The following is a 72089-nucleotide window of genomic DNA, read 5'->3' as shown; positions in this document are numbered from 1 at the left end:
AGTGTTCAGAGACTCACATGCATACGTTCGCAAATGCAAAGTGTGTCAAACCGCTGCAGGACGAGAAAGAAATCAAATTGTTCCCGTCAAGCCCGTTATGATTTATCGCCCATTGTAGCAGTGGGACCTAGATATCATAGGTTAGATCACTCCAAACTTCTCACAACAGCATAAGTATATACTCACAGCAACTGACTACTTCACCAGATGGAACGAAGCCATCCTACCTCGGAAGGTAAATGAAAATGAGGTAATATCATTTATTGAGAAATTCATTATCAATAGGTATGGCATCCCTGATGCTCACATATTTGATAGTGCTTCTTACTTTTCATCATTGAAATTTACTGAATTTTCTATTGATAAATCAATTGGCATCAGGTATGCCTCAAACTATTACCCCCAGGGAAATGGAGTTGCAGAGTCAACAAATAAGAACCTCATACGCATAATACGTAAATTTGTCGCTGACAACCAGAGGAATTGGCACAAAACTCTAACTAATGCCTTTTGGGCCTATAGGGTCACCCCTAAAGTGGCCTTAGGAAACTCCCCATACTTCCTCATTTATGGAGAGGAATCCATCTACCTCCAAATGTTACCCTCCCCTCTTTACAACTCTTCCAAGCTTCAACAGGAACCCCTTCAGCCTTGCTTCAAGAAAGGATCAACCAACTGACAAGGTTCGAGGCATTGAGGGATAAAGCAAGAATTAAATTCAAAAATCACCAAATTATTGTGAAGATGGGGTCTGATCGCCATCTGGAAAGAGATAAAGATTACCAAGGGAGCTAGTCCTGAAATGGGACAAGTTAAATGAGCCAAAAGGTAAACACACGAAATTCCAACACTTATGGCTGGGCCCATTCCAAGTTGTGGAAAAAATTGGTCAAGGAACTTACAGGTTGAAAAATTTATAGGGAGAAACTGAAAAGCTCCCTGTTAATGGCCAACATCATGGTGGTTACCTCCTGAATAGGTTAGAATTCATTTTATTTTTGCTGGTAGTTTAGTTACATTTCAATCTTTTCCTTTCTTGTTTTCTGCAATTTTATTTTCCTTCTATTTTGAATTATAGTCCTTTTTCAGCCAACCGATTTCAGTCCTCCCATCTTGTTTTTACCTTTCTCAACTTTTCCCTCATTCACCACCTTTAGCATTTCCCTTCCTCCTTAACTTGCTGAGGAGTTTTCTGATCCTAAATCCATCATTACCTTGCAAATCAAACAAATTTTCAATCAGCCCATGAGAACATGAAAATCAACTGAGGAATTCAAACCAAAACCACTCATTTGCATTTGTTGGAAACTGGGTAAGATCTGTTGATAACTTGGATATCTGGAGCATGTAGGGGAATCTTTATAAAAAAAAAATGTGTAACTACAGTTGGAATGGCATGGAGGGACTCTACGTTTTGAATAAATCCCACTCAGACCTAGCATATACTTGGCTGTAAGGTTTGCATTCATTCTCCATTGGTTACATTCCACCACACTAAATTGTCCAATACTTGTTATCTACAATTAAATATCCTTTCATGGGCTAAACTCACTATCATATACCATGTGGAAAATCCAATTGTGCTCTAGTCCTTGTGCCTGAAACTGGAAGGACTTATTTGAAAGAAAATGAAATGTCAAGTCCTTGAGCTAATATGGATCGATAGGTTGTTTGGGAAGCCAATTAGAGTAAGGAATGTTGTTGGGCTCAGAGTAACAGTTGATACAGCAAGCCCAACCTTGATTAAGTGGTTTAAAAATAATGCATGATCCATGACTGTGCCCCATTCAATCATATGAAAACATAGCACTGAAATTCTCATATAAAGTGCAGATAAACATATCTACATCTAGTTTGATGAGTAATAAAGAGCTGAGGTACACACCTGAACAGGTATTGACAGACCAGGCATGGCCCCGAAAGGATTTTTGAAAGTAGAAAATAGGTAAAGGAAGGTGAATAAACCCCATAATATGATCATTGGAGAATGCCTGTCAAAACCTTATCAGTGAGAAGAAGCTATTTGTCTTTATCCTGCCTAAAATAATTAATGTTGAAGTGGAACCCATGCCTGTTCATATATATAGTTTTCATTTCAATTTTATGTTAACACCCTGATGTTTTATTGATTTGAGGTTTATTTGGAAACAGAGATAACTGGTTCACCCAGTGGTTCACCATTTGTTGTGGCCACAACTACCACCCTATCAAAACCTTCCTTGGTAGCAATTTTGAATGGGCCCCCTAAAGTTGATCTTCCACCTCTCTGAATGATCTACTTTATTTCAGAGACTTTAACTCTTTCCTGAACCAAATCTCCAATTCCTAAGGATCAAGCCCCCCTCTTTCAACATCTACCGCATGATCCATTTATGACCCTTTCTAGTATTTCATTCATATCGTCCATGTTCACCTTTTCAACCCTCCAAAAACCTTTTATCATACCTTATTCCATTATAACCCTTTACAAAGGAAACACTTCACAAAATGCATAAATCGCCCCTTTTTGGCCTATCACAATCATCACTGCGCATTACTGTAGCCCGAACTCGACGACATTATTAACCATATTTCATACATATGTCGGGTTTGAGACCATATCGCATATCGCAATCGGCAAGAGTCAAAGCAAAGCCATAAGGCCGATGTGATTTAGAGGACTTGACATGGCTATTAGCTACAATATATATATTATCGAGTCCACCTCCCCCCAATTGCTTATCGCTATCGGCAGAACCCAGGGGTTATATATATGGTGCACCATTATCACCTAGTCTCATCGATAAATATAGAGCCTAGCGTATAATATTTCAAGTCTGCCCAGTTTTCCCGTGTATTTCTTTGTTTTTGAAAGGTACTGAGGGCGAGGTTTTGTCAAAAGGAGTCTAACATTGTGGACCTGCCGGTGGTATTAACACACACATATATATGCGTCGGGTCTGAAGCCCCATCACACTTCACAATTGGTGGGTTCCCGGGGTTATATATAAGGCGTGCTGTGATATTCCGTACCCATCGATAATTATCAACTGGGATGCATAAATTTTGAAGTCCGGCTATACGGCCCGGCTATAGGATTTCCCATGTATTCCTTTGTATTTTTGTTAAAACATTCTAGACCCAATTTTCAAAGGATAGTGTTAAACCACGGATTTACCGATGATTATAGGCTCTGGTATATAATTTTTGAAGTCCGACTGTATGGACTAGCTACGGGTTTTCACATATATTCCTCTGTATTCGATAAATCGTTGTGGTCGGGATTTTTAATGGGAAAACCCATATGGCGGACCCGATAGGAAATAGATTCTCATCCATGATATTTCAAGTCTGGCTATACGGCTTGGCCATGGGGTTTTCAGTGTTTTCATGTGTTAAGTTCATCCACCATTGATCTACCCTTTGTGGATCCAACGGTCCACACAGATTTTGGGTGAACAAGTTGCTCGAGGAATACCCATCCGAAAAGTGGTATCCTCTATCCTCATAGCTGCCAAATGTCGCTTGAAGATTGGAATCAGGGGTCATCCTTGCAATACCGGTTACCATTTAGACCCCTTTAGAAATACCATCTGATTATGTGTTATGCCATGATTTTCAATATAAATCAGATTCCCACTCACGGGACTTAACCAATGCATAAATTTAAAATTAGGGGCCAATTCTTTCACATTTGATGTAATAAATGTTTAATGAAGGAAGAAATTATGTTTCTAAAGCATTTATGTCGTATTTTCAGAAGTATGACTAGTGTCTATTATCTATGTAGGCAAGGAGTAAAGGATGCATGAGCGGATCCAGAGAACTCATATATGTTGATGTGTTATGTTGAAAGAACCAGCCTTCGGCATTCTCAGTCAGTTTCCAGGTGTTACCTGTGTATTCCAAAAGAGAAACTACCCCAAATCCTATCATGAAGAGATGACACATAGTCATGCTCTTCTAATCAACATCTACTCATTTCCCCAGGAAATGAAGCGCTCTATTTATAGAAAATGCCCTCTATGTGTTAGGAGTGACACCGATTGTTCTACATATGTGTATTCTGATCTATATATCAAAGGAAATAGGGGGAAGGCGAAAGGGTTAAGGGAAGACCGAGAGTCATCTCTAGTTGCATAAATATTCCCTTCGGATGAGAGAGGAGGGTTTTTTGTCTGGAGAATAACAACTTTGATTTATTATGAATAAAGAGGATTGTTTGGTTGAAGAAGGAGCGTGTTGTTTCAAATTTGTTTCCCTTTTTCTCTCATATGTTTAGGATTAGTGTGTTATTGCAAGCACGAAGATAAATGTGATTTGCTTTGTGCATATTGTTAACCACTAGTTCATGGTTGTTCTTGGTTATTTGTATGTAATTCAATAGAATTGATAATTCATGAAATGTTGTTGATTCCATACTTTGTTAAACATCGGTTGTGAGTGTTACTTGTATGGAAAGGAATGTATATTCCTGTATAAGTAATTGCATTCTGATTAGGATTTAATATAGCCTTGTTCTTATGTGAACCAGTAATTGATTCATTTGGACTTGGGATTTATATATGATGTTTAACCTCCTTTCATTTTGCTCCTAGAGGATAGATTAAGATAGTTAAGACTAGATTAGAGTAGCTTAAGTAGTTTAGACAAGATTTGGTACATATAGGTTAGCTGTTTTATTTTGTTGATTTAATTTAAGTCTTCTTCCCAGAAGCAATATTTCAATGCATTTAACAGTTTACGAGGTCCCTTGAAACCCGTCAGAACGAGCCATTCCAAATGAAAGAAGGGTTGATTGGGGTCGGTGATTAGGTTAGTTTCCCTTGTTGGTATAGCGAAAACTCGCCATGTCAACATATTCCCAACGAAGTTTCAGATATGAAGGATATTGAAGGATATTTGGGCGTAATGAAAATTATTTTGAAACCTTATGTGAAGCCTATAAAGAGGATACATTATTAGCTCAATCCAAAGTATAATGAAAAGGTGAACAAAGAATTGGACAAAATATTGGAGGCCAGAATTATTGAGCTAGTAGAAGAATCTGATTGGGTGAGCCCAATGGTTATCTAGGAAAAGAAACAACAAGGTGAAATTAGGATATGTGTAGATATTAGAAAACATAATGATGCATGTGTTCATGATCTATTTCCAACACCATTTATAGATGAAGTCTTGGACAATGTTGGAGGACAAGAGGCATATTCTTTCACTGATGGATTCTTAGGATACCATCAAATAAATATTGTGTTGGAGTATCACAACAAGACAACCTTCGCAACATAGTGGGGTTTCTTTTAGTATATACTAATGTCATTCAGGCTAAATAATGCGCCCGTGATCTTATCTAGAGTAGTAATCACAATGTTTAAGGAGTTTATTCATAAATTATTGTTGGTATATTTTGATGACTGGACTGTTTTCGGATTGCTGAATCGCCATGTTGTAAGTCTGCGCCTACTTTTGGATACATGTCATAGGTACCAAATCGCACTGAACCTGAAAAAATGTATATTTTGTGTGCCTTTTGGAATTTTAGTAGGCCATGTAGTATGTAAGCAAGGATTCATGGTTGACCCTGCGAAGATAACAACGATTGTGAATTTAGAAGCTCTCAAGCATGTTAAGCAGTTGTGCGCAACGCTGGGCCACACATGATACTATAGGAAGTTTATCAAGTCTTATGCCCAGATAACCACGTCGATGGAGAAACTATTAAAGAATGATGTGAATTTTTGTTGAGATGAAGAGTGTCAGCCGAGTCTTGATGTTTTAAAGGACAAGATGGTGACTGCGCCCATCTTAGCATTTCTGGATTGGAAGAATGAGTTGCATGTGCATGAAGATGCCTCATGTATTGCGTTGGATGTGGTATTGAAACAGCCTGGAAAAGGTGATATTGATCATCCAATAGCCTTTGCCAGTAGGAAACTATCAAAATCCAAAAATAACTATTCCAGTACAGAATGCGAGGGGCTGGTGATGGTCTATGTGCTGCAAAAGATTTGACATTATTTGTTGGGCAGAAATTTCAAATTTACATAGGTCACTCTGCTCTCAAGTACCTGGTCAACAAGCCTATGTTGGGGGAGAAGATCTATGGGTGGTTGTTGTTGTTCCAGGAGTATGAATTTGAGGTAATAGTGAAGCCTGGATGGTTGAACGCAAGACCAGATCACCTAAGTTGAATCGAGATAGGTGAAGAACTAACCAATTTGGAAGAAGGATTTCTAGATGTGAAACTCTTTGTTGGGTGAGTTTCAGTTGACTACTTTGCTAATATAATTCAGTTTTTACCACGAGTATAGCCCCAAAAGGCTATTCTACTCAACAGAAAAAAGAATTACTGGTCTGCGCAGTTGATTTTTATGTTATAGCGGGACATTTTTATAATATGGGAACATATGAAATACTGCGCTGATATATTTTGGAGTTTGAGTGTGTCAGTATCCTCGCTGAAGCACATGGTAGAGTGGTGGGAGGACACTATGGAAGTAAATCCACTACACAGAAGATTTTACGTGCAGGGTTATGGTGGCCGACAGTGCATAAATATTCTAAGTCATTTTCTGAAGCATGCGTTGATTGTAAAAGGAAGGTAAAGCCTTCGCGAAGAGATGAATTTCCCTTAAACCATCAGCGTTCATTACAACTATTTGACAAATGGGAAATTGATTTTATAGTTTTGAAACAACCACCAGAAATGAAGAGAGGTGCATGGTACATAATTGTTATGATGGCGTAATTATCCAAATGGGTAGAAGTGCAACCGGTGAAGGATTGTACTGCTGCTACAACTACGAAGATCTTGTTTGACTATTTGTTGACAAGGTTTGGATATCCGAAGATACTGATGGGAAATAGGAGTACACACTACCTCAATGAAACTATTACTCCGATGCTCAAATAATTTCAGTTGTATCATCAGAAGAGTACGCCCTATAACCCTCTGGAAAATGGAACAGTTGAAGTATTTAATAAGATCATGGAGAACGTGTTGACTAAGGTCTGCAACGCACAGAGGAATGATTGGGATGTGCACATACCAGCAGTCCTATGGGCATATAGGACAAAATGTAAGAAGCTAACAGCACAAACCCCATTCAAGCTGTTCTATGGGATAAAAGTAATCATGCCGATAGAGTATATTGTACCAAGTCTGTGAATTGCAACATTAACTAAGATGGCTGATCGAGAGACTATGGAAGAGCACCTCATGCACTTACTAGAGCTTGAAGAAGATCGAGTTCTAGTAGGATTTCACAAACAGGTGTAGAAGGAATGTGAGAAGGCCTGGCATGATAGGAATATTAAGCTACACACCTTCAAGGTGAATGATCTCGTGTTGCTATATGATAGAAAGTTCACAAAATTTCTTGGCAAGTTCCAAATGCATTGGTTGGGCCCGTATATTATCAAGGAAATGACATATGTTGGCGTAGTTTAGCTCACAAAGACGAATGGTGAATTGTTCCCTAGAAGGGTGAATGGTAGTCAGTTGAAGTTGTATACGGGGGATACTCTCCCTACACAATGACTACATGGTAGCAGGACAATCTTAGTGCTCCAGGCAGCTGTAAGGGAGAGTGGGACTATAAAATACACTACACGGAGGAAAGGAAAATGCATTTAGGGGGTTGCAAGATGGAAAAAAGGGGTTACAATAGAAGAAGGTGTGACAGAAGAAGCTACGAAAAAATAAGTTACGATGGACGAGGTGTGCCATGGGTGTTGGTGACACATTGATGGGTCCAAAAGTAGCTATTCAAGACATTGTTCATGATTTTATAGCAAAAATATCATTAGGGGGATCGGGAAGGAGACATTTATGGCAAAAATATTTGGAGACCTGCCATCAAAGATGCATTTATGATCAGAAAATGGAGGGAATGATCGGACTTGAATTCAAAATTGCTTATAAATATGGCGTGTTGGTCTGCCATAGAACACTTTTCCTTCTGAAAATCGTGTATGAGCCCTCTTATCTTCACTCTATGAATCTACAAGTTTGGAAGGATTTGTTTTCAATCCCGGAATTTGTGAGATAGCCTAAGTGGAACTAGAAGATTATCCATGAATAGATATCCATTGAACCTATAAGTTCTGAAGTCATTGTCTCTCAGATGGAATCATCGGAGGTTGCGTCAGTGGAAGCTACGTCATATGTGCCTATGACATTGAGGTCGCCTAGGACAATTCCATATTCTTCTAAGGAAACGTAGAAGAAACCCCAAGCTATACTAGTGAGGAAGTCACCGAGGAAGATTCCGACAGTGGTTAAGCAGAAAGGAAAAATGGATAAGTCCAAACAACCCCATGAACCCTTAGATTTGGATGATTAAGAGCTCTGCAGAGGATTTGAAGAGCTGTATGTTGATGAGGGAGAGCCTCCCACTAGGCTCTCAGAGTATATCCCTCTGCAAAAAGGGAAAGCAAAGGTTCCAAAGGATCCTGATGATGTGAAATTCATGATCTCTACTCCACCATCGCCATAAGAAGTGGTATTTGAAGGTGTGCTCGTAACGCATATCCCTGTGTTGAAAATGGAGGATTGGGATCTAGCCAACCATGAGAAATTTCCATATTTGGCCACCAATAAGTACATGAACAAGATGTACTACGAAGAGACTGGGTCACAAAGATGGAACCAATGGAATGGGTAAAAGGGGTCGAGCAAGCCAGATTGCTACATATTCTATGTGGGCCACACTTTAACTGGTGAGTTATCAATGTTGTATGTCTGACACAATTTCTCACGCTGGTGCATGATGGGTGTTTGTGGTTAGGTAAACCCATCCTCATAATAGTCATGCTAATCCATAGAATTATGAAATTTGCCTATAAAGGGGTGGATCCAGCCAAGGAATTTGGAGGAAAAAGAAAGGAGAAGGAGCTTGCAGGTAAAATGAAAATTGAGTTTAGACTGGTCAAGAAGTCACATGGATACTCTATATGCTCTATTACAGACCAAGTGGTGTAGTTTATCGCTCATATTTTGGCTGGGAAGGTCATGTAAAAATGCCACAAAGACGAGGTTCCACCACCAGTAATTTGATTGGCTGCATAGTGCACCAAGAGGGTGTAGTGCAACTGGGTGCAATACCTCTGCAAGGAGTTCTTAGAAAATTTTCATGAAGCGTAGGATGATGGCAAGGCATTTCACTATGCCTTTCTCCTTTTGTTGATTGTACTCTTTGCATGGCGAATTCCAGACGATAGTCAGTTCCCTCCACAGGATGAGGATTTACTGGAGGCAGTGAAGTTCGCTTCGTTGTGGGGTGATGAAGGAAATGGAAAGGGTAACAGAAGCAAAAGTCTTCTAGATACTAGTCGAGAAGGACCTATGTACCGTGATTAGTCAGAGGCCAAGGTTGTCTCCAACCTTGGACCAAATTTTGTACCCACATCAAACATCACACTTTAAATATGATCTAAGCATCCAATAGATTTTTAAACTCTTTTTTGAATTAGAACCTCAAGAATTGAATGAAATTTATGCAACTTCTATTGAAAGGCTTCGCCCCTTCCTTGATTGGACTTACATGATGGATTATTCACATTTCGTGAGTTTTGAGATCATCATATGCCCATCAAAAAACATCTTGGTACTACTTGAAAACTTGGACGAAAGCTTGTCACTCCTGAGGTGTGTGTAAAATACCAATATGAACAAACTTCAAATATTTTTATGTTCCAAGATTGATATACTTGTGTGACAGAGTCAAACTATGATTGTTTATGTTCACTAATACCTTAAAGTGATTTTTCAAGTAATACACCTTTTCGAGTGACACCACATTGTTAGGCATGGGGTCATTTGATGCAAGAACATACAGCTCAACAATTTCAATATGTTTTAGTTGACTTAGGGGGTCTTGTGTTTTCATGGAAGTTGGATTCCTATGTATGTAATCATTAATGTTTTGGGTGATTAGAATATGAATTAATTAGATATTGTGAGGATATTTGTAAATTCTCTCGAATGTAGGAGAACATGAGTGAATAGTGGGAATTGAAAGAGTTAGAAATCAATTGTAACTCTTATTGGTCTCATGATTCGAGGAACTAGAGAGGATTCTTAGGGATTAACTGGAGTTAAAAGTGGACATAGAGGATATTTAGGATTTAGTTCATCAGATTAAGGATCTGAACCAGAATTAGCTCAATAGAACCTTTTGTATAAAGGTAAGCCTAAAAGGCATAGAGATTCAGTAGTTAGAGAAGTAGTTAGTGAGTCAGGTAGTCAGTCAGTCAGATTGTAAGCCTATGGGCAGGAGAAGAAAGGCCACTGATATAGAAGATCAGGCTAAGAAGGAATTCACTGTGTAAATATATGTTTATTAATACAAAAAACTCAATTCTGAGTTTATGTCTGTGTATGGAGAAATTTAGTTGTAATCTGTGTGTGTATTAGATGGTTTGCATCGTATATGTATGCAAGTGGAGTTCAGGCAAAATACAGAAGAGGTGAGGATGAAGGATCGTGTTGTTGAACCTGATTGAAGAATCAAAGTAATGTTTGAGAGCGACAGTCATTACGGAATATACAGAGTCAAGCTAGGGAGAGAGTTAAGGAGGATGATATAATAGCGAAGGACCAGAACCCTGAAGGAAACCAGAATCACAGAAGAACATTAAAGGAACAACATAAAAACAAACTCAAGAGAAGGACAAAGGAAGTGAGGTAACAACGTAGTAGTCATTGGGTCTATAGATCTGGTAGATCGATGGTGATTAGTAACCGCAGCAGGAGTTAGAGAGTATGGGATGCATTGATCACGATTGAAGACCTACAATCGATATTAATAGTCGATCACAGATTCAGATCCTTATGTCATAGTCAACTATGGGGGTTGAGAGCTTGACAATCCACATGATAGTTGAAGGGCCGTAGACTGTAGGATTTGATGGATTTCGTTATCCAATGGATATCGGGTTTTATGTTGATCAGACTTTAACCTCAAGGGTGAACCTGAAAATTTATAGATTAAGTTTGTATAATCCCTGCTGGCTCCGTAAGGTGGTTAAACATTGTGGAATTCGTGTGTGTGATATCATTGTCTACCGTCGAATCAAATGGGTTTTGATATATGGTGTAGGATCACCGAGAAAGTCCATTGGTCCAGGAAGACATCAATCATCGAATTGAAGGTAAGATCAACAATGGAGATTGAGTGATAAGACTTTGGTAGAGCGGACCAGAAAAGGTTATAGGTGCGGTTTTATGTTATTTGAAGTTTGGTTGTGTTATCGCATATCTCATGTGAGAGGCAATGAAGTCACAGGTTGGTGTGATGTGAGATTGCGATATTTGTTGATCTAGTGGATGAAATCAATAGTGGAAAGGAAAACGACATATCACAAGTCGGGAATCTTGAATGTAGGTTCTATTGAATCATTTGAACTCTATGATTGCGATAAAGGATGAGCTGGTACATAGAATGGGTTAGTCGTTAAAGTGTTCCACATGAGATTCAATTAAGAGGTCTTAAAACTTAACATATGAAGGTTTGACCAGGCAAGTCAATGAATTTCCTGGAATAGACGAGATTATGAATTTTATATTCATATTGTGGGTATTACAGGTTTTTCCTATGTCAAAGTGGTATTAGAGCAGAATTATGGCTGAAACATTTGATATTAAAGCAACACAAAGAAATTTTGCGTGACAATTTCTTTGAAAGGAATTTAGAACAGGGTTATGTTTTGAAGGTGTGTATACAGGCAAATGGTGATAAAGGAAGGCAAGAGGAGATTATATTCTAATCTAACAAACAGTAAGCACACAGAGATAAAGTATAGCAGAATATTGGGAGAATTCCAGATGCAAGGGAATAGAGGACAATCCATTCAAAGTGTAGGTGAATAGCAGAGCAAGATCTTGTAGAAGTCTTGAAGGTAAGATGGTATGTTTTTATTTTGATTTGATTTGAAGATTGGAGAGTGTGTGGTCTTTAGATTGATACATAGTTGACAAAAAGGGAAGGTGAGAAGATTGCAGCAACCTAGAGCAAGGAGTGATCAATTAGTTCCAGAGGAAAGAACCAGAGAAATGCTAAAAGACTGAGCTTAGAGGAGAGAAGGCATATGTAGCAAGAAGGATACTTGTTACTATAGAGGTATTTTTGCTTCTCACAAAGGGAATTCCAAAAAGGATGTGGGTAGAATTTCTAAGGGATGAAGAAAGTTGGTAAGAGTTTTTGAGTGAAAGAAGAGGTGGTCAGAACCAAGTAATTCATTTGTGATTGAAGTACAAGAGGAAAATTGTGTTCTTAAAAGGTGTAGATGAGTTGAAGCCTAGGAGTAGAGAGAAGTGCTCAAAGAGGTTTTAGAGAATAGAGAACCAAGTGCTTTTCGAAAGACCAAGTTCATAGGAAAGCTTGGTGAGGTAAGTAGCAGTAAGGAGGACTTGTTGTTGCAAAGGCTTTAATGCAGCTCATAGTAAGTGAGTGAGGAACTCATGAAGATAGAGAACAAAATGACCACTAATAGTCATAACGGAGATAACACAAGTCTTGAGGAAGACCACAACAGAAGAAAAGTGAAGAAGGAGGATGTCAAGGCAAATGGCAAGAGAATGATTCAAGAGGAACGTGATAAGGAGATTGCAAAGTTAAAATAACAACTCAATGTATTAAGGATGATACTAGAGTAATACCATAGACAAGGTTGGGTCTTGAGGAATAAGGTAATGAAATGGTCTGAGTAATAGAAAAGGCTACAAGAGAGGTAAGTGAAGTGGCTGGTGGAAGAACTCAGAGAAGCTGAGTTGAGAATGGAAGTTTCCATTTGTGAAACAAAACAGGGTGAAGTTCTGGGTGAAGATGAATACTGGAGATCTGTGGAAGATCTTATGAATCATATGAAGGATTCAGAACAACAAGGAGATATGATGACTGAAGCATCAAGTGAGACCACAAGGTATTATGTTTTTAAAACTGATAGTTTGTGTATGATTGTAGGTATTACAGGAAAGCAACCTTTTGAAGATGTCTTCAGAATAGATGAAGATCTAGAAGTAAAAGGTGACAAAGAAAATTTCTGAGAAGAGCAAGAATTTGACTGGATATAGCAGGAAGAGTTTATGGATGAGATACTCAATGAGAGAAGACAATCATTTAAAGCTGTCATAGAGATGGAAGATCAGGATCTTATGCTGATGAAGAATGAAGGAATATTGTCTTAGAGAGGTAATCTAATTAATTTGATTAATTTATTGATGAAGAAAAAATACAAGAGAATATTAATGCAGATGATGGGACCAGGATAGCTTTGGAAGAAGGGTCACAGAGGGGCAGCGAGGCAAAATGTATTGAAGAAGAAGGACATCTACTGAAAGATGTTGAGAAAGAAGAATTCTATGCAAAATATTTAGCAAAGGGAGAAAGGACATCTGATGATTTGTCAATAAGAAAGGAAGGTATGGAAAATTGTGTGAAATCTCCAAATTCTACTCCAATTGAAATTATTGAGTTATATGGAAAATTATAATTTCAAGGAAGGGAGTTGGAAAAGTAGAGGATATATACTCAGGATAGATAGTTGTAAAAGGAAGACGAAGAATTGTCATGAATGACAATCATAAGGAAAAGGAGATGGTAATGAAAGTTTAGCAAATTGACATTACAGGAGGGGGAGTTCATTATTGTGAACTAGAGTAGAGAGATATCATTGAAACAGATGATACAGAGGAGATTTGAAATCAACAGACTGATGCGTTGACAAAGTAATTGAAGGAAAATTCAAAGCGGCATACTGAGATGTTGCTAGAGAAGGAAAAGGTAATGAGGCCTTATATTTTTAATTTTGATAATTGTTTTATGATTACGTGATTTGTTAAAAATGAGACGGACATATTTCAAATTGAGGAGTCGGTTTTAGAACTGGACAGACATGCTGATGAGGAAAAAGAAAAATATGAAGATACTATGATTGAAGAAGTTAAATTGATTGTTAGAATCGATTAAGAAAGTGAAGGACAATTACTGAGGGTTTTCATGGAAGAAGAAGGAAAATATGTTCAAACTGATGAACAACATAGTGACGTATTTGAGGGGAATCAAGTACAAAGGAAATTGGAGGAAAATTTACTTTTTGAAAGTAAAATTACAAATATTGAACAAAGTTTGTTTGGACAGCAACAAGAGGGTAAGGATGAAAAGGCGGTAGTAAGGACCCAACAACTTCAAAGAGAAGATAGTAAACAATAGTTTGAACATGAATGGACAAAGTACAACAACAATTTGCAAAGTAATTATCAGTCAAAGGATAAAATGGGCATAGAGATCAAAAGAATAATAAGATTGATGATGAAGGTGCCTCAGAAGAAAACAACAGTAAGAAGACTAAGGAGCAGCAGAAAGAGAAAGACAGCAGCAGACTGTGAAAGCATAGCTAGTGGAGAAAAGCAACATAAAGTGTGGAAACCTAGAGAACAACAACAAACAACATCAACAACCAAAGGAAAATTATAGAACAAAGTATGGGATCCAGGGAGACAAAGGATAAAAGAACATGATCCAGAGATCATGATTATTTTAACCTTGGGATTCTGATGCAGGAGCATACAGCTCAACAATTTCATTATCTTTTAGTTGATTAAGGGGGTCTTGTGTTTTCATGGAAGTTGGATTCTATGTATGTAATCATTAATGTTTTGAGCGATTAGAATATGAATTAATTAGATATTGTGAGGATATTTGTAAATGATATTGAATGTAGGAGAACATGAGTGATTAGTGGGAATTGAGAGAGTTGGAAATCAATTGTAACTCTTATTGCTCTCATGAATTGAGGAACTAGAGAGGATTCTTAGGGATTAACTGGAGTTAAAAGTGGATGTAGAGGATATTTTGGATTTAGTTCAACAGATTAAGGATCTGAACTAGAATTAGTTCAACAAAGCCTTTTATATAAGGGTAAGCCTAAAAGGCACAGAGAGTCAGTAGTTAGAGAAGTAGTTAATGAGTAAGGTAGTAAGCCTATGGGCAGGAGAAGAAAGGCCACTGATATAGAAGATCAGGCCAAGAAGGAATTCATCGTGTAAATATTTGTTTACTAATACAAACAACTCAATTCAGAGTGTATGTTTGTGTATGGAGAAATTTATTTGTAATCTATGTGTGAATTAGAGGTTCTGCATCATATATGTATGCAAGTGGAGTTCGAGAAGAATACAGAAGAAGTGAGGATGAAGGATCATGTCATTGAATCTGATTGAAGGATCAAAGTAAAGTTCAAGAGCGACAATGATTAAGGAATACGCAGATTCAAGCTCGAGAGAGAGTTAAGGAGGAAGATATAATAGCGAAGGACCAGAACCCTGAAGGAAATCGGAATCACAGAAGAAAATTGAAGGAACAACATAAAAACAAAGTCAAGAGAAGGATGAAAGAAGTGAGGTAACAATGCACAGTATTCGTTGGATCAATAGATCTAGTAGATCGACGGTGATGAGTAACCACAGTGGGGGTAGAAAGTACGGGATGCCTTGATTATGGCTGAAGGCCCACAATCAATCTTAAACGTCGATCACAAATTCAGATGCTTACGTCATAGTCAACTACGGGGGTTGAGAGATTGATAATCCGCATGTTAGTTGAAGGGCCACAGACCATAGGATTTGATGGATTCTGTTATCCAACAAATATTGGGTTTTAAGTTGATCAGGCTTTAACCTCAAGGAAGAACCGGAACATTTATAGATTAAGGTTGTATAATCCTTCTCAGCTCCATAAGGCGGTTAAATGTCATGAAAGTGGTATGTTCCATATCACTGTGGATAGTAAGATCAAATGGGTTTTGATTTACGACGTAGGATCATCGAGCAACTCCGTTGATCGAGGAAGACATCAACTATCAGATTGAAGGTAAGATCGACGGTGGATATTGAGCGATAAGACTTGGGCATAGTAGACCTGAAAAGGTTATAGGTGCAGTTTTATGTTATTTGAATTCTGGTTGTGTTATCGTATATCGCATGCGAGAGGCGTTGAAGTCACAGGTTGGTGTGATGCGAGATTGCAACAACCATTGATCAGGTGGACAAAATCAATGGTGGAAAGGGAAATGACATATTGGAAGTCAGGAATCCTGAATGCAGGTTCTATTGAATCCTTTGAACTCAGTGATTGCAATAAAGGATGAGCTAGTATGTAGACTGGGTTAGTTATTAAAGCGTTCCACATGAGATTCAATTAAGTGGCCTTAAACCTTAACATATGAAGGTTTGACCAGGCAAGTCAATGAATTTCCTAGGACATATGAGATTATGCATTTTATATGCATATTGTGGGTATCATGGGTTTTCTTGTGTCATCATTAGAGGAATTTTAGCTTAAAATTGCCCATGAAATTTTCATGTAATTTCCATGTCAAAATATTTAAAAGTAGATTTTCTTCATTTCCCTAAAAAATATTTAAAAAGAGGTACATGTAAATATTTTTTAGGGAAATGAAGAAAAACTACTTTTTTAATTGTATTTTCGGCTTATCTCGTTATAGGTTTACTCAAATTTCAAGTGTAGACAATCATTAGATGCATAATTAAATCCCACATCCAATGAGTACCCAATATGCATACTTTCAAGAAGACATGGGCTTGATAAAATTTGAATATACATTAAAAAAATCTGTTCAACAAACTTGTTTAGTGTATCTTCAATTTTTATCAATGTGCTTCTTCTCAGAGGTATGAACAATGGGTACTTGTTGGATCTGGAATTTAATTTTGCATTGAACAAGTTTCGACATTTTAAACTTGAGTAAACCAATAAGGAGATAAGACAAAATTACAATACTATTAAAAAAGGTAGTTTTCTTCTTTTGCCCCAAAAATTCATAACTCTTATTTTATTATTTTTATTATTATTTTATTATTTTTCTGTAGGAGGCCACTTTTAGGATGAAATTTCCTCTAATTTTTATTTGCTTTCTCGAGTTTCACATTGCATTTATTTATCAAGCTCATCCTCCTCGATTGATATACGTTTGAACACATTAACTTTCGCCATAAAATCCAGTATTTTCTAGTCATCATTGAAAATGGGAAAGTTAGTAATATTATTGAGGACAAATAAATTATAAATAATTTCAATATTAAAGGCATCCCTAACCGTTGAGAACCTAACCGTAGCATTTGATTATGTATCTACAAAAGGGTTATGTATTCCATGAACATAAATAATATTTAAGCTTAGAATTGTGAAATAAAATGCCATACCTGTTGTTGATAACTCATGTGATTAGGTGACACACAGTGCATATTATTCTGTACCTATTATATGATGATTTTAGAGTCACCTATAGCTTTAAGAACCCCAAATTTTAGGTGGATGGCTTTCTTCAAACCCAATATGAGTGCTTCATATTATGTGATACTATTGGTGCACTCAAATTCCAAGCAGCAAGAGATCATATGTTTTCTCTCTTGCGGGTCTAATACATACAACCATCTCCAGAGCCCTCCTACGGTTTTGAACCATTAAAAAAGGAAAAATACAAGTATTATAAATAATAGAGCTACGACCTACACAAGTACTACCTACACCTACTATACAACTATCATTATTTCTAGTTTGATTTATACGAAGGAGTTCCAACTGTGTATTTTTTGGGACGAGAAAAGGCTAAGCCATATAACATCCATGATCCACTTCAGGGAAACAATTTCTGAAGATGAATTATGTGAAGCCCATTGGTTCATTGTTTTTCAATTTGTGTCACACTACACTTCATGTAGGTCTCATTATCAATATGAATATAATTATTTCTTCCCTTGTATGGAAACCAAAAATGGGACCCGTTTGTCGCAAACTATCCTTGGATTTTGTTGGACCAAGCTCTTCTTAGTAGTAATCCATAGGCTTTTGGAATGTCCACAACTACGATATTTATACACTAGCGAACTCTATTATTACATTAAAAATGGATAAGAACATTTTCGAGTTCACCTATAACCTACACAGGTGATTTCTTTCATTGTATAATCCAAGCATCAACCACTGTGCATAGATTTTATTAGTAGCCAATAATGGCATAACATTTGCAGATGCATTGGAATCAACTAAAGAATTCTGAACATTATAGTTAAAAATTTCAAAATTTAACTAAAAAGGTCGGCATAATGTGTTAGAACTTAAATTTACAACATTTACAAGGGATTTGAGGATATCGCAAGAGTTGTTGGACATTACTTGTGATGTACAAGCTTCTTTACCTGTTGTAGTGTGCGATGAGAGTGCTTCGAGAAACAATTAGTGCTAGCTTATTACCTTTGAGAGATTAAATATAAACATGTTTCTACAAGATCTTCATATATAGAACAATGTTATAATCCATGTTTTCCATCACAACAGGTTGTGGCGATGAGTTAGGTCATGTAACTTTGTCCGTTGCAGTGGGAGTGGTGGAATGTTTCTTATTGTTGCTCGAAGTGTTCTTTCAAGAATGCACAACTCCATACTTGTTCCACGAATTCTAAGCTAGGTTTAAAGGTGGTGTAATTCTATGAAGTAGTTGTTTCTTAATCTCCTTCTTAGAAATAGGTCCCTTGTTCCTCATATTTTAATGATCATATGACTACTTAGGAGGCGATTCACTCACTTTTGGTTGATCAACACTCTATTTTTCAGTCTTGTATCTAATACTAAACATGTTTACTGAATGTACAACGCTCTAACTATCATAAATCGTGGTAGGTTCATTTTTTTGTTAATTCTACATAAGATATTATTATTTCAATAATGTATTAACAATATTAGCCATCATAGTATTGATTTTATGATTCCACTACGAGCATGTATTTCTTGAATGTTTTTCTTAATGGAAAGCGCAGAAACTATCCATGCCCAAAATTTTGATATTGAACATCGTGTTAGAACTGTGAGAAAACTTGGTTGGTTTTGAATTGTTATTTATTTTGAATATAAGTGGCATCGAAGACTTTTTTCTGGTAGTAGATAACTTGCTTGATCGTCTCTTCAATTCTGAAAATTCATTCATGAGAAAATTCAAAGGCTTGGTTAAGCCTTCCATGTTGAAAGAGTCTTTGTAATTTTTTCTACTTGAAGAGGCTTGGTTTTCTTACCTACTTCTTTGGAGTCTTTGGGATCATCATCATCTATGATAACTCTAATATATCACAAATATTTCTCTAAGCAAGAGCTTATGCAATGTTTAAGGCCAATGTTTCCTTCGTAGCTCTCTTTATGAAAACATAAATATTAGGGGGATGTATAATAATATTTAATGATGTCATCAAGAGGTTTCACATTAGTGGGGAAATTGTTCAAAAATCACATAAATATGTAATTAAAATCTTTGATTCTTTATTTGTCCCCCACCTTCAAATTCCCAAGTTCTTTCACAAAATGGTGGGACTCTTATCGTTAGCAATTTTTTTATTAAACAACCTCTTAAATTCCATCTAGTTTGGAATTGAATTGGTTGGAAGGCTTCAGTATCATATAGATGCTCTAATTTCTAAAGTATACTAACAGTGTTTGAAAGAAACATCATGGAAACGTACCTCAAGCATCTATAGATGCATGCAGAACTCATCTGTACGATCTTAAACTTTGTTCTTCTCGTCTAGATCGAAATTTTATAGTAGCATTTTTTTATGTTTGGGCATCTTGTGGATATTTTGTAGAAGAGATAGTGGCCATTCAGCCATCCAATCCAAATATGTGTCAGCCATGTCTTTATATTTTTCCTCCTCTTCTTCTTATGAATCTGAAGAAGATTTTCCATCACTATTAGGATTTGCGATGTAGTCATTGTTCTCCTCATCATAAAACTATAAATCCACCCCTTCACTCTCTATATTCTCCTCAAGGGGTGGAACTTCCCCTCATTTATCTGTACATTCAACAAACTCTTTGAGAGTTACGATGACCAAATATTCCATCGAAGAAACGAATACACTGTAGGTGTTACTTATTTCTTTGTAGGCTAATGAAGAAAATTTTTAGCAATAGTGAGCAGGCCAAGAGCTCTCGTAAACTGATGAGTGAGGTTCGTATAGTATGTAGTTTCCCGTAAGTAACCTTAAAGGATTGTTCAGGGCTAGACTGAACAATTTTTTTATTTTCAGGAGTATGAGTGGGAGTGGAAATGGGAATGTTGTTTCCTTGTGCAGAAGTAAGTTTTTTAGGGTGTGGTCAGTTATCATCCATAAATAGGATGCTTCCCTCCTTCTAACATCATGGTTTTGATGGTGTTGGATACTACCAATGTGCGATGAGGTCTCTTCGATTAAAATTCCAAATTAGACTTTGCATTGTTTAGTGTGGAAGCTATTCAGGAAATAAGGACCAACTGCCATATATTCTAGAGATATGCCTTGGCTATAGTTTTTAGCATGAGAGAGTAATGCACATGTACTTTTGTATTAGTAGGTGAGCATACCTTGTGTAATGTTCAGTTCTGCAGTGTATCAAGCTTCTTCTACTGAAATGAGAGAGAAAAGTGAGTCTTTTAACGACAATTAACAGTATTGTTGTTTCTATTACAATGCCCTCCCAAAGTTCATCCTACTTCCAAATTTTGGAGCCTACTTTGACTTTGCTTGTTGTTGTCAAAAATATTAAGAGTGAGTGAATGTATCTTCTCTAAGTGTTATGGTCTTGTTTGTGAGAAGATTAAAGTGTCGTCTTCTAGCATGTTAAGTGGCACACATTCTACACAAGCTAATTTTGGTTTGTTTAGGGGTAATTCTTGAGAAAATGAGTTTTTCTTATCAATAAAACATCTCTCACACTCATTTCCAAAATTCCAAGCATTGTCGCATAAGTTTCATCACGATCATCAAAAATTGTATCTTTGGTTTTGCACTTGGTTTCAACCATCGCAAAGTTGTTGCATTAAGGAAATTATGTTATCCGTGCATTTTGAGTGTTCCTTGTTATGTCATCAACTAATCTAAGTTTGTGATCACGTTTAAGCCTTTATTTTTCTTAGTCTCATCTCATTGATTCAACACGAGTGAGAACTGGGAAAAATCCATGACCAGGCCACTCAACCTCTTTTAGAAACCTTGAATTTCACATTGCACAATCTAAGTCCTCAAGAAGCAACATTTTGTCTTGGCACAACACCATGCATAATCTCTTCATCCCACAACTGTGCATTCCACAATTTCAGTTCTCAAGTCCAACCCATGAGCTCCATAAATGCATGAACTTTCCATCCACCCAAGCCTAAACTGCACATTATGTACTCTCAATCCTCAAGCCTCATCCTCGAGCTCCTTAACTGCACAATTTCTCAATCACCTCACCTCCTTGTCCTTCTGACAGTACGTAATGGGAAAAATTAATACTCAAGCCCTTAGCCTAGCTTCTTAAATCTCTCAACTGTGTACGTTTCAAGCCCAATCTAGTATGAACTATGCATTGTGCAGGCTCAAGGCTCAGTCTTGACCCTTGATTGCCTAAGCTACACAATCTCATAGTTACTCTGTCTCTCCCTCATATTGCCACGTAGTTATAGCCTACTTAGTGGATCATCATGCAACATCTGAGACTAAGGGTTTATTGGGCTTATTTAACCTTATCAAGAGTGATTTCCAGGTGCAGATACTCTATCATTCTATGACAGGATGATGAAGAAGGATATGGAGAAAGAGACCATGCTAGAAGACACCTTTACAGCTACAAGTCCAAGTGAATCAATCAAAAGGAAGAAAAGTGACATTAGTTTGCAACAACAACTCAAGATCTAGTAATGCTCAAGGCTATCATCTCTAATCCATATGGAGGTGGAAGAAGAGATCATGTTCAATCTTCAAGAAGACATAAGGTAAGTAGTAGCAAATAATGGCTTGACATTGCCATGTAATATTTCAATCCATTTCATTAGTGTCATGTCATTTCATGTCATGGGTAATCATGTGCCACATAATTTGTGGATTATGCAAATTCTTATTTGAAAATGTATTGTAAAGTGGAATTCCAAAGGACATGTACAAAATCTAAAGAGTCATTTAAGAGTTGAAAGCTCATAGGGAGGTCAAACAATCGTGGGAGTAGTCTAAGAGTCAAAAGGAGGTGAACGGTCACTGCATTCATTATATATATACCTCATTATACAAGAAGAAGAGTTTTCACCTTGGCTTCTTCCATAAGGCATGATAGGGACAATTTAGTACTTTTAGGGGGCAAGTAGTGGCTCTAACACTCCACTATTGGAGAAACTAATGTTCGTTGTATTTATGAATCTTGGGACTTTTACTTAATATTTGAAGCCTGATGTCCAACACATTTTTCATGCATGGATTATCAATATTTGTAAGATTGTTCTATACAGGTTTAAAATTCATGTTTGTTTCACCTGTACTAAAGAATTTGAACTATTTCGGTAATTTTAGTGCTTATCCTATTGAGAATGTGTTGTAGTGGTTGTAACAAATGTCATGTCTTTGTGGACTATTCCACTAGATGTTTGATGAATCTATCCTACTTGTGTGCATCTCTGCTATTGTGGTACTATTACCTCTCTCTTAGAGGCTCACTTTCTTCCAACCTCTTCAATAGGATAACCTTGATGCACCTACAACTGAAAATTCACCAAGAACACTTGCATTCTTTTCAAAGACACATATGATATTCTCTCTATTGCTGACAACTAAATCCAAGGAAAATCATTAATTAGATGGCAGTCAGGTCGTATTTCGAATGGGTCTCCTACACCAAATGGCCTGAGGTCTAATTGGGAGCACATATTGGGGATGACCCTTTTAATATTGGAAGGCCTGACACTATCAACAAGTACTACTCAAGAAAAGCAACACGAGAATATATCTATGAATGAATCATTGGAAAACTAGCAAAATAGTTCACATAGTAGCAGCGATTGCTAAAACACATACAACGCACCTTCAACAAGATAACTACCAAAGCCATCAAAATACTTCAATTTCCTTAGTACAGATGAGGACATCATACATCACAAACATTCAAAGAAGAGTATTACAATATTTACAATATACGCATGAAAGTGTGTTGGCTCAATGAGATTTTTAATTAATAAAAATGCCCAAGATACATCAAGATACTTACAACCACTAGCCCCAATAGTGGAGCATTAGATAAGCCACTTGCTCCTCCAAAAGAAATATTTTCCTCTCTAATGCCTAGTAGGAGGAGCCAAGGTGAAAATTCCTTTGTATGAGATATGAGGGTGTATATATAGCAAATCGGGTGACCATTCCCCTTCCTTGTGGCTCATTGACTAACCCATGGTTATTTGACTTGTCAACAACTCTTTGACTCATTCATGACTTTTCAAATTCTATGGATTACTCTTGGAATTAAACTTTAAATTACATTTTCTTCAATATTGAATTTACATAATCCATAAATTTTAACGAACTAATAATTTAATAATCATTTAAAATTACTATATATATATATAGAATTAAAAATCTTATGCCCCTTTTTTGACCTTTTATATTTTATATATTTATTTATTTAATACCTTTTATAACTAACTAATAACTTAATAATCGTTACTCTCTCTCTCTCTCTCTCTCTCTCTCTCTATATATATATATATATATATATATCTATCTATGTGTGTGTGTGTTTGTGTGTATACACATATACACAGATATATACACACAGATATATATATATATATATATATATATATATATATATATATGACCCTTTGACTTTTTATGATTATATAACTTTCGATTTGATAAATTAAATTAACTTATTTTATCCTCTTGGTCAAATTTAGCCATTATAGTCGTTGTCTGATCTTGAATTATAGTCGTTCGAGGTCTGCTTTGTCTATTTAACATGCATAGCTTGATCTGCTCCTCAACTTGTCTTCACTATGAACCACACTGGTTGGTTCGTAACACGTTGACAAATGAAATACCATGTGATTTACGCCGAAAAATCTATCGTAAAATTGATATGGATCATAGAAGCCTCAATTCCAAATAGTTGTTGGAGTCTCTGCACACTCTATTTAATCAAGCTAAGCCGGATTGGTTCTTCAACTTGTCCTGACGATGAACCACACTGGTTGGTTCGAAACGCGTCGACAAAATATTGGTTATGTGATTTTGCCGAAGATTATCTATACAAGATAAATCATTATTTTTCTTACTTTTCTCTAAGAATAACCCACTAATCGTTAATTAATTACTATTCTTTGTTAAATTTGAAGAAATACCTTAGGAATAGTTAAATAAATCATTATTTGTTTATTATTCCTAAAATAATTCATTGAGGTAATAGATAAATCATTTATTTATTTATTTATTATTTCTAAATAAAAGTTTAAATACTTTTTCCCTCGTTAACAAATATAATAAAATATTCCAAGTGGAAATTCAAAGAAAGGGATCAACAATATTTTATTATTGCTCATTATTCGAGGATAACTCAATATTTTGTTATAAATAGGAGGGTTTTCCATTATTATTCACTTTTGATTATTTTCATTGTTGCACTCATTGTTGTCATGCTGATTATTTTCATTTTTGCACACCATATTTTTGCATAGTTTATGCATTATAGAGGAGAGAGACTCTACAGAAGCTGAAAATGTTTGAGGATAGCCAAGAACCCATCCCATAGAGGGGGACTCATAACATTTATATATTCTTTTCACAGGTTTTATTAAATTATTCTTTACATATCTGGTTTCCATTGGATGTTTTGGGGTTATTACTCTTTCTTTCATTGTTTAACTATGATTGCAACATAGATCAAAATTTTGTTAGGTTTTGCTTCTATCAATAGTTGTGGTTATACAATGTTTAGCGGTCATTTCTATTGTTGATATTGCTTGTCATCTACAATCTTAAGTGGGTTTTTTTCAAACATCATTGAGAAGAAAACACTACAACAAATTGGTGACTCCATTGGGTTTCATACTTCAGATCCAGAAACCTCGGTGACCTTTGGCTTTTAGCTTATAGTTTCTTCTTTTTTCACTTCTATTAATGTTTCCTATTGTTTTAACCCTAGATCTGATAAATTTTTGACCTCCGTAAACTTTTTGGTCATTTCTGCAGGTCACAGGAACTAGCCGCGACAAAGGCACACTTTTTTTTTTTTTTCTGAAATTTGCAGACTAGGATTCTCGGAACAGAAATCACAATTTTCAACCCAGAAAAGGTGTGATATAGGCTCGAAAATGCATTTTCTGCCCAAAAGGTGTGATTTCATCAAAAAAGAGGTCAAAACCTGCGATTTCTAGGTTTTAGGGTTTTTCTCATATCTATTTCTGGGTTTTGGTGAGAGTTGTCTGTTGGGTGTTTGACCTTTGTCTCATCCCACTTAGGCCTTGATCCATTATGTTTTACTCGTCGAAGTCAAATTTAGCCTCTCATATGGATTCTAGTACATTTCCACCTTTCTAGGAGGAGTTTAGCTGAGTGAGAAGTCTGAGTTTCTGTAGCACTTTCAGCCACATTTTCCAGATATGTAACCTTCTGTTTCAAATCTGATAAGATAGGTTGCTACCATCCATAGTTTCACATTTAAACTTTTTTTTCATTCCCTTAGGGTCCCATTAGTTGCCCTAGGTGTTTCACCCATCTCCCTATATTTTTGCAACGATATTCCCCTCTGGATTTTTCCCGTTGCTGCACCACTTTCCAGCAGCTTAGAGTCACTTGATTCCAATCACACCAACATTCAGATCTCTTAACTCTTTTAGTGTATTTACCATCGGTTTAGCCACCAAGTTGTAGAGTGTTTGCAAACCTAGTTTGGGTGGGGTTTAGTTAATTTTATTGTTGTTTTTTTCTGTTATTTATTTCAGTTTATTTGCAGCAAGTTTTTTTCTTTTTTACAAAAATGATCTGGGCTTAATCAATTAATTCACTTGCACACACAAGCACACCTTAAGTGAATGGAACTTATTTTACACCCCCAAGCCAAGACTTAACATAATAAATTTATCTTAACGCATCGGAGACAGAAGATATATTGTTGATCTCCCTTCATCATTTCCATGTTCCGTGTGTCCATCCATCATTGCGCCACCAAGGCATGAGTCGTTGACACTATTAGTCCTTCACCCCTAATTTCTGCTGGGGTGTATTACTCCTCCCCATCGGGTTCAAGTTCATATCCCTCCGAGTCCCCATCTCGACTCTTCTCCTAGTCCTTCTGATTCCTCATCTGATTCCAAACCTCCTTCACCACATATCGTTACCATGTTTGGACCCACAACTGGTGCAGGAATGAAAACTGGTGGTGGCTCCGATAATATGCCGGTGGTCACATCAAGTGAAACAATCTCAGGAACCATTCTGGAAGCTCCCATTCTCCCATTTATGGTTGGGTTAAGTCTACCAAATCTTAACCACTTGATAAATGACCGCATACACCATGATGCTAGTTGGCCCTCTATGCTGACTAAGCTTCCCTTAGACATCCCAATGTTTGAGGGTATTACTGGAGAGGATCCTACCAATCATGTTCGATCCTTCCACTTGTGGTGTTCATCCAACTCCATAACCGATGACTCCATTCATCTTCATCTCTTCCAACGCACGCTCACTAGAGACGCTGCAAAATTGTATGTAGACTATCCCTTCGCCTCTCATTCCATTTTTGTGATGCTTGCTAAAGTGTTCTTATCCTATTTCTAGTTACCTCTCTGGTATGACACTGGTACTGAGATTTTGACCACATTCCATAAATCCTCTGCTACTTGCCTTTCTAACCATGTTTAAGGGTGGCATCAAAGAAGGAGCACATGTCATGTGCCACCTTTAAAAGAATGTGTTTATCTAAATGGGTTTCTTAAGAGCCTTTTATCCCACATCAGAAAAGATGTCGTGTCCCATTTTCCTCAGACTGAGGAAGAAGCTCTCCAGACTTCTTTGAGATAAGATCTGATTTATGCTCAATCAGGTTACGTCTATACCATCATTCTAGACCTCCCTCATCCTGGAAGTGCTAATGCACCAGGGGCATCTCACACCGCCGACTATATCATTGGATCCATTTCACACTCTTCACCATACACTTAGTAGAGTTATGGTTATCCATAGGGAGGCACCAGTTCCTTCAACATTTATGCCCCTCCTACTAGAAACATGTTTCCTGGACCCTAACCTATCTCCTCCAGATGATCCATTTAGTTTTTTAGAGCCCTTCATTGTTCAACAGGGCTTCTCCAATTGTTCCACCCTCCCTCCCACCCATTTTTTGATGGAATGGGATTTGTATCTCATGTACTCAAGTATTATTGTATTCAGTCCTGGCTCAGGATTTTACCAGGTGCATTATGTATATGGGACACATTGTATTATTTTCTAGCTCTGTTATGTCAGCGTGTCATGTACCATTTAGCATGTATTGTATTGTCTAGTTTCATATTTATGGGTGAACCATTATTTTTGTACTAAGTTTTCTCGACGGGTATAGGTATGTCGCCCCCGCCTCATTGAGGTCCGGTACCACAACATAAAAGGAGACTTGCATTATTCTCACCCCCTCTGTCACTATCCTCTCTTAGATTCAACTTCATTGGTCTCTATCTCTCTCTCCTTACCTCCCCTATGTTGTCTAAGTGATTGTGTCTTTACAATGTACTTCGATCATACGTTTTCTCCTAACACTCATATGTTGGGGGGCAATTTGTTATCACAAAAAAAGGGCTTCTCAGTGTGGGATCAGTGAGACCAAAGTGAATAATGATAAAAATTAAGTATGATCACTCATAACACATGAAAAAAATACTTCCCTCAATGCAATGACATTGCGACGAGTTTCCCGAAGTGAGACACTAAGGATACACTCTATGATGATAGTGACGACACTTGTGCAATTTTTCTTGAAACTTTTGAAATGAGTGTGATATATGTCTAAATAGTAATAATGACTCATTAAGGCCAAGGTTATGACTTCAAACAAATGTAAACCACATATATGTAATGTGCGATGCATGCCATGGTAAAAGATGAGACTTTGATTTTATTCTAAGCAAGAAAATAATACTTAGAGAAAGCACATGTGATAACTCTTAATACTTGTGATGATATCAAACTTTTGGAGGGTGTTGTAGCAGTGACAACATAATGCTACCAATAAAAGTTAAATGATGGTAATAGCTTCACTAAATTATGAAAATCATGTGTTAAATATCCTTTAAGATGTCCATCAAATGTAAAATATTTTTCCAATGATGACCAATAGCCGGTAGGTGTCCTTATTCAAAAAATGACACTTTTTAGTTGGTCTAGCTCTTTCTTTTTTCTAAATCCATGAAGCTTTTGCATATGTTTCATTTTCCCGATTTGACAACAAATGTATTCTATCGAATTTGGTACGTGAAAGAGAAACACCTATCCTTGAAGATAAGGTTTCCTTCTCTTTGCTTGATATACGGTGAAATATAGGATTTGAGGCATTTTTGGAAATGTTCATAGGATCTAATAGGTGATCTATTAATAGATCCATCTATTAAGGGAGCTCATAAAATATGGCTTTCCTTTCCATTCCTTCTAGCATATTAACTACAACTTGTTTTGGTTCTTCAATTGAATCACCCCAATCAAAAAAATCCTCCCAAGCTTTCGTTTCAACATCTTCATACATCTTAAGCCAATAAGTTAGACCCATAATTAGGGGAGGGCCTCTATTTTGAAAATATCCATCAAATTTGTTCTTCTGGTGATTTCTAAACTTACGATTTGGTGGAAGAAAAACCTTGTTGTTTGCATCAATAAATTTACATGGGTGTTTAGAATAACACCCTTGAAATTGTTATGTACATCTTGAACATGAAAATATCCCCTTTGTTTTAAGCTCCACAATTCAACAAGTAATGTTAATAACATGAAAATAATAGTATAAATATAAGTATGAAAGTTGGGATGAAAACAAATTAGGAGTGTAAATACATAAATATTTTGTCTTACCATAACAAACACCAAGTCCTGGGAAATCATGAATATTCCAACATATCACATCATACAACATGAAGGACCTATTTTATGGAGGATGTCATATGTCATACATTCTTATGCCTTTCTATAGCTTTTTCATCTCATTAATAAAGGCACAATATTAAAGTCCATTTTTTTTACTTGATTTTTTCATGGAACGATGAGAGTCACCATAAGGTGTTCCTTTCTAACACTAATCCATGGGGGAATATTTTATACTATCAATATGGCTAGAGAAACAATATAATTGGAGCTTAGGAAATAGACTAGGTACACTCCATCAATTGCAAGACCAAACCTAATACTACAAGGTTTGTATTTGATTTTTCTTTGACATTTTTCCTCTATGTGTTTCATTTCTATGGAGTCAGATGAAAGTTGCATGAATCCATATTTACTCCTATTCTTTGCATGTCAGTCCATCAATTGTGCAAGCGACTTACAAAAAAAAATTCATTAAAGTCTAGGTATAATTGGCATGTGACGTAAAACCTTCTTTGGAACTATAATACATTGCACATATGTACAATATCTCCTTATTGCTTTCTATATATGGCATTCTACCTTGTCTTGATATTCATTTCTATATACAATGCAATCATTTTTGCATTAATGAATTTACTTATATTCAATGCCCAACTTAACCAAAAATTGATGCACTTCTCTTCAAGTTAATGGAAACACATTCTTTTTATGGAATATTTGAGTTTTTAGTGCCTCATAAGATTGCCCAAGATTAAATCAATTAAATGTTTAACTTATGATGAACAATTTTGATATTTCAATCTATAATAGGATTGTTTATATACAATATATAAATTTAAAATCCCATTAAAGAAATAGAAATGAAGTTGATTAATGTTTATCAATTATGTACAGAAATTGACAATGCAAAGTAAGAAATAGATTTCAACTCACTTGAAAAGGGTATTTAATTTCTTGTTTAGCCAACCAAATAAACTTGGTTTCTATTAATATTAACGTGCATGCAATTTTTGAGGTTCTACTTGTACCTTGTTTGAGCACATGTGTCCTAGATGCTTTCTTGATTGAGTCTTTCAAGTTGTTATCATCAATATTACATTGGTGGTAATTTACCTTGTTGTCATCACTACTTCCAACCATATGATCAATATCATCATCATTGTTTCCATCCCAAAATAAACTTGTAAGAATTTCATTAAATCCTTATTCATTCATAGCCTTTTCACTACATCACCATCATTAGGTGTAGGTGGCATGTCATCAATGCATGCTAATCTTATTATCTCTTTAAATTTCTTAGCTGGTAGTGTTCTCTTCAATCTTGCTCTTCTCAACCTGGTATGGTGTAAAGAATGGTTTGGATCACCCTGTCCAAATCTTAAAGACCATGTTTGACCTGGGGTATTAGTAAGTGTATCATCAATATATTCTACATGTCAACAAACACAAACATTATTTAGTGTTACGAAACAATTGGATAAATCATGAATGTATCAATTTCAAAAAAATATAATGTAATATAACTTAAAAAATAGAAATATAAAACATAAAATATATGAACACACACACACACACAGATATATATATATATATATATAGCAATTGAATAATGTAACATAATTTTATATAAGACCTTTTTTTAATACAATAATTTAAAATAAAACACAATTTCGACAACATAGTTTATAAAATCTCAGTCCACACTCATTGATTTTTTTTTCGTTTTCTGCCCTTAGGAGCATCCTTAGGGAGACCTTGTTCTTCCCTTTTATTTCACACAAGAGTGCATTTTAAGAAGGGGTAATTAATGAATAACTCATCCCCAATGCTAAGGTCCATAATATCCTCAACCATTATCAAATTATCAACCTCTCTTTCCATATCTCAATCATTATCATTTATAACCTCAACAAATTGACAATTTGGCCTTACTATAGGGTCCCTTCCCTTACTACTATTTAGAAATCTTGCAATGCTTTTGTCTATGCATGCACATCCATCTATATACGTAAGATTACGTCTATTCATTTCTTTTCCACTTTCCAATTGGAGATGGTCTATATACATATTTGAATTTAGACCATATGTTGACGTCTGACACTTAAATTCTCCTAACCTTATCCATTGAGTACTGTAATATGACAGACAATAATATGACATTAATCTCTTAGTAATTTGTTGTGAATTATTTCTATGTTTACATCCAACATGGAATTTTTGGAAAATAAAGTGACCTATATTCACTTCATGAATAGTGGAAGGTTGTATGATATAGTTGTATCCCCAAATCTGAAACACCTCATACACTCTAGGCAGTTCATGATCATTGGGCCAACCACAATACAGTTGACACCAAATTCCTCTTTATAAATTGATCTCAATCTTAAGGGAACGTCATCATCTCCATCACATTCATTCTCATAGGGGATCTAGTCCACCCTCCCCTTGTATTTAAGCAAATTATGCATCTTTAAACTGGTCCTTGTTTTCTTACATCTTTTCACAAATTCCTCATCTTCCGAGCTGGTATATGTGCACATATTTTGTTAGACATATTATCAGAGAAATGATCATCAAACTATAGACTAGAAGTTGGTTCTCCAAGAAACTTTAAACAAACAACTTTATACTACAAGTAATGATTAAGAGTAAAATTATTGATTTAAGTAATATAAAAGAGTGTTTAAAAGAATAATACTTATTAGTTAAATCACAGTGGAAAATTCCTTACCGCAATTCCTATTGGAATCAAGTTCTTCGTAAGAGGCATACTACCCATGAAAATATCATTGTGTGTGTAATTTATCTATACAATCACTCATTTGAAATGTTTCTTTCCATAACATATACAACATCTACAAACAACAATTTTCTCAGAGTATTTATCCCATGTACTATTGTCTTGAGAAGCCTCTTATTCAATGCAATCATTTTTTGTGTATTTAAGATCCGTTATCATATTCTCTTCCACCCACTATATATATATTTTTTTCTTTTGCTAGTTGTAGGCTCAATCTCTATATTTCCTCCAATCTCCATCTAAAATAATCAACAACATGCATTAATTTATGTCAAGATTAGATAATACACTATAAATTTTAACACTCTCATGAAAAAAGATGGATGTATCAAAAAATTCCATTATATCAATTCTTCCTAAGTGGATATTTGAGTACCTCATGTCCCGCATCATTCATTGTGTCCTCATTTGATATGGCATGATTTGTTGTCATGGCCTCATCTAGATCTTGTAATAAACATCATAGTCAATAATATTTAGTACATAATTATATCATATCAATGAATATGTTATCCAACACAAAAATTCACTTTATTCATATATTTTACATATTGATATCATGTTAATTCAGTGTTGAAAAATAAAATAAAATTTGGACCCTATGTATATACATTTATCCAAAATTTTGAAAAGAAAAGTATCCAACATCCCTATCCCACATGGGCATCCTAGTTTTGAAACATTTCCCTTGATCAAAGAATCACATTTAATCACCATTCATCTTCATTTTCAACCAACACATTTCACGTGAAGGGCATCATGGAAAGGTCTTTATCAATGTCTGACAATATATAAATTCATCATATCTACCAATGTTCAAGTTTGAACAAATATGCACTCCCAGGAAAAACCAATTACAATTTTGCTAATGAAATTTGAAATGGTACATTATTGGACAATACATAACCTTAAGATATAACCTTGCACTTATCCTACATAACTATGTTTCCCACTTATACACAACTTTCACATAAGCCAAGTCAAACCAAAACTTAGAACATTGGAAGAATGGAAAAGATTTTAAAATCATGAAATAAACAATCTATAATTTCAATTAATCAAATTTTCCATGAAATCAAGCTTGGGAAGGTATTTTATGAAGTAAGACAATTTTTTCCTGCATCACAAAAATGATCGCCCAATCCTCACTTGAAGGCCAAATTGAATGATTCAACTTGGAGATTATTTTTTCAATCATAATATTAATAAAAAAAATTCACATATATATTCTTGCTTTTCAAGCATACTCCAAGCAACATGGATTTCATAGCCTAATGGTAGGGTTTGTGTGCCTCAAATAAATCCACAACAAAACCTATAATTAATGGTAGTGGTGTAATGATAATTCCATCCTATGGGTCTCAGAAATTGTACCTCAATATTGTGGCATAACAAATGGAACTTAGTATTGTGGTGTAACAATGCCATAATGTTCCTCTATATCATGGTGTCACAACCCTCATGGGCCTCATTTCTTGAGTATGACAATGAACTTTTTGGGCCTTCTTATCTATGATATGAGAAAATATTATCACAAAGATATGAAGGAGATATGTTGAGGCCTATAACAGAGATATTATGTTAGACATATGATTTTCCTACACTATTATTTCTAGTGTTCTCTATACATAATTTCTTATTGATATGGGGTGAATGCAATGTGAAAATGTCAAAAGTGTTTTAACATGCAATTATCTAAAACATTGACTTCTAGCCCTAAGAAAATTAACATTTTTACTACTCTACCAGTTAGTAAATATATAACAATGTACATGTGTTTAAAATAATAAAATAAACAATCTATGATTTGAATCAATCAAATTCTCCAAGAAATGAAGCATGGGCCTGCCTTTTAGTGAAGCAAGGAAATTTTGGCTTACGTTATAAAAATGCATGCCCAACCCGCATTTCAAGGCCAAATTGAATGATTCAACTTGCAGAGTATTTTTTCACTCATATATAACATTAATAAAATTAAATATTTTTTTATTTTTTACACGTATATTTCTCTTTCTAAAGACTAATCCAAATTGCACGGATTTCATAGGATAAAAGGTTGGCTTTGTGTGCCTCAATATTTCTATCAAGATTGGATAATACACTATAAGTTTTAATAATATTGTGAAAAAATATGGAGATATCAGAAAATACCATTACATCAATTTTTCCTAAGTTAAGTGAAATTTGAGTACATGATGTCTCATGTGATTCATTATATCCTAATTTTACATGACACGATCTATTTTCATGGCCTCATCTGGCTCCTGTAATACACAACATAGTCAATAATATTTAGTACACCAATTATATCAGTTCAATGAATATGTTATCCAACACAAAACTTTACTTAAGTCATATATTTGACATATTGATATCATGTTAATTTGGAGTTGATTTTTTTTTATCACCCTAGGTATATACATCGAGCCCAAATTTTGACAAGAAAAGTATCCAACATCACTACTCAACATGGCCACCCTAATTTTCAAACATTTCCATTGACCATAGAATCACATTTAATCACCATTGTTGTGCATTTTCAACCAATACATTTGATCTGAAAGGCCTCATGGAAAAAAAAAACAGTATTTCTCTTATCTATTTTGTAATATTTGTACTATCATAAAGATCTCCCTCTTTTCGTTGATGTGCCTTTATCTTCTTACATGTATGTTATCTAGAGATTCCATTGTCATCTCATCTTTTACACACTTTCCTCTTAGTGGTTTATTAGTTCTATGACATGCATCTTGTATGTTGATGGCCTCCTATGGATCATCTAGTACACAACTATAAAAATAATTTTAGTACACCAACAAAATCATTTTATCAGCAATGAAAACAATAACTGCATGTGTGGAAATATTGGTAGACTATAATTTTAATAAAGTATAATTTGTTCTTACAACATAAATATTAATTGAGATTAGCATCTTTTTCCCCATGTAACACACTTTACAACTAGTCTGTATATTTTTATCACCTATATTGACCTCAGGCTGAAGGTAGGTAATGCTAGGGTAACCACAAACCAAGCTTAGCCAAGTATCTAGCCCTACTAGGGTGGGAGAGGGCTCTCTCTGTAAGGATCTTAGTCAAGATGACTAGATCGGGTAAAGGATTTTAAGCTAGGTATAGTAGCTCAAAGGTTTTTATTGAATTTTGTTGGTGATTTGCTGGATCAGGAGGAGCTGGGCAGTTTAGGTCTGCAAAATTATGTCAGAAATGCAAGGTTTTCTATGTGGAAAGGTAGGCATAGGCTTTAGCACTTTAGGCTTAACAATGTGAGGTGTTTAGTACTGATGAGGAGCTAAGAAGGGCATGTGAAAATCATGGATCCTTCTTGAAGAGTAGAAAACATGAAATGTTGACTGATTTCCCAAGGCAGAGGACTGATACAATGGATTCTACCTATCAAACTCGAAAACATTCAACTATAAGCAATGAAATGAATGATGGAATACATAAAACATGTAAACAAATGATAAAAAATTAAGAAACTGTACTAAAACTCCATACCATAGGGTTGTCGTAAAAATAGTTGCAGATCTTATTAATCTCCTTGCCAAACTGCTTACAATGATGTACAATCAAGCTATAAGCATACAACTGAGTCCAACCTCTTACAAAGAGAAAGAAGAAGAAGACATAGACATGATTCCAACCACCTCCCATCCTCAAGGGTCAAATCCCCAAGATGAGGAGCCAATCTAACTAATACTGAACAAGAAATAGGAATATAAGCATCATTAACAACTTGCCTCTAAAAGTGAAAAACTGATTCATTTGGGCTCAAACTAACTCCTAAGCAATGAATCTACCTTCTATTACTATTTATCCATCATATTTACATGCCATGACATCATTTACATAGGTAAATAATTCACCATGAGAGGGAATCCATTATTATAGTAAAAAACTGAAAAAATAGCAATCGTGAGCAAAAACTATGAAAAGCACAGTGCCACTGGGCAAAAGTGCAGCGCCACTTTCAGGTCCCTTTTGGAGACCTTCCCGGCATCCAAATTGACCCCATGATATCTAATTGGAAATTTATTCACCTCTACTTTCTGTAACACCTACAATTTATGTAGTTGGAGCTCATTTCAGCCCTCAAAACTTGATGCTTCCAAGACTGCTTCTGTGTGTCCAAAAAGTGGTAGAAAAGTCATTTTTAGGGTGTTTTTTGACCTTTTGGTGGACTAGTTCTACCCCAAAACTTCTGAAACTTGCTAGGGTGCATGTCCTCATCCTCCTGAATCCAAAATGCAAGCCATTTATTCGAAGGGTGCCCCTAGGAAATGTGCAGCGCTGGTGGCACTGAGCTTTTAAGCAGTGTTTCTATGTAATGAAATTCAAAATTACAAATGACAAAATTTGTTCAAAACTTGCCCGAAAGTTGTGTGAAGCACCATCATCATGTGCTTTTCTGAGCCAAGGAGGGTTCAGCTAGCATTCTAACTCTATCCTCCTCTTTCTTGCCTTTTAAGGCCTGCCTTAGGCTAGCTTTCATTCTCTTCACCCTCACATTGCAAATCTCATTTCGGGTCCTATAATGATAGGCCATGTGTCTGATCATCAAATTATCCATGTTGGCCTTCCATAGTAGCTTCTCAAGGTGCAAGTTGTCTCTCTCAAGCTAGGTCTGCCTATCATTTTCAATCTCCTACTCAATAGGGTTCAAAGTAACTTGTGCCTCTTTGCCACTTTGTCGTTTCATCTTGAGAATTTCTAGCTCGAAGAGGACTTGTTTGTCACTCAATTGGTTGTTTTCTTGCTCCAAATATGTGATGACATATTTGGCCCTCTCCAAATTGTCTACCAAATCTTGTACTTGAGCTTCCCTTTCTCGTATGATGATGTCTTTGATGGTTTCTTGATCCTGAGTCTCTAAATCAATGGTCTGAGTATCATGCTACTCAAACTCATCATGCTCTTCTATATCAAACTCTCTTTCCTCCTCATCATCAAGGTCTTCCTCCTGCACCTTTTCCTTCCCTTTGTGTAGTTGTTATACATATATCTGCTATGTCAATGAAGAAGGAAGAGCTCCTTTCACATCTTGTGGAGTTACCATTTTCCTATAAGCTGATGAAGAAGGCAAGGCCCCTTCCACATCCCATGGAGAAAACACTCACCTATTTGCTGCAAATAATCTCCTAGTTACCCTATGATATGTCATGAAAACAGGCACTTCAGTAGTTCTTGTCTCCTTGGCCTCCTCATTTGTTTTAGCTGGGCTAGAAGGTCCTCCTGATTCTTGAGGCACTGGTGGAGGAATTATAGGACCCCTGAAGATCTCATGAGACATGAAGGTCTCCCAAGGGACGTTAAGGAGATTGAGATGATGAAGCACAATGATTTTGATCAGGAGTAATGATAAAGGTTGCTCATTTGCTGAGGGTAAGGCTTTCGTTGGACAATAAAAGCCATCTTCTCAATACTCCTGAACAAGTAATAAGGGATGTTTAACATCCTCACCCTGGTAAAATGCATGAGCAGCCTGATATGATAAGTATACAGCCTGGAGAACCGACCGTCACAAGAAACATACTTCATGATGATTTTCGACATGGGGACATACTTGTTCTCAAGAAACTTGAAAGGAAACAATCTCTTCACCTGATTTCTATACTAGGGTTTGATATAAGGTACATAATAGTACTCATCTAGATCTTGGTGCTTGAACCACTTCTTCCCTACATTAGGAATCCTAGTGCCATCTCAAATAATGGAAGAAGAAATTGTGAAAGTTACCCCAGCAAGAGTCATCCTATTGTCATGAAGATGTGCTACAAAAATCCTAGTGAGCTCTGGGTGATATTGCACTCTCTCAACCTGTTCACAGAATTCATAGTAGTTAAGGTACCTAAAGCATGTGACAACCAACTCTGAGGCATGCAATTCCCTAAGGTTTGATGGCTCTTCTCTGATAATCCTACCTCCCTTGTGTGGTTTTCTTGGTTGCATGGCCCCATTAGCTGAGGTATCACTGGCTATGTTCTCCTCCTCATAATCTTGGTCTTCTAGGTGTCGAGCTATAAAAAGGGTCTCTTTCACCTCTAATTACCTCACATTAATTTTTCAATCCAGGAATGTTTTGTTCTTTAAAAGAGTGTCTCAGTCTGAGGCTATCATTTGCCAGCGTAATGCTATTAGTACAATGCTCAAAAATACAATAGTGAATGGATGCTTGTTTACAACAAACTACTTTTAAAGACTAAACCATGCATTCAGAAAACAAAGCAATTTATCCGTCAAGGGTTCAGTAGAAGTAGCTCATCCCTTTGTAAACTGATGGAACTAAAGGAAATCAGGGAACAGATCGTTGATCTGGGGGCCAGACAGTAAATATCAATTCCCACTATAGTCTCAGATCGTTCTACGCACCGAAGCAATAGTAATGTGAAAAACAGGAAATGGAACGGTAGATAAGAAATGGAACAAAAAATCAGAAATGGAATAGCAAACAGGAAACTGTAATAGAAATTAAGTCTAATAAGCAGAAACACCTTAGTCTACAAGATCAAATGTGATAATTATGTCCTACAGAAACCAAATGGTAATCCTCCACTTCTAAGGATGAATTAAACAACACACAGAAATGGAACAACACCGATTAATAATGGACTATAGAACAACGCTTGGAAGTAACTCATACATGCAGATGGAACACCTTAATAGTAATTTGACTTTGGTAATCCGGTTGTCGATCTCAGTTATAAAGAATACCACTGTATTTTAGAATGGAACAACAATGTCTATAGATTCAACAATCGCAAGGAAACATAATCCCTAAGATGAGTTCAGTAATACCAATGAATAAGTGTACACATAGATACTCTGTAGTTGAGCAGCAACAGTATTATGTAAAGACCGGCAATATTATATCAGCACTTAAAGGAACAGTAATATGTTGAAAAGTTAATATAATCACTCTGTTTTTAGAAATGATATTACTCAGTGAATTAAATGTAACAGAGCTGTGATGTAAAATAACAGAACATATCATATTACCAAATAACGCTGATAAGAAAACCACGCATAAACCAAAAGTAATAGTGCAGGAGAAAGTGTTCCTCCAGGGTTGGGCCCTTAGCCTCCAAGAGTCCACCGCTTAAAGTTATTCCAGAATCGAAGATGAAATATCAACCAAGTTTGTATTAATGCATAAGAAGAATTACAGTAGATCGCTTCTCAACGAGACTCGATGATCAAATTTGTAATTTTAAGAGAAATTACATAAAGACATAACAGACTCCCCGGGATAACAGTGCTGCCCATTTTTATAATGGTGAAGGCAGAGATGTCTAGGTGTAAAAAATAGTTAAAGCAACGATCCCTCAGGATCAAAGGATCCTGAGGGATTAGCTGCACCATTGGTTCTTGGTTATCTCTTTACTTTCTTGCGCCGAGCCGATATCTCCATTTCCTTGCCAGGGCTGATACGCTTTCATTTGGTTTTTCCTTGTTTGCATACGGTTCCCCATCAAAGGGACAACAATTAACCTGGCCTTGTCCTTTCCTTTCGAACGATAGTCTTTCGTTTTTCCTTCTTCCTGCATAAGAAAATGACAATTGTCAGTATTTTTGTTTTGCACATTAATCTCACAGGTTTTATTACAATTCCTTATCATCTACCTAGTTCATGATGCAAAAGGTTTGTAATTTCTAATGAAAAGATTCTAAAATAATTACCAAAAACATACCTTCTTTAGTACTCCACACACCCCCCTGCTTACCCTTTTTCATGCCCTCATAAAAACATTGTAGTTGACATGTAAGGCAGTGAGAGAGTAGGTTGGAGATGGAATCTCATGTGGAGGTCTATAACCATGATTCATAACTAGGTGTTCAAAGAAATGGCCCGTCTGACCCTCAGGCATCTCATACAGGGCTTGGTATCCAGATGCAGGGTGCCAAATATTTTGACTTTAGAACCTATATCCTAACCAAGATGGACCTGTCCTGAAAATGACTTTGCCATAGAGGTGCAAGAAGTTGGTGGCTAACTTAAAATTTTCATACTTAAAGGGTTCCCTAAGTTGGATATTCGGATTAGAGATCTGATATCGAAATTTAGCAGCATCAATGGCAAGGTCTTTAATAGTGAAAATGTATTCTATTCCCTGCTAATTGATTGTTGTATGAATGGGTCCTAATGCTTCAATTACATCTGGAGTCTTCATGAGGTTGCTATGTTCTCTCCACAACTGTACTGGATTCCTAGGCTCAGCTCTTACCCACAATTCTAATCCATTTTCTTGCCTTTGGAAAGCATTATAGGCTTTAAACCATTTAATTTGATTAACCCCAAATGAAATAAATTCCTGTAATTGGATATCCCCAAAAAAGGGCTGGGGTTCAGCTTAGTCTCTTGGTCTAATACAAGGTTATGAAAATAAAACTCACACAGTAATCTTTGAACTTTTACACCGTAGTGCTTACAACAGTTTATAAAATCATCGATGGTATTAATTTGTATAGGGGCACCTGCTTTAACAACCTTTATTTCCAATTGCAAATATCGTTCCATTGAAAACAAGGCATAATTCTTAGCAGGGGCTCTACATGCTAGGATGTCATTGAACAAAGAACATAAGGTATCCATCTGCTTGATAACTATATCTAACCTACGAGTTACCTTCGCGACTTTTTCTTCTTCCCTTCGCCACCCTTCAAAGGCCTAGCTTTCAGATAAATTGACGTTCCTTAGCTGTTGCTGTAGTTCTTCATACCTTTCTCGAGGGACCGTTTGCTCTATGAGTTTTTCTGCTACTTGCTGAGCTTGTGTCAAACCCTCTCGTAGGGTTACCATCCTTGGATCACTGTCCCATATGGTGGTGGAGACCGGGAGATTTACCTGAATCTTCCTATTGCGTTGTCTTGCCTTCATGGCCTGTATTTCTCCCGAGGGTTGTGCCTCTGTCTGAATTTCTTTATCGCAGGTCAATATATCATCCATTTGTATTTCAACATGGGTAGCAGTCATTTGGAACAACAGACTGCTCCTCAACAACATTTGGAACAACAACCCGCTTTTCCACAGGGTTTCGAACAACAGGATGGACTTTGGTCCTCCGAACCTTTGTCTTGAGGGGTTTTGCTGGAGTGGTTACATGTTTCCCTCCCGAAGTCATTTTTACCCTTTTCCTTGTTTTCAAAATCCCGATCTGCTGTCGAAGTTGAACTATTACATTTAGTAGTATTTTCTGTTCTTTCCATAATCTCTTAATTTCCTCAATTTCATTAGAAGGAACAACAGACTGTTCATTGTAGCCTGGACCATTATCTCGACCAATTCCATGGTTTTCTCCTTGTGGGGCTTCTTCGTTGCTCTGCTTGGGTTGCTTAGGGCCAAGAACCCTAGTTGGTTCTATTATTTCTTGGGTGACTTCTTTTTCCGCCTCCCCTTCTTCCAAAATTTCTTCTGGTGTAGTCTGGCTAGGAACGGATTGTTCCTGTTCTGCATCACTTCTCTCTCCGGTCGTACTTCCGTCATGAATAGGCTGACTCTCCTTTTCTACCTCCTCAACATGTAATTCTTCAGGTGCATTTCTATCCTGAGCAGAGCCTTCTTTTGGTTCTTCTTCAGCATGGAGATCTGGTGGGCTGGAAGGTTGGCCATATTCGCCCATATTGGCCAAGATTTTGGCCAATTCATCTTCTCTTAATGGATTCTATAATGTGTTGTCTTCATGCTATTTTGTTTCCTCCTCCTTCTCAGGTTGCTCAGTTTCTTCCTCCATTTCTCCTTCCTCATTTTCTTGCATTCCTTTCCCATTTTCTTCTCCTTCTAATTGTGGGGGTTGTTCATCCCCTGTATCATCTATCTCTACTGGTTGGTTGGTATCTCCTTGGGAATTTTCCAGCCTCCCTTTAATTCATGCTAGTCGGATTGATTTCCTTTGCTTTTCTAGATGCTCTGGTGTACTGGTGGCATGTTTATGTTTTTGGGGTGGCGTGGTCAATCCCCCATATATCATGGCAATTAGCTCTTCCCAGCTGCTCTTCTGCTAGGTAAGGCTATGGCTAACTATCAACTATATCAACCCATGGTGACTTACGACTAGTTCAACATGTTGTGACTTTTTCATGCTCCGTGCAACATCATGAGGTAATGAATTTAAAAATGCAGGTAAGTTTACAGAGAATTTTTGCTTCAATACGGCTAACAGTTTAAGGTGTTGTGGTCTTACCACGTATTTTCTACCTTCACAGGTGATGTAGCTCTGAATAGTCTTTGCCAAGTCCACCCACAGCTCTCCTAATGCTGCTGGCAGAACCCCTTTTCCTCTAATTGTCAGGCTCTAGCCTTCCTCCTGGAAGGTTTCTATGATCTTCTGCAATCTCTCCTTCTTTAACGTCCATACAGGTCTAGCAGCTGGCAGTCCCAAGACCTCTGCGATTATGTCATCGGTGACTGCTATGTGTCTCCCCCTTACTGTGGATTGATCTTCTTGCAAGTTCTGTAAGAATTCTATTGCTACAGTCTCATTGGATTCCTGTAAGTGATTGAGATACGTTAACCATCCTGCTCTTGCCACGATTTCTCGTGCAGCACCAGAGACTGTCAACACCTGTGGCTCTCTCCGAATCGATCTTCCTCCCATGTTTGTGGTTTCCCTGTAATATCTTAGTATTTGACAATGGAAGAGCAAGATGTTGACGCTGTTAAAAGACACAGAAGCTAACAAACGTAGGATTTGCTCAAAATTTAAAGGGATTTACTAATACCACAGAGCATACTATGGAAATGGCTTAGGAACATCAAGCCATGAAAAAATAAAAAATAGTATACCGTTGAGTCGTGCTATTCCCAAGTACGCAATTTCCTGAATAGTGGTCTGACACGTAATCTAGTGAATGATGAGGTTAACCTCCCCCCCGCAATGTGATAGGTCGTCCCGGCCATCAAATAAAGGAGCGGCGTGCCATTCTGTTCTGAAGCAGAGTCATAAAGGAATAGCATATGGAAATATGCCATGTTTACAAAAGTAGCAGATTACCAAAATTGAGGTGTAAAGTCGGATCGCTTAATACGTTAGAGACTACTATGATATGATGCGAGGCTAGGAAGATAGGACATCTACCATGCATATAGAGTCTCATGCGGTCATTGTCAATTGTTCTATCGTGATTGGTGATAATATATTTACATGCATTGTATGGTTCGGGAAACAATATATATTTTGCTTATGTGATTTATTACTAAGGTATAAGAGACAGAAGGGTGTTAATAATTACCTATTGGTGTAAGTAATGTGACTTCAATACCATTAACAGAGCTCTGTTGCTGACAAGTGTCCATAACCTTGGCAGAGTTGTTTGTTCCACCCATGGAACCATGATCCTTTGTGTATGCTTAGGAATGTTGTGCGATGTCAAAATGTAGGCCATTATGCTGGCTTGGTGACCAATTAGTCATAATGCCATTCACGAGGAAGGAGCAAAAGGTGGGCAGGCTGGCTCATGATGAGACCTCTTGTTGCAAGGGTTCTTTATTTGATATACCTTTTGGACCAAATCCCTGGCGTGGTGGCCATAGTGGGAATGCCACTTCACTTTTCTTCCTCATGATCATGGTAGGTTGGCTCTTGATGAGACCCCCTATCCTGCATTTGAAAAATTATATAAACAAGTCATTAAGACATCATTGTTTGCTCTTTTTTCTTTCTTTTTCATAAAGTACTTTCCCATTTATACACAAAGGGTGGTTCAACACTCCTTAAGAGTAGGAATGGTGGAAGAAGTCTTAACATCTCAATAGTAACATGTAAACCCTTTGCTCTTATTCCTGAATAATAATCGAAGAGAATTGTAAAAGTTTAAAAGGAGCCAACATGATAAAGGTAACCAATCAGAGCAGAATTAATGGAACAATGACAGCAAAGGATAATAGGTAAGTGTGTCCTTCTCTCTATCCTCTTACCAATTCAGAGCAATTTCTTATGAAAATATCGATTTTATAATTCACCGATTTTCGTATATTGTGATTTTGTATCCATTGCATAAGTGCATAGATGCATTCCAAAAGACTTGAAAGAACATGAACAGTAAGCATTCTTAATTTAGAATTACAAGGGGAGCAAGCATAAGTAAAAGGAGTATGAGGATGTTGTTGTTTCAAAAAGGAAGAGCAAGAGAATACAAGTGGTGTTCCTTTTGGAAAAAGGAACAACAAAGATCAAAAATGTTGTTCCTTTGGAAAAGCAACAACAGGAAACACAAATGTCGTTCCATTGGAAAAGGAACATAAAAAACAAAAAATGATGTTCCTTTGGAAAAGGAATAGCAGAAAGCACAAATGTCGCTCCTTTGGAAAAGGAACAAAAAAAATAAAAAATGTTGTTCCTTTGGAAAAGGAACAACAGAACACACAAATGTCGTTCCTTTGGAGAAGGAACAGTAGAAATTGAAAATGATCTTCCTTTGGAAAAGGAACGATAGAACACACAAATGCCATTCCTTTGGAAAAGGAACAACAAAAATCGAAAGTACTATTCCTTTGAGAAAGGAACAACAAAGTTAAAGAAAAATGAACGGCTGATCAAAAGGTGCTGTTCCTTTGAAAAAGCAACAGCAAAATAGAAATGTTGTCCCTTTAAGAAAAGGAATAGTAGAAAATAATAAAATTGCTGCTGCTCCGAAAAGTAGCAACAAGGTGTTGATACAAAAATAATTCAACAAAACAAAGAAATTATGTACAAAGTGTGAAAATATATAATCAATTAATGAATCACAGGTGAGGAAGACTTCTCTCCCTCCCCAAAAATTCCCATATCAAAGTCTTCGTGTAGCTGCTCACAGAAGGACTCCCGACTGAGTGGTTTGCGATAAAGTCGAACTCGGTGGCCATTTTCCTTGAAGGCATATCCAGAACCATCAATAGTGATTAGAGTAAGGGTACCATTGTCATGTACCTTCTGGATTTTGTATGGTCCCAACCAACGAGTCTAGAGTTTCCCGGGAAATTCTTGAAACCTGTAATCGTACAAAAGTGCCTAGTCTCCTTCATGGAAGAATTTATTTTTAATGAGAGCATCATGCCATTTAGCTCGCTGCTATTGGATCAGTGCTGTGTTTTGGAGTGCAGAGAGCCTGATTTCATCTAGTTCATTAATCTACTGTAATTTATTAATTTGTGCCTGAGTTAGATCTAAGCCAACTTCCTGCGCTATTCGCAATGTTTGGGTTTCAAATTCTATGGGGAAAATGAGTTGTTTTCCAAACACTAATTGATAAGGTGAGTAACCAGTGGTACTTCTCCATGTTGTTCTGTAAGCCCACAGTGCTTCTGGTAGTCTGACAGCCCAATCACATCTATGTGATGCAATGGTTTTTGTTAGGATTGCTTCTATTATTTTATTGCTACTTTCTACCTGACCATTTGCCTGTGGGTTGTATGGAGTAGTGATTTTATGCTGGACATGATATTTTTTGAGTGTTGCAGCTATTTTGTTCCCAACCAACTGTGGTCCACCGTCTGTAATTATATCTCTTGGAAGGCCATAATGCACAAATATATGGAACAAGAACTGTATGACAAAATCCTCTGTAGCTCTCGGCAATGCCTCTGTTTCAACCCATTTGGTGACATATTCTGTTGACACCAAAATATATGTTTTCTAGTTCGAGGATGGGTTAATTGGTCCAACAAAATCAAGGGCCCATCACTCGAATGGTTCAATGACTAGTTGTGGGTTCAGGGGCATCTCATCAGAATAACCAGGGTGTCCTGATCTCTGGTAACTGTCACAGGCTTGGACGAATTTCTTTGCATCTTTGAAAATCGTGGGCCAATAATACCCTCTTTGCAGCACCTTATGTCCAGTTCTGTGATCGGCAAAATGTCCGTCACATTGTCCATCATGGCAGGCTTTTAAAATGTCAAAGATTTCATCCTCTCGAATGCATCTCTTGATATTCATATCTGCCCCTGTGTGGAACAAGTAGCCCCAAATCCAGGAAAATCGAACACTCCGTTGAACAATCTGTTTCTGCTCATTAGGGGTTAGATGTTTCGGTAATTTACCTACTACTAGGTAATTGGCAACATCAGCATACGAGGGCATTTTAACAGCAACAGAAAACAAATGCTCATCTAGAAATTGATCTTCAACTACTACTGCATCGATTGGCTTTGGCATTCGCGAGAGAAAATCGGCTACAGGATTTTCTTTCCCCAATCGATCTTTGATTGTAATGTCAAATTCCTACAATAAAATCGGCCATCTAGTTATTCGGCCATTTATGATAGGCTTGTTTGCTAAATATTTTATGGCAGAATGATCTATGTACAAGATAATAGGATATCCAGTAATGTAATGTCTGAACTTATTGACAGCATGTATTACAGCTAGAATTTTTTTTTTAGTAACAGTGTAATTCAATTCAGCAAGGGATAAATTTTTTCTAATATAAAAAATTGCATATGGTTTTTTATCCTCTTCCTGCCCAAGGACTACTCCAATGGCCATATCTGAGGCATCTGATGATATCTGAAATGGAAAATCCCAATTTGGTCCTCGAAGGACTGGGGCTGTGGACACAAGCTTCTTCAGATCTTGAAAAGCACGTTCACATTTTTCTGTCCAAAGAAAGTCAACATTACCTGTTAGTGCATACAGAGGTGTAGCAATATGCGAAAAATGTTCTATAAACCTTCTATAATAACGGAAAATCCAAGAAAACTGTGTACCTCCATTTGAGTGGTAGGAGTAGGAATAAGCAAAATTATTTGGATTTTGGCTGGGTCTACCTGAATGCCAGCTACTGAAATATAGTGTCCTAGAATAAGTCCTTCAGTCATCATCATATAGCATTTTTCATGGCTTAAACAAAGCCTGGTAGCAATGCAGTGTTGTAGGACTTTTTCCAGTGTGTCCAATGCTGGATCGAAATCGTCTCCGTACGGTGTAAAGTCATCCATGTATACTTCAAGTCCTTCATTTATTAAGTCTGCAAAAATGCTGAGGATATCCCTTTGGAATGTGGCAGGAGCATTGCATAAGCCAAAAGGTAAAACTCTGTAGGCAAATGTTCCCTAAGGACAAGTAAAATTTGTTTTGTCTTGGTCTTCAGGGGCAATCTGAATCTGATTGTATCCACTGAAGCCATCTAGGAAAGAAAAGAATTTCTTTCCTACCAAAGTGTCTAATACTTGATCGATGAATGGGAGAGGGAAGTGGTCTTTTTGTGTTTCTTTATTTAGCTCTCTCTAGTCCACACAAATTATCCATTTCCCATTCTTTTTTGGTACCACCACAAGCGGAGAGACCCATTTACTATCGGATATAGGATAGATGAAATTGACATCTAAAAGTTTTTGAATTTCAGCTTTTACCACATACTTTAGATGAGGATTAAGTCTCCTTTGAGGCTGGCGAACAAGTCTCGCATCTTTTTCTATGTAAATGTGGTGTTTAAATAATTGGGGATCAATTCCTTTCATATCACTGTAGTCCCATGCAAATGCTTCTTTATATTTTCTCAATAAATGGATGAGCTTTGTTTCTTATTCGGAGGTGAGGTTGGCATTAATGTTTAAGGTTTTTCCTGGTTCGATTTCCACAACTTTACTATTTGAAACAGAGGTAACAGGTATTGTTTGATCATGTGTATCTTTAAGAGGATCTTCTTCTAACTCATTATCGAATGCTACCTCTATCATGCGACACTGTGTGCGGGACCTGAGTTCAGTTTGACTAATAAAATGATTAATGGCATCGTCTTCTATCTAGTCTTTAAAATCAAGTGCCTCTTGTATAGTTAATGGAGATCTAATGTTATCAGTAAGGCATGATACAAGGTGCCTATTAGTTTTCATTATTGTGACACTTGGTTGTGATGGAGGATATAAAGCTAAGTTCTTGATATTCGCTCCTCTGGTTGTGGTCATATTGCCCTGTCGGCAGCCAATATAAGCATCGGCAGTTGCAAGCCAAGGTCTACCTGAAATCAGTGGATGTCCGTCAAGTCAGTTTTTGGGATTTATTATCAAAAAATCGGTCTGGTACTCCTAGGATTCAACAGATACCATAATATCATGTAGTGTACCCTCTGGGCTAACCACAGATCGGTCAGCCAGTTTTAGTAAAGTAGAGGTGGGTTCTACAGATGTAACGCCTAGCTTTTGGCAAGCAATAGTTGTTGAGATATTGATTGCAGCTCCTAGATCAACTAAGGCATTGGAGAAGGTTTGACCATAAATTTTTATGGTTACTATTGGATTTCGTGGGTCTTCGTATTTAATGGGTGTTTCTTTTCCTGATAATAAGTTAGATAGAGTGCCAACTACTTGGACTCTTGGATTGTTTGCTATATTCCTCCTTGGTTTCTTTACACACAATTCTTTGATAGTCCTTGCATATATTGGGATGTCTTGAATGGCTTGGAGGAATGGAATTTTTATGTACAAATTTTGTAATTCTCCCAGAATGTCAAAATCAGGATATTGTATAGGTCGAGGTATGATTAATCGTTCTGGGAACGGGTGAGAGGATGTGGTTGCTTGATTATGAGTTTGTTGTTTGTTCACATCCTCTTCTTGTGACAATTGGTCTCTAGGTAACTAATTTTCAGCATGAACTATCTTGTCTCCCTTGGTTTCAATAATACGCCCAGATCTTAGCTGAAGATCACTACACTCCCTCAGGTCGACTCCTATTTCTGGTGTCTCTACTATTTGGATAGATTGGACCAGTCTATTACTTGGATTGGGGTTGGGTTGGGCTGGGAGTTGTGGTCTCAGGTTAGACTGGGGATTTTGTTGTAAGGCTGGTAGTGTAGGTTGAGGGAGAAAAATGGTTCCTATTGGCTGATGCATCAGTATTTGCCAATTTGCCTGCTAGGCTTGATTTTGTGAAGTAGGAGAGGTCCACTGTGCTGGGTATGCATTACTTTTCCAATATGGTGGGGCATAGGGAAAATTCGGCCAATTGGATTTGCTTGCTTGATTCGGCCACGGGGTTGATGAAGGAAATGACTGTGGTGACCAATTCGGAAAGGGAGGTTGAGGTTGATTTTGCCACATATTATACTATTGAGCATTATACTGTGGAGATTGAAAAGAAGAGGTTAGGTCTTAAAACATACCAGACTGTCATGGCTGTGACTGACGAGGCTGATTGAGCAGATACACTGCTTCTGGCTCTTCTTCTGCTTCCTTGTATACTACTTTTGATCTGGGAAGTGAGGGACATATTTCTGTAAGGTGGTCTTTTGTGCAGATGGCGCACGTTTGGACTGCATCTAGTGGAGACTCCTTATGGCTATGTTTCTTTCTGCATCGGGGATAGAAAATTGCCAAATTATGTTCCGCCTCCATTTGCTTTTGTTTGGCCTGCATAATATCAAGTTGTGTTGTTAGTGTCCCTAGTATATCAATTTTAAAATTTTCCAATAAATTTCCAATTTCTACACGCGTTACTCCTTCTGCTGAAATTTTATTATCTCTTGCAAACCGATCATGTTCTGTCGGTTTTAGTCTTGTGCTACCTCTCGAGCTCCTGATACATAAATCGATAATGTCAGCAAAAGTTTCCTGATAAATGTCTCCTTTTCCCATAATGTTTAATGTTTCAACCCATTGTTCCTTCATACCCCTAAATAATGTTGTTTTTAACACATTATGAGGTAAAGTAGTGATGCATAAGGAGATCTTTGAGGATTATACTGAAAACGTTCCACATACTCCTCCAATGTTTCATTTGGTCTAGCTACCATCTGGAATATTTCGTCCTTCAGTTCTCTAGACCTGCAATAGTCCTAATATTTTTTTAGAAAAGAATCTTTCATTTGATCCCAGTTATTTATAACCCCGCCACCCAATCCCATAAACCATCTTAAGGCAACCCCTTTTAATGTAGAGGGAAATAATTTCAGTTTCTGGGGATTGATGGTGTAATCATATCCCCTACGTAGCACATCGAACTCAAATAGGAATGCATACGGATCTTCAGATGTAAGACCGTGGAATGTAGGGTTATGTTGAAGAGGGATTGCTTGCATAGGCACATTTGTTGCAGTATCCACGATGGGGTATTGCAATGTAGAGGTTTGGGTATTTGGTTGGTTTTGAGCCATTTGGTCAAATATATGCGAATAACCTTCTGGGATATCTAGGAGGGTATTCCTAGGTTAAGAGGGAATGGCTTTAACAGGAATGGTTTTAATAGCGCTTCCTTTATATGGGATAATGAGAGTGCCTAATTTCTGAGGAGATTGAGTTTCTTCAAAACTGATTTTTGCAGCACTTCCATTATCTGGGTTGTTCAATGGTTGAGTTGTCCCAAGAGGAGACCTCGGTTCCTCAGTTTCCCCTGTCTCTCCTCCTCCTTCACAAAGATTGCTAAAACTCCCTTCTTGCAATAGTTCTGGAGTAGAATTTTCAATTTTGTAAAAATTCTGCTCTTCAGTTTGACTATGCACCTTAGCAAAGGCTACAGATGGTGATCCTGTGGCCTGAAGGGAACTAGTAGGCTGTCTAGAAATAGCATTTTTGGGTCCTACTGAAGGCTGGGATTTTTCTTTCTTGAAGATTTCGTCTACGAAAGTTGATCGGCCAAGGGTCACCGGCCCCTTAGCATTTTCTGGCTTGGGTAGAGGTTTGGAATTCTTTTCTAGCCTTTTCTGCTTAGTCATGAACACAAATCAACTGCTAGGTTCTAACCAAACAAAATAGCATCAAATCTGTAGGAAAGTGGGCGAGGGAGCAGGGTTGTTACATGCTCCACAAATAGGTTCTTAACTTCCATTTTTAAAACCCAATTCTTCCCTAACAGGTTCTTACACTACTCTAGAAAGAAACAAATGGCTACACTCTTTCCTCGGCAACGACACCAAAATGTCGAGCTATAAAGAGGGTCTCTTTCACTTCTAATTAACTCACATTAATTCGTCAATCCAGGAATGTTTTGTTATTTCAAAGAGTATCTCAGTCTGAGGCTATCATTTGCCAGAGTAATGCTAGTAGTACAGTGCTCAAAAATACAAGAGTAAACGAAAGCTTGTTTACATCAAACTACTTTTAAAGACTAAACCATGCATTCAAAAAACTAAGCAATATATCAGTCAAGGGTTCAATAGCAGTAACTCATCCCTTTGTAAACTGATGGAACTAAAGGAAATTAGGGAACAGATCATTGATCTGGGGGCCAGAGAGTAAATGTCAATTCCCACTACAGTCTCAGATCGTTCTGCACACCGAAGCAATAATAATGTGAATAACAGGAAATGGAACTGCAGATAAGAAATGGAACAGCAAATCAGAAATGGAACAGCAAATAGGAAACTATAACAACAATTAAGTCTAATAAGCAGCAACACCTTAGTCTACAAGATCAAATGCGATAATTGTGTCCTACAGAAAGGAAATGGAAATCCTCCACTTCTAAGGATGAATTAAACAACACACAGAAATGGAACAGCAATGATTAATAATGGACTATAGAAAAATGCTTGGAAGCAACTCATACATGCACAGGACACACCTTAATAGTAATCTGACTTTGGTAATCCGGTTGTCAATCTCAGTTATAAAGAATACGACTGTATTTCAAAATGGAACAGCAACATCTATAGATTCAACAATCGCAAGGAAACATAATCCCTAAGATGAGTTCAGTAATACCAATGAATAAGTGTACACACAGATACTCTGTAATTGAGCAGAAACAATATTTTGTAAAGACCGGCAATATTATATCATCACTTAAACGAACAGTAATACATTGCAAAGTTAATATAATGGTTCTGTCTTCAGAAATGATATTACTCAGTGAATTAATTGTAACAGAGTTGTGATGTAAAATAACATAACATATCAGATTACGAAATAACGCTGATAAGCAAACCACGCATAAACCAAAAGTAATAGTATAGGAGCAAGTGTTCCTCCAAGGCCGGGCCCTTAACCTCCAGGGGTCCACTGCTTAAAGTTATTCCAGAATCAAAGATGAAATATCAACCAAGTTTGTATTAATGCATAAGACAGAATTATAGTAGATCGCTTCTCAACGAGACTCGATGATCAAAGTCTTAATTTTAAGAGAAATTACATAAAGGCATAACAGACTCCCTGGGCTAACAGTGCTGTCCCTTTTATAATGGTGAAGGTGGAGATGTCTAGGTGTAAAAAATAGTTAAAGCAGTGATCCCTCAGGATCAAAGGATCCTGAGGGATTCGCTGAACCGTTGGTCCTCGGTTATCTCTTTCCTTTCTTCCGCCGAGCCGATATCTCCATTTCCTTGTCAGGGCTGATACACTTTGATTTGGTTTTCCTTGTTTGCATATGGTTCCCTGTCAAAGGGACAGTAGTTAACCTGGCCTTGTCGTTTCCTTTGGAACGGCAGTCTTTTGTTTTTCCTTCTTCCTACATAAGAATGACAATTGTCAGTGTTTTCATTTTTCACATTAATCTCACAGGTTTTATTACAATTCCTTATCATCTACCTAGTTCATGATGAAAAAGGTTTGTAAGTTCTAATGAAAAGATGCTGAAATAATTACCAAAAACATACCTTCTTTAGTACTCCACACCAGGTCCATGTTTCCAAGGGAGAAATGAAGAGATGGAAAATGGGCTTGCAACTAGGAAATGAATGGAAATGAGAAGAAGGGTTTTGTGCCTTGAACTCTTGGGGAAGAGAGACAAAGGGAATGTGAAGGAAAAGTGGGAAATAGCGAAAAGGGATAGGGTGGTTTCAGGATTGTAGGACTGGGTTTTTAGAGGGGTAGGAAGGAGTTAGGGTTTATGTAGAATTAGGGAGAATTCTAGGGTTTCAAGATTACAAATGACCAATGATGCTTGCAATTTATATTTAGCAACCCAAAGCCAAGATGAAGGTCCTATATACCTATATAAGGGAGAGAAAAGAAAATTTGAGGTCTACTGGAAGATTTGGAGGTTTCTGGTCACTTCTGGGAAAATCGCAACGCCATGACAAAAGCGTAGAACCCGTTCAATTTTTCACTGGAAAAAATGGAGAAAAGCGCAGTGCTGGGTGAAAAGCACAGTGCCTCCTTCCAAAAGTGTGGCGCTAGTCTGTCTTGGCCAAAAGCACACCGCCTCTCTATCAAAAGCGTAGCATCGGGCTTTTTTTTGCTCAAACTCACTCAAACTCAACTTTCTTCCTTCTCCCTTTCACTTTCATGCTTGGAAAATGAAGATAATGAATTTGAAAATGAAGTATGAGGGTTTAAATAGAAGAAGATTTTATTTTTTTCACTTTAAAAACCCACTTTTTCAATGTTTCTAGCTCTTTTTCAAAACTCTGTTTAATGCCTTTTCTTCTTGTATCTTTGTAGGTGAATACATACTCAATTTGACTTGAATTTTGCAGTGTTTTTTGGTCTTGCAACAAGGGGAAATGCTCTGATGCATCTGGGATCAATTATTACATATAGGAACTTAAAATTACAAATGCAATACAAAATAAACTAAAATACTTTGTTTTCACCTCAAAAACATGTTTTTGAGGTGAGAATGACATTAGGTTTTAAAAGATAATAATTTCAGTAGCTATGACTTTCAAACGATATTGCTTGATTTATTGATCATCCTCATACCAGTGCTAACCTTTATTTACACTTTGAAATTAGTTTCTTGACCTTGGTGATGAAACCCTAGACCTAATGAAATCATGCCTTATGACCAAATGAAATGAACTGCAGATTAATTATGAAACCTTGACTAAAGAAAATCTGAAGAAGGATCAACAAGTATAGTCTATGAGGGAAGATTTTCTGAAGAGAAAACAACCATCAGCGGATCAGTATATCATGACCTAATGGAATGATGCAAAATTTTTAGTATGGGACTCCTAAAATGCATATGCAAAAAGTGAATTTTGATCCTTGATGGAAGTATGTAGATACTGACACTAACATATATCAATTTTGTTTTATTCCTCATTTATAACTTATTTTATGTGGGCATTTTTTAACTTATTATATTAATCTATAGAGAATGTAGTATATTATTCAAAATTATGGTTATTCTATTGAATGTATTCTATTACTGTTTGATTTTATTTGAGAATAATGTTATATTTTTGTAACATTTCTATTTCTAAACATTTATTGAAAAAAACAACTTCATGGCACTAGAGTATGTGCCATTTTCGCCGACTTTAATGCCATAATATTATCACATTACTTCATGTCAGTCGGTAGGAAAGATGGGGTTGGGTGAATTGGAATATCCAAAAATGGGTGACTCAAAATTTTAAAATTCCCACAGGCTAAAATGTTTGAAATTAAATACGTGCGAGTTGTTGAACTAAAAAAAAGAATTATTTTTATCCTCTAAGAATTTTTTCACTATTGATAAGGTGAAACTAGGAAAGAAAAGAATAGGTTCATTTGTTGAAGTGTTGGTCTCAACCTAGGAGCTTCTAATTCCACCCTTTATGTTGCAGATAAATAATTTTGATATTTACTTCTTCTGCTTGGATTTGTGGTGATAGATCAAATACTACAATAGAAATTAACAGATTTTAATTATCTTCTGCATTTTAAAGTATCTTAACAAGTTAGATGGAGCTTACATGGGATTTTTTTTCTCCATTTTTTGTTCAGAAATTTGAGCTAAAAAGTAAACTTAAGGATTAAAATGAAGCTTAGATTGAAATTTTATTTTTCTCCCATTTTGGTTTACAAATTGCAGTTCCAGAGTAAGGCATTGTTTGTTTCGTGAGCAAAGGGTGGATTTAAGGTCATCTTGAAAGTGTTGGAAATAATACTGAGAGGGGGGGTGAATCAGTATTATCAAGCAATTTACCAAATCTTCCTTATTTGATCTTTTGAATTATTCTTGCATATCAGTACCATAAAACAATGAGCATGAATAAAGAAAATAGACAGTCACACCAAAGAACACAAGATGTAAGGTGGAAACCCAATGCGGGAGAAAACAACCTGCTGCAATATGTCTCTATCTTCTTTCAAGAAATTCTTTTTACAATGATTTTGTACTGGTGCAGTCCTTTACCAGCACGCAGGCTGCAACCTGCAGAGAGCTACAACTCTCTCTCGTTTTCCAGTTTCTCCTGGAAGGGAGCTACAACCCCCTACTTCTTTTCATGAAGAATCAAAAGATCAACAAGTATATAACAGATACAGTCCACTACAGATATCAGATCAGTAATTACAGAAATAACCCAGAACACCTTATGAACAGAAATATACAGTCAACAGATCATCTTAAGACAGGGACGCATATTTTATTTCTGTGACCTGCGACTGGACGCAGTCTACCTTCCACTGTTCTGCGTGCCGACGCACTGTTCCTCTATGCTTTGCTGCGACCGGCGCACTCAGAAACACTATTGCGCCGCGTCTTTTGCTTCAGAGACGCACCCAATAACACAGTCGCGCCGCGTCCTTTGCTTCAGAGACGCACCCAATAACACAGTCGCGCCGCGTCCTTTGCCTCAGAGACGCACCTGAGCTTTTACTGTACTGCGTCCCGGCGCACTTTCCCTTCACTGAACCTGCGTCCCTTCAGATATAAAAGATATGAGGACTTCAGAACCAACCCAAACACTCAGATCCACAGATCTGATCATGCGCCATAGAGATCACAGTCCATTAGAAGATTCGCCTTCATAGATCTGGACTAGATCTCACCAAAAGATATTCAACCAAGATGATGATTAATCCAAATGAACTCCTTTGCTTTATATAGGCAAGCTTCTCCTCAAAACATGGAACAAAACCACGAGCCGACACCATAGAAACACAAAACCGTCGGCTAGATACCACACAAGAAACCCCCACGTGCTTTTCTCTGCCTTGAAATGTGTGCACTGGGCGGACGCACCTCCTGAACGGCTGGCCTGCGTCCCTGGACGCGGGTTCTGTATGGTATACCTGCGGGGACGCACTTTCTGAACATATTTCCTGCGTCCTTCTTGATTTATCACCTGAATGGGTTTGCCATCAAGGACAACATCTGAATCATAATGCCAACAATCTCCCCCTTTGGACTTGATGGCAACCACATAATCTTCAGCTTCATTCTCCCCCTTTGACATCAAGGGAAAAGGGTATGCTCCCCCTATGCTCATGCATCTCCAGATCTGTAACCAGAAATCCATCATGAAGGAGATAGAGACATATTGCAGCTATTTCCAAGATCTCCTTCTCCATAATGCCAACAATGCATTATGTGCTCCCCCTGAGCCTATACCACCAATAGGAAGATGATCAACAGTAAGATGATGCATCAACAACCCCCAGCTTTTGCCTGAGGTATTCAAAAGTGTCCCTGGGCAACGGTTTGGTGAAAATATCAGCAACTTGTTCCTTAGAAGGAACATACTCCAACTTGACCTTCTGTTCAAGTACTTGTTCCCGGAGAAAATGGTACTTGATTGGTATGTGCTTGGTTTTTGAATGCATAACCGGATTCTTTGAGATGCTGATTGCACTTGTGTTGTCACATAAGATAGGGATTGGAGGAGTACAAGTGATTTGATAATCCTGCAAATTCTGCATCATCCAAAGGAGTTGGGTGCAACAAGATGCAGCAGCAACATATTCTGCTTCAGCTGTAGACAAGGCAATTGAACTCTGTTTCTTGCTGAACCAAGAGACCAGTCTGGGACCCATAAAGAACGCACCACCACTTGTGCTTTTCCTGTCATCCACGCTTCCGGCCCAATCTGCATCTGTATAGGCATGAAGAGTAAGATCTGTATCTCTAGGATACCATAAACCATAGTTTTGAGTCCCTTGAAGATATTTGAAAATTCTCTTCACTGCTTGAAGATGAGTCTCCTTCGGATTTGCCTGAAATCTTCCAACTATTCCAACTGCATGCATGATGTCTGGTTGGGTACCTGTTAAATATAGTAAACTTCCAATCATAGATCTGTAGGTTGGTTGATGTACTGCTGCAGATTCATCATTTGCACTGAGACTACATCCTGTGACCATGGGTGTACATACTGGTTTTGCATCTTCCATGCCATATTTCTTCAAAATCTGCTTGAGATACTTGGTTTGAGATAAAAAGATTCCTCCTTCCTTTTGTTGGATTTGCAAACCAAGGAAATATGTCAGTTCTCCTAGCAAGGACATTTCAAATTCTTTCTGCATGACTGAGGCAAAGCTTTGACTCATAGCTTCTTCATTGCTGCCAAAAATAATGTCATCTACATACACAACAAGTATTAGCAATTTGTCATTTTCAAATTTTATATACAGATTGCTATCTGCGGAACCTTTTAAGAAACCTTGTTGATGAAGATATTTGTCCAACCGGTAGTACCAAGCCCTTGGAGCTTGTTTGAGACCATAGAGAGCCTTTTTCAATCGGCATACAAGATTTGGATCATTTCCAAGAATGAACCCATCTGGTTGTTCAATGTATACTTCTTCTTCCAGGTCTCCATTCAAAAAGGCTGATTTCACATCCATTTGAAATACTTTGAAGTTCTGAAAACTTGAGAGAGCAAGGAACATTCGGATGGCCTCAAGTCTTGCAACAGGAGCAAAATTTTCTTCAAAGTCTATTCCTTCTTGCTGCGCATACCCTTTACAGACGAGTCTGGCTTTGTTTCTAATTACTTCTCCATTTTCATTCAATTTATTTTTGAAGACCCATTTTGTTCCAATAACATTCTTATCTTTTGGTCTAGGAACCAGCTCCCAAGTGTTGTTCTTTTCGATTTGCTCAAGTTCTTCATCCATTGCTTTCACCCAACATTCATCTTTGCATGCCTCTTTCACATTTTGTGGTTCGGTGGAGGAAAGTAATGCCAAATAGCTTGAAGCTTCTGCAACTGTTCTTCTAGTTTGTATACCTGCTTCTTTTTGTCCCATGATCTGAGATTCTGGATGGTTCTTCTGAACATATCTGGATGGAGTCTTTTCTTCTATTCTTGTCCGTTCTTCTGCTTCTTCGTGAGGTTCTTCTTGAGATTCTTCTTGAGGTTCTTCTTCTTCATCATTCTGTCTTTGAGGGTAGCTCTCATCTTCTTCGATGTCTTCACGATGTATTTGCCTAGGAATATATCCCTTTTCATCAACCACTACATCAATGCTGTCAACAATTCTGCCAAGTCTTTTATTGTAGCATTTGTATGCTTTGCTATGTGGAGAATAGCCAAGAAGAATGCCTTTATCTGCTCTAGGATCAAGTTTGCCAAGCTGCTCCTCAGTATTCTTGATATAGCATTTGCTCCCAAATATTTTGAAGTGCTTTACCGAAGGAGTTTTACCACTCCAGAGCTCATGAGGGGTTTGAGTGCTGTTCACCCGGACATTTGTCTTGTTGAGAATAATAACCGCAGTATGTGCAGCCTCACCCCAGAAGGTTGCGGGGGTTCCTGATTCATCAAGCATAGCACGAGCCATTTGTTGGATTGTTCTGTTCATTCTTTCAACAACTCCATTTTGCTGAGGCGTTCTAGCTGTAGAGAATTCTCTCCTTATCCCATGTTCATCACAGAAATCGAAAAATTCATTTGAAGTAAATTCCCCACCTCTGTCAGATCTGAGGCACTTAATTTTGTGACCTGATTCATTTTCAGCCAAGGCTTTGAAGGTTTTGAATTTTTCGAATGCTTCATCTTTGTGCTTCATAAGACCTAACCAAACAAACCTGGAGAAATCGTCAATAAATAATATCAAGTATTCCTCTCCTCTAGGTGTTCTTTTTCTGAATGGTCCACATACATCTGTATGTACTAGCTCAAGAGGCATGCTGGCTGATCCTTCTTTCTCTGGAAAGTTAGTTCTGGTTTGTTTTCCAAACTGACATGATCTGCATATGGTGTTGTCAGGAATTTTGATATCTGGGAGATCGCGAACTGCCTGATATTTGCAAGCTTTCCTTATTTGTGAGAAGCTTAGATGTCCCAACCTTCGATGCCATAACCAGTGCTCTTCATTCTTGCTTAGATAGCATTGTTGTTGTCCTTCATCAAATATGTATAGATTATTTGGAGTTCTCTTTCCTTTGAGAACTGTTTTACCTGTATCAAGATCACGAACAAGGCATCCATTTGATCTGAATATAACCTCGGTTCTTTGATCACACATCTGGCTGACACTTAGAAGATTATGCTTCAATCCATCAACAAACAAAACATTTCCAGCCTTAACATCTTCTTTTAAAGGAGCAATACCTTTTCCTTTTATAGTTGCAGGAGTATCATTTCCAAAAGAGACTTTCTTTCCCTTTTCTAAATTCGAATAAGACTCAAGTTTTTCTTTATCACCTGTCATATGCTTCGAACATCCACTGTCAATGTACCATAGATTTTCTTGTCCTTCTGCATAAAATGCTATCCCACATCTTTCTGTTTGAGGTTCCTTTATTCTCCATGTTTTGGCGCCTGAGGCTTGTTCCTTTTTCTGCTCTTGTACCTTTCTTTCCGGAAAACTGCTTCTGCATTCAAAGTCTTTATGTCCAAAATTATTGCAAATAGAACATTCAACTTCATTTTCAAGAGCTGAAAAGTTGTTATAGGTCCTTTTTGTAATCCCTGTCATACTTCTTTGTTTTTGAGCTTCCCTAGTCATGATTGTTTTATACGCAACACATTGAGCTGCTTTGTGACCAAGGTTATGGCAAGAAAAGCATTGTCCATCGAAGAAGCTTCTGCGATTATTGGATCTACCAGCCAACTGATTGTAATTTCTATTTTCATCTATTCTTGAACCAAATTGAGAAGATTTTACCTGTGGCTGGTTGTGGCTTTTGTTCACCCTTAAGCTGGATTGCCCCTGATAGTTTCTACTTGACATTTGTCCCTGCTTTACCTGATGATCTTCCTTATGCTCTTGCTCATTTCTTCTTGCTGCATCAAGATAACTTTTTGAAGTGGATGCTTGAGAAGTTTCTCCATTATAGCCCAAACCTGTCTTATTTAGTGGAGACCGCTGCACACTGATAATCTCATCCAAAGTTTCAGATCCTTTGACAAACTTGAGATTAATAGTTTTTGTTTTCTCAATTTCTTTTCTAAGACCAACAATTTCACCTTCTAATTTTTCAAGATGTTTTTCCTTTTCATCAATTTGGAATTGTAGAGTATCAATAATCATGTTCTTTTCTTCTATGCATCTCTTGAGTCTAGTAATTTCATCATAAAGGTTATCCACATCTACAGCATCCTCATAATCATCATCTTCAAATGCCATTAACAACCTATATTTATTACCTTGTTCATCTTCATCACTGTTTGATAAGCCATCACTATCTTCATGGGTGTAGTAGCTTTTCTTGCTTTGTTTCTTGTTCCATCTAACTGGTTCCTTTCCTTTATCCTTATAAGAGCATTTTGCAGCATAATGACCTACTCTTCCACAAGCAAAGCATTTGAAAGGTAGCTTACCTCTGAACCTTCCAGAACCTCTTTGAAGATTTCTGACAAAATTTGATTCTTCTTCCTCTTCTTCTGGATCATGGCTTGCTTCATAGTAATCTTCTTTGCCTGATGCTTTAAAAGCAGCCTCCCTTCTGTCTGATGGTCCTCCCTTTCTCATTTCATAAGCAGTTAGAATTCCATGTAGCTGAGACATAGTAAGAACACGGAGATTTTCTTTTTCTTCTATTGCAGATACTTTGGATTCAAACTTGGGGGATAATGATCTTAGAATCTTTTGAACTACTAGAGACTCCTTTACTTCTTCACCCAAATTTTTCATACAATTTACAATCTCATCTACCCGAAGAAAATAATTAGCCACACTTTCATCATTATACATCTTGAGAGTCTCATATTGAATTCTGAGAGTTTGAAGTTTGGCTTGTTTTACCTGTTCATCTCCTTCATAGCTTGTGATCATTTTGTCCCATATTTCTTTTTCTGATTTGAAGTGCATTACCTTCATGAATTCTGTTTGGGATATACTTCCTAATAGAGTACTGACTGCTTTTGCATTTGTTTCATACTTCTTTTTCTCAGCTGGATCTGTAGGAGTAGCTGAAGGAAAAGCATAGCCTGTTTCTACAATGTCCCAAACTTCAGTACCAAGAGATTGAAGATATGCAGTAACTCTTACCTTCCAATAATTGAAGTTTGTCCCATCAAAAACTGGTGGCCTGATTGATGCTTCTCTCTCGTAGTTGCTCATGATGAACGATCTACCTTCAAGCGATCAAGCTTTTCTGAAGGACCTGCTCTGATACCAATTGTTGGAAATAATACTGAGAGGGGGGGTGAATCAGTATTATCAAGCAATTTACCAAATCTTCCTTATTTGATCTTTTGAATTATTCTTGCATATCAGTACCATAAAACAATGAGCATGAATAAAGAAAATAGACAGTCACACCAAAGAACACAAGATGTAAGGTGGAAACCCAATGCGGGAGAAAACCACCTGCTGCAATATGTCTCTATCTTCTTTCAAGAAATTCTTTTTACAATGATTTTGTACTGGTGCAGTCCTTTACCAGCACGCAGGCTGCAACCTGCAGAGAGCTACAACTCTCTCTCGTTTTCCAGTTTCTCCTGGAAGGGAGCTACAACCCCCTACTTCTTTTCATGAAGAATCAAAAGATCAACAAGTATATAACAGATACAGTCCACTACAGATATCAGATCAGTAATTACAGAAATAACCCAGAACACCTTATGAACAGAAATATACAGTCAACAGATCATCTTAAGACAGGGACGCATATTTTCTTTCTGTGACCTGCGACTGGACGCAGTCTACCTTCCACTGTTCTGCGTGCCGACGCACTGTTCCTCTATGCTTTGCTGCGACCGGCGCACTCAGAAACACTATTGCGCCGCGTCTTTTGCTTCAGAGATGCACCCAATAACACAGTCGCGCCGCGTCCTTTGCTTCAGAGACGCACCCAATAACACAGTCGCGCCGCGTCCTTTGCCTCAGAGACGCACCTGAGCTTTTACTGTACTGCGTCCCGGCGCACTTTCCCTTCACTGAACCTGCGTCCCTTCAGATATAAAAGATATGAGGACTTCAGAACCAACCCAAACACTCAGATCCACAGATCTGATCATGCGCCATAGAGATCACAGTCCATTAGAAGATTCGCCTTCATAGATCTGGACTAGATCTCACCAAAAGATATTCAACCAAGATGATGATTAATCCAAATGAACTCCTTTGCTTTATATAGGCAAGCTTCTCCTCAAAACATGGAACAAAACCACGAGCCGACACCATAGAAACACAAAACCGTCGGCTAGATACCACACAAGAAACCCCCACGTGCTTTTCTCTGCCTTGAAATGTGTGCACTGGGCGGACGCACCTCCTGAACGGCTGGCCTGCGTCCCTGGACGCGGGTTCTGTATGGTATACCTGCAGGGACGCACTTTCTGAACATATTTCCTGCGTCCTTCTTGATTTATCACCTGAATGGGTTTGCCATCAAGGACAACACCTGAATCATAATGCCAACAGAAAGACATTTATTCTTGTATTGCTGCAAAATGGTTTTATTGTCATAAGGGTTTGTTGAATATTTATGCAGATTGTGTGTATGATATGTTCAAATTACTTACCTTGGTTGGAATTGTTCCCCTTCATGCATGTTATTTTCCTTCATTGCACACTATTTGATGTCCTTCCTTGCGTGCTATTTCCCTTGGATCACCCCCACGAATAGGATTTTCCAGCCTAACCTTAACATGTCGATTAAAGGGAATGGAGAAGACAAAAAATAAAATAAGGTGAGTCATTGTGAATTTATAGATATGTAATTGTTTAAATTTGTTCTTTGATTTTTAGTTTAAATTTGTTGTTTAATTTCTTTTCAATTCCAAAATTTAAAAATAAAAATTTATTTTATATATCTAGGCACATGAAACTAACAAGGAGAAAGAGGCCTTGGCTTCGATATTGGGGATAGATAAAATTAACAGACTAGATCGTGTGGACTTCAAAAATCCTTCTAGATACATAGAAAAACGATCATCTGAAACCAGTGAAATATTGAGAGCACATTAACCGGCTCAGAGGAAATCAATTGATAAACCAACCACTCCTAGATTGAGCAGAAGATCAAGGAGGAAATAATTAAGCATAACCACTAAGAATATAGAGTAGGAAACACCTATTTCCAATGCCCAATCCACTTCTAGGACACAAATCTCTTCTTCCATGCCGCTATATGAATCTTGCATTGGTAGCCATGATAATACAACATTGTTTCAGGTGTTATCCATATATGAGATGCTGGGAAAGTTTTTGTGAATAGGTTGAGGTATTCATGACTTTGACAATTCAAAGGCCATCTCTATTTACCTTTCTCAAAGATATCATTGAACCTACCAAAAGAAGTAATTCATGACATGGAAGCAAAATTGGACATAGGTTGGCCCGTATAAAAATTTAAGCTACAAAATTATCATTATTACAAGAGATTTAGGTGCAATCAAACAAATAAGCTCAAAATTATCCCACCTGAGCAAAGGCTAAAAAGAGGGCCACTTGAGGTAAGTACAAGAGTAAGGAAAGAACTTGTAAAAATGTATGAGAATTCATACAAATGGAGGAAGCCGAGTGGGGAGAGTATCCGGGTATTGGAATTTTCTCATACTATTATATCAAATTTTTAGTTTTTTTTTTTTTTATATTTTATTTGTGCATAGTTAAATTAAATTAGTATATGTTTCAAGACAAGGCCTCCAAGCTAGGCTTGCAAAATGATCGGCCACACATCACAGTGGCCAAAAGGGTCTAAAGGCCTTGATTTGTACCTTTCTAAGTATATTGAATATGTTAAATGATATATTTGTATTTCTTAGAAAAAGTAAATGATTGCATATTAGTTAGTTTAACTAGTCCATGTGCTACGTTTTGACAGGGGAACAAATATGGTCCTCCTCCAACAACCTTTGAAAATGTCATGTTACAAAACAAAAAGTGGAGAAACTTTATTATCTAGATGGAGAATGAGGTATTAGTACTTCACTTTTAATAATTTTATCGGTATTGTTTTGTTTATATGTTAATTTTAGTTTCTTGCAACATAGAGTTGAGGAAGCATACCCTTGTTCACCATATTTATCCAATGAAAAATGTTGTACATTCTAACTGTAAATTTTGTTTGAATATGGTTGGAATATGATAGGATAAATGGAATCCTTCTAGGGTAATATATTGGTGTAATGCTTCCCACGATATCGACGAAATGTTTCTTGTTATCACACAACCTAGCAAGGCCCTAATGAAGGGAAAACATAAGGGACAACTACTAGACTATGTTGAAACAATGGCACAATGACCCATTGTCACTTTACTAAAGGCCCCTTTCCCTTTATGGACTTTCACCAATGGAAGGAGTTTCGGGACCATGCTACCAAAATTGGGGTTTTCGAAGTAGTGACCTTCCTAAGGCTATAAGACATTAGGGGATATCCGATGGGACTAGTATTGAGGATTAACCCCCCATTTAATGTGAGGGAGAAACTTTATGGTCAAAACCTTTTCTTCTTCTAATTCACCCAAAAATACATGCCCAAAGTGCCCAAGGAGAAACAAGCATAAGCACTCGATTGTACAATGGAAAACATATAATTAATATTGGATTTACCACCTTCAAACACATTATCTTGACATATGGGTGAGGGGAGATATGACCAACTTAGGGATTAGAGATAAAATTGAACAATACATTGGCTACACTAGTGGATGTCAGTAATTGTTGATTGTTGGCTGAAGACGAATCTGGGAGAACATTTCTCCTATGGGGTCACCCACTTTTGGTGGGTAACATTGCCCTCGATATGTTGTGTTGTCACCATAAAGGCAATTCGTAGATGAAAGTGTAGGGCACAGGATCCCCTAAGGGATGTTTTGGGGCTTAGAGCCCATATTTTAGTCAATTTTGTAGTTCCAATGTAAATACTCCGCATTTTGTGGGTGCAGAGCGCATAGTTTGTAAAAGAGTCATAGGGTTGTTTGCCGTTAATTTTTTTATTGTAATGTCAGATGTAGAGATCCACCCAGGGTCTATGGACCATGGGATTGTATAAATAGAGCAAGGCTCTAAGGAGTTTGAGAACATAATGGAAGATAAACATATGATGTGTGTGAGATAGATCTAAGGTGTAGAGTCTAGTTTTGGGTCGTAGAGTAGGAGAAGGCTCTACAGCTGAGTGCACGGACCCTTGCAGCTGAGTGCGTAAGTCGAGTCAAGTTTGTAATAGTTTGAAGTATTAATAAAGAGAAGTTTCATATCATTTCTGCATATTTCATTCATGTTTTATGCATCTGGTATATTGGGTATGAATTTTACTTCTAATGCTTATATGATGCATGAATGTATATAATTGTGTTGATTAAGTGAATGCAAGTTGGAATATTTGTTTACGCGAAGATAACTAAGATCAGATAACAAGATAATTAAGATACTTAGTGTAGTGCGGGAAATAGTGTGGTTTTTTTCCATAGCAGTGTGAAAGCATCTTAGCCCCTAGTTAGGGCTACACAAAAGACGATTATAATAGATCGCTAAGATACTGAAGGTTAGAACAGTGCGCGAAAAAACCTATGTGAAGGCAGGTCAAGTTTGACTAACCCGACATCACAAACATCTCAAGGGTACGGAAATTTCGTTCCAGCATCCCCCGTACTCCTTCAGGTGGGACTTGAGTCCGCACTCTCCAGGCTGATGTTGAATGGCCTAGTAGTGTAGGGATTTGTTTGGCTAAATAACTCTGAACTTGGATCAGGCCCCCATAAGCCAACAAATGGTTCCTCTCCTGGGACCAAAATTTGCATAGAGATGTCTGATTTCGTATCATTGGAATCCAACTAAGAAATAAATTAAAGGGTGGTTGGACAAAAGAATTCACAAGTTCGCGATGTAGGAGAATAGAAACCCGTGACTATCAAAAGAAGAGTGGCTAGAAAGCTACCTGTATGCGAATATCCAAGAAATTGTTTTCACGTCCTTCCCTACTGAGCTATATGAGTGGATCGCGAAGCTAGCAGGTAGCCAAGGAAGGTGGAAGCTTGACGCTCCTATTGTGTGGACCCCAAAACTAGTGCAAAGGTCTGAAGCATCAGAGGATAAGATGGTGCGTGCCATTGATCATTGGCAGAATCGTATTATAGGAGGATTTGTTACTAAGTTCGCAGTCGACACCTTAGTCAGCTATAGCGAGGCAGAGCGGCATTTTCTGAAAGGACGGTGAGGTAAGTACATAAAGTCCATGAATACTTGGATTAAAATGCTATTGTGTGAAAAGAGGGCTATGCAATTACCTTGATGTTTGGGGCTACGTGAAGTGAAAAAGCTTATAGGAATGAAGGAAATAAGGGATAAGAAAATAGCCCCTTGATTTCACCTCCATAAGGGGACGAGGACGATCTCGCGAAGTGCTATTCCTATGGTAAGGAAAATAATTTCGTGAATACCACCTCCACCCACACCACCACGAGCTTCACCGCCATCACCTCCATCTTCACCCGTACCACCTCTAGCACCACCGTGATTCAATATGGCAAGCACAATGAAGTTTCATGTCTTCAAAGGTTTTGGAAATGAGGATCCAGACCAATTTTGGTTCGTTGTAAAGGTTGTATGGGAAGTGAAAGGAGTTATGGATGACCATATAAAGAAAGAGACACTAGTTAGCACCCTACAGGATCGCGCACTAACCTGGTATGTTAAGTACTCCAATGATAATCCAAATGTGGGAATTGTGGATATCCAAACAACGCTAAGTAGAGAATTTAGCAGGTTGAAATATGAAGCATAGTAGATTGTTGGATTTAAAGAGATCACGATGCTACCAAGTGAGACTCTTTGGGAGCTAGATTAGAGGCTGAAATGTACAATTCACAAAGCCAATATGAATCTAATAGATCAGAAACATTGCGAGTGGTTTGTAGCTTCGCTGCTACCACATTTAAGGAGTGCGCTATCACAGCTGAAGATAATGACTCAGGCATAGGCCTTAGATATCACTATGAGGCTACATGAGACCCTGATATAGGATCCTAACCTAGGAGTTTAGAAGATCCACGTGCAGCTGAAGAATTTATGCCTTGAGATGCAGAGTCTGAAATAGGATAGGATGGTTTGACCAGAAGTGCGCGAAGAGGTATGGTGTGTAAAATACAAGGGTGAGGGTCATGACAAGGACCACTACCTGGTTTTCAAAAATTACCTCACAGGAGGAGGAGCGATGCCTTTAAGGCCGGAAGCTCAAGTAAGACCTAGTGTAGAGCCTGATTTTTGGTGCGTGATTTGTCAAATAGCTAGAAAACATGCCATAGTCAACTGTCACTTGTTACAGAAGTATATGCAAAATTCGCAATAGTTGTTCTCCAACTTTTGTAGGTTACTAGGACATGATGAGCACACATGCAGAAGCTATGAGTTTATGATGGATAGAACACCCACCTATAGAGTTCAAGCTAAAATGCGGCCCCTTGACCAAAATGCAGGAATGGCGCAAACAAGATTTCAGGGGCACTGATGAGGTCGAGGTGGAGGACCTGGAAGAGGTCACATACAGTTTATTTTCTACGATTGCAGAGGGCCAGGACATTATGCCCATGATTACATGAATTCAACGTGCCCATCCTGTTTATACTGCACGTTGTTTGATCATGAAATGGAATATTGTCCTACGCTGATAGCTAGGATACGGGACAAAGGAGCACTACCGCCTCCCCTGACTCAGAACCTACAGATGATGAGGTCTGAGCTCTGCTAGGAATAGTTGAATGTAAACATTGCGTGCTGAAGTGGAATCGCGATGGGAGATGACAAAGGTAAACAACCAGAAGATAGTGCTTGGGTTCGCAAAGCTTCGACAAAAGAAGCGGAGTTTGATTTGGAGCGCACTCAAGAAACCTTGATGGAAGCTAAGAAGAGATTTGTTGATGCCTCTACTTCAGGAAGCAAAGATAAATCAGAGCCAAAAATGGACCCATCTATGCTCACGACGTTCCTAGAAACCTGTATGAAGTTATTGCACGACAGTAAGGTTTTGAAAGGATTACAAGAAATCATCAAAAAATGCGTTGGGACCCCGCCAGGAGAACCGTGCATAGTCTCGAAGATGGGAAAACATAAATCAAGGACAGGACGAGAACTAAGACTAACTACGCAGATCAGAGAATATGAGATGGACCAGGTCAGTATAGATTTGGGGTCTAATGTGAATGTTCTGCCAAAATAGACATGGGAATTAATGGGAAGACCTATGTTGCAATGGTCTCCGATTCAACTAAGAATGGCAAACCAGTAGAAAATAATACTCATGGGGTGATTGTAGGGAATAATAGTGGATATTGAGGGAGTGAGCGCGGTGGCCGATTTTGAAGTGATAGAGATTGTTGATGATATCAATCACTACCCCACACTCTTGGGAATTGACTAGGACACTAACATGAATGGGGTGATTAATATAAAGAAGAAAAAAATGGTCTTCGAGAAGAAGTCATTGTGTGTAATTGTACCCCTCAACCCTACTAAAGAATTGTGCTACATAAAACTAGTTCGCGACTATGAAAGTGATGATGATTTGGACTGCATCTACAATATAATAGCGCGAGACCAAGATTGGGTAAGTCCCACAGTGGATGGTTGGATTGCATGGGAGAGCGAAAGCTCTTGTACTTCAGATTCTGATGAAGAAATATAGTGATGGAAGAATCAGTTACACGAAGTAACTACACTAAATTGCAATATGATGACCAGGTCCTTACACTGTTTGTCGACAAAAGTAAGAGATCTGCCTACTTATGCTAGTTGTAGTGAGGTAGATACCTTCTTGGATAAATTTTAAAGGGAGGTTCCAGAGCAGCAAAATTTCCAGGCCTTTGATTGGGTACTACGCACTATGCCCGCAAGATGGTGGGGTACACATAAAGGAAGCTTTGATGACCGGCGTGAATATAGGAGAATGATGCGCACACGATTTGGGAAGCCTGGGGTGAAAATGATAGACAAGTGAAATGGATGGGATGCTCCATGTGCGCATTTGGCCAAGTGGGCGCAGGCCTGTGGAAAAGAGCACCAACCTGCGCAGATGCACATGTACTCTATGCTAAAATACATGATCAATAAGCATGTGGTGGGGCGACAAGCTCATAGATGGCTCTCAATGTTGGGAAGAAATTATGAAGGAAGAGTAATCGCATAGAAGATTCTACACACAGAAGCATTCAACAAGGTATGCAATGCACTGAACAAGGTATCCAATGCACAGCGAAGTGATTGGGACTTGCGCGTACCTGCAGTATTATGGTCTTATCGAATGACATGCAAGAAACTAATGGGACATACACCTATTATGCTTGTCTATGGAGTGGAAGATGTAATGCCTATGGAATACATCATGCCTAGTGTTAACACCCAGGTTGTTCCCTTTGACTCCCAAGGGAATACGGCCAGGGTAACCACTAACCAAGCTTTGGATTATAGGTCCTAGCCTACCTATAATCATAGAGGGCTCTCTCTTTAAGTTTTAGCTCTGTTGTGTGAAGATTTTAGGCTAGTTATAAGTTTCAGTTTTTTGTTTGAAATTTTGGTTGTGAACTGTTGTTGTGAGAAGGGCATGAAATGTTTGGAAAATGCTAGTCCATTGGGCATATGGAGTCGAAAATGTGAGACAGTCCTGGTGCCTCTGAGGGAGAAAGTTTTACTGCAAGGCTAGATGGTTGTTCATTGATATAAGTTCTGATTAGTGAGTGAAACAGTGAGATACAGAATTACAGACAATGTGATAACAAATTGAACAACAATTTCTACTTAGTAGCATACATGAATTACTAAATAGAAAATGTGAAAGATTTAGGATTTATTGGAGCAGTTAAGAATTGCAATTAAACAGCTGAGCCTATAGAAAACATTAATAGTAAGAAAGATTGAAATCAGGGTGTCTCCATGGACAAGTCCTGAGCTATTCCTTTTCTTTCTTGCTAAATTTAGAACAACATATAAGAGATATGATTTAAACAGATAATAGAACATTAACAGAGATAGAGAAAACTTATTATATCAAGCCATAGCACTAGAATCCTATAGCATTCAATGGTTCCAAGACAGCATGCATCAGTAAGACCCAAATTCTGTAAACTTCAAGCTTTGTTTGTATTATTCTTCCAGAAATTACAGCCGATTTCTCTCTTTTTACCAGAAAAACAACAACCCCTGCAAGCTTATGCGAGGGGGAATATATACAGTCGGTTTTTACAAAATATCTGAACCACTGAGTCACTTGATAAATTGAATACGCTCACCAACTTTACAAAATAGCAGATAAGGAAGTTATTGCTGCTCTAAATAAAAAATAAATAGTCTTTAATTCTGTCAGAAATCTTCTTGACCTTTGGAGGCCACTGAGTCGGTTGAGCGTTCTGCATTAATGCAGAATGATGTGTCTTTATGCTTTGTCATGCTGTAGATTTCTCGGCCCTGTTATCTGTAGCTGTCAGTGTTGCTTTAGTGGCCGAATATTTCTGCTGAGTTGGCTCAGTCCACTCTTCTCCAGTCATAGTGTATGCATCACATTTTCTGAACATGATGATTTATGTCTTTTGATGAAAGCCTCCTGTTTACAGCAACAACTGCATCATTCTGGTCCACCACTCCTGTGTAGACAATTGATGTCTCAGAATTGCATCTAAGGTTTCATCTGCCTCTGTGTATTTGTAGAATTTTGGAGGCACTTCAAACAAATGTATGATCTCATTCATAATAAAAAATAAGTTCTCTACTCTGTCATAGAGACTTTGCCCAGATGTTGGCCCAGTTACCTCTGAGGTACTTGATCCCTGAGTGATCTGATTGGTGGCAAATGTGTTCACCCTTTTTGCATAGTTCTCATGTGATAGTAGTCTCCCTACACTGTTCAGCAAGCCAGGAAGACCTCTGCCCTGTAATGCTGCAAACTTATCTATGAATCTGTTGACTTATGTTTGCATGTCTTGGCTTCTTCTGTCCAATGTTTGTACCAATATTTTCAATGTGAGGACCCTCTTTATCAGCAGGATGGTTTCAGTTCTATTGTGGATTCCTATTGCTGCCAGCTGAGGACCTGTGCGGTTATTGAGAACGTTAATCATTATGTTGGCTATCTCAGGCATACTGCCTAGAGATGCCCTTGCTCTTTGGACTTCCTTGTGTGCTTTGCCTATGAGCTCCATTTGCTCATGAATGGTCTCTATATACTGCCATTGGTCTGTTATTGATTGGCCAATGTTGGCCCATAAAACTGCCTTGACCTCAGCCACCACTTTGTCAAGGGTGAGCTCCTTCTCCAGCTCCTTTATCTTCTCCTTAAGAGCTTTTATTTCTCTTCCTTTTCCAGCTACATTCTGCTTGGATTTGTCATATTTTTCATTCAGCTTAGATAAATTCTCCTTGGCTTCATTTAGCTCTGTCATCTGGGCTTCTAGGATCTTGATTTCACTCATCAACTTCTGCATATCAAGGCTCGGAGCCTGCTCTGAGGTTGGTGTTGGTGCTGATGTTGATGGAGATGTTTGAGCTGTCTGCCCTGTGGGAGGAGCAGTAGTATGTGGGAGCTCCTCAAGGTTTATGATCTCTAGAGGGGGCTGAGAAGTTTGACCTCCTTCTTTCTGCTGTAGGGCTGCCTGCAGTGCAGCCTCTGTCTCTTCAAGCTTCCCTTGTGTTTGCACTAGCTGCTTGTGCAGTCCTACCAGCAATTTTGCTACATCCTGGTCTTGTCTTTGTTGGGAAACCTCTTCTGTTTGAGGGTGAAGGGTTGTTGTGATTTTAATCATCTTTCTGAGAGCTGCAAGGTCTGCATCTCTTATTTTCAGCAGCATTTGTATAGCTTTTGGATCCTTTGGGTCATGCCCAAGCTCTATGATTATATCCTCCAAAGACCTGATCCTGTTGTCTTTGGCTTGAGAGGATGCCTTCTCCAACTCAAGTTGCGCAACTGTATTGTTCAGGCTGTTTTCCAACCTATTTGCCAATAAGGTTTTATCTGCCAGTGTTGAATAGACCATCTCACCCATTTGCTTGTGAAGTTCTATTTGGTCCATAGGGTGGATGTCCTTGGCAAGGACCTCAAGGTTGGTTCTTATATAGTCTGCAGCTGACTGTGGCTGCAGCATGGTTGGCATGAAATGACTCATGGTCATTTTCCCCTCTGTTATGTCGTAGGCTGACATAAGCCTCTGCTGATTGGTAGGGGCCATCTTAAGCAACTGGTTGTAGATCTGGAGCCTGAGTGGCTCATTTCTCTTTTTGATGTCAATGAATTGTTGCTTGATTCCTGTCTCCCCTCTCCTTTGCTGACTTGAGGAGCTGACTTCTCCTCCAAGGGTTATTTATTGTTCCTGCTGAAGGAACTGGCAGATGACTCCATGCTCGTTGGGCCCATGCCCAATGATTGCCCAATAGGCATTTCTTCCTCGGAGAGGGGATTCATTCTCTGCCTTTTCTCCCCTTGATTTGTGGATGT

This window comes from Pinus tabuliformis, chromosome 4_2 (genome assembly GCF_031772625.1).
Source record: "Pinus tabuliformis cultivar Carrire ecotype Pingquan chromosome 4_2, CPIR1, whole genome shotgun sequence".
In the NCBI taxonomy this organism is placed as follows: Eukaryota; Viridiplantae; Streptophyta; class Pinopsida; order Pinales; family Pinaceae; genus Pinus; species Pinus tabuliformis.
The sequence above is the reverse complement of the archived record's forward strand: the minus strand, read 5'-3'. Positions refer to the sequence as shown.